Here is a 72089-nt window from a genome sequence, read left to right on the forward strand (position 1 = left end):
TGAAAAGAGAAATGTGATTTCTTTTTAACTTAGACGGACCCTTGCATCTATCAAAAGAAAAAACTTTAAGATTTTTCAATTGAGAAATGAAGGATGATGGTTCTTTTATGGTTGTTTCACTCAAGTCAAGCTTTTCCAAAGATTCCGTCTGCTACAAATTCTCTGGCAAATATTCAACTTTATAACAACCAAAAAGATCAAGAGTTTTTAGATGTTCCATTTTCCCATAAATCTCTGGAACCCTGGCAAGATTTGAGCAACCTGAAAAAAATTAAAGTTTCAAGGGATTCCACTCCAATTTTTGTTGGAAGACTTCTAAGACTTTTGCAGTTTCTTAAATCTAAAAGTTTAAGTCTCTTAAGCAGTCCAAGTGACGGATGGACATCTACTAATCTGGTACAACCTTCCATAATCAGAACTTTGAGATATGCGGCTGTTATTAATGGTAGTAGCATTTTAATTATTTTAATATACTTTTACTTTTAGAAATTTTGTCCCATTCTTTTATTTCATGTCATTTTTGAAAAAGAGTTTGAATAATAGGTTTGGAGTAGTAAAAAATGGCTCGTTTAATATTATAATAATATTTGTTACATGTCAAATCGGTTTCATGTCATTTGTTTTCTAATTATTATTATTATTATTTGAAACATTATTATACGTTCCTATAATATTTGTTCTTTTTGATAGAATGTCTAGAACTATCTATAGTCCCTCCCTCACCCTTAAATAGGAGGATAATGCGCTTCAGCGTACTCAAACCCACGTCCTCCTGCACTAGCAACAATACTGATGCCAATCGAGTTAGGACTCAAACCCACGTGTTCTTAAACGACTAGGTTTGACGACCCTAGGAAGTTATCATAGGCTAGACGAGGTCAAGAGATAAACGGGTATTAACCAATCGATTAATTAGTTAGAGGTTGGGACGTAATAATTGACTATCAGTAGCTAATCTATCCTCAAACCCTAATCCGAAGTTTCGTACAAATCTTGAAGCAAGTTAATCTTCCTGATTGATTTATTAAATTTAGTGGATTGTTATTTTTCTTATTTGAATTCTCTCATTAATCTATTTTATGATTTATTGTAATATAGAGATTAATTACTACTTCTTAGACTTATTATTGTAAAAAGGTTTCCGTAGATTTATTCCATCCTCTGTTAGGTACGATCTTCGGAATACTTCCAAATATTTTGTAATACTAACTATATTACACTTTGACTCGTGCACTTGCAAACACCGCTATTCTAAATTCTTATATATTTTTGGTGTATTATTTTAATATAAACAATAACCCCTTTACCACTCCGTTGGCCCACTTTAGCTACAGACCCCTGCTTCAAACGAATTGGGTCAGTGGTCACACCTTCCCCACTACCTCCAGCCTCAACGAAGACACCCTTTCCTTTTTTATTAGCTTCCAGAATTATCTCCCTTATTTCCTCCCATCATTCCCCAATATCATTGACAGAATCAAGAACTTTAAATCTAGAATCCCCAATCAAAACCCCCGAATTAGCGTTGCCTGCCTTCCAAGGATCCCTAAAATTAGGCCTTAACTTTCTCTCCACAAGCATCCTTGGTCCGTAGACTGGTGACTCCTCTGGTCTATCATCTTCCACCATCACCGCCATATCCGCCATAGAGTGTTTCGCATAAGCCCTGGAAGCCCCCTTGTTCTTGTTGGAGTTGGAATCCTCAATTGTAAAAGTCGCTGTATCAAATATTTCGACCATTAATCAAACAATAACAGAAACTTAACTAAATAGGAGAAAAAATCAATTTGTACGAAAGGGCTAGTGAAGTAGTTTACACAATTATTGCTTCTTTCCTGATCGGCCCGTTATAAAATTCAAAAAGTTTTGAATCCTTTTAGGTGCGGCCCTTCTTCCTCTGTTTCCACGTCGATATCACGTTTTCGTTTTACAAGGGAAGTGCTGCCTGCGGATCCATCGTTTTCAGTAGAGTGATGATGGATATGTTCCAAGTTTGGAGAAGATTGAATGGTATGGCACTGTAGCTCTTTTATTTCTTCCAAATCTTTCTCATACATTATTCTAACACCACACTTCTTCACCTTAACAGAAGGATACCTTTTTGGAGAAGATTGGAAAGACATCTCAAGCGATAAATCCTTGGCTTCACATTTATCCTTTAATGATAATGGCGAGAAATATCGAAGAAAAAGCTGGTCCTTCTTTATGCGTCGTCCACAAAAATTAAGGAAACTGGAATCGACCATTCGACTATTTTTAACTTGAAAAACAGATCCATTACTACTAGATTGTCCAGAATATCTAGAATGGATATAAGTTGGACCACCGATAACCTTTATCTCGGAACCATCATCATCACCGAAAATGCAGCAGAAAGCAACTCCAATACATTGACTGTCATTCTGAATATTGAGAGGCAAAGGTATTTCGATTACAGAGCCGCCTCTCTGTTGGCTGAACCATTCTGGGATTTCATTTCCAGGTATAACAGCATCAAATCTTTTTCTTGAATTCGCAAATGCCTGCAAATTAAAACATCAGTCGTTCTTGAATTTGCAAAATAAAATATCGGTGGTTCTGTAACTAAAACCATGAAAAAGAAGAGAGAGATCAATCAACCTTAATATGTGTTTTCAGCAATGTTATTGCACTCATGTTCTTAGCCAATCTGTAGCTGTTAATGGCTAAAAAGTAAGACCAATTATGTTTCCAGTCACTTGTCTTCCTTTTTAGAACCACAGGCAACGATTCAAGCTCTCTGCAATTACACACTCCAAGATATTGAAGATTGGAAAGACGAGCAAGAGACGCAGCTATGCTGGTGAAATTGTTACTATTAAGATAAAGAACTTTCAATGAGGATAGACCAGAAATATCACTAGGAATATCTTCTACACCCATATTGCACAGGCCGCAACTTGACAAACTAAGTTCTTCAAGCTTGGAGAGTCCAGTAAGAGATGCCGGTATTCTTATTGAAATTGTTACCGTTAAGCTCAAGATATGTCAAAGAGGATAGACAAGAAATAGCACTAGAAATATCTCCTTCACCAAGATTGCAGTCCCTTAGTTTCAACCTTGTTAATGAACTCAAACCGAATAATGAAGGTAGCATTGAAGCTATGGAATTCATCCTTCCTCTTTGGCTTACCTTGAAAAGAGAAAGGAGATTTCTTTTTAACTTACACGGACCCTTGCATCCACCGAAATATAGAACTTTAAGATTTTTCAATTGAGAAATGAAGGATGGTGGTTCTTTTATGGCTGTTTTACTCAAGTCAAGCTCTTCCAAAGATTCTGCTTGATGTAAACTCTCTGGCAAATATTCAACTTTATAACAATCAGAAAGATCAAGAGCTTTTAGATGTTCCATTTGTTGTTCCAATAGGGTCGGAAGCGTGTAAATTATTGTACTAAAAAATCACACAAAGTTCAATTCCCAGGGAAGAGAGGTGGATCACATGGATCTCTTAAATACCAAGTCTTTCCTTAGACAGAATATCCCTTCTATAGTAATTTGATAGCACAATTAAATACTACTATTATACCCTCAAATATTGAAAGAAAAATAGGACAAGAAAGAACACAAGAGTTTTAACGAGGTTCGGTAAATTATACCTACGTCCTCGGGCACTAACACCAGATGATAACTTTACTATCTCCAAAGTATTACAAACAAATAGAATTCCTTAAGAATTCTCAAATGGGAGAAGAGAGAAAACTAAGAGAGAAAGATTGGTTGGGATGGTTGAAATGAGAAATGGTTAGGCCTATTTATAGTTGAAGTTCAGGGACTAACTTACAAATGGCCTAAAAAATTAGGAACCAAAATTGCAATTATCCCTTTCAACTTTAAACAACTTGCCAACTATTTTTTTTCTTTCGGTGCCAATTGCACCTCCCACCATTTTTGACTTTTCAACCCCTTTTTAATTTAACTTATCAACAATCTCCACCTTGAAGATTTGATTAGGATAATCACATCTTCACACACTTCCTTCAACTCCCCAAATTCGATAAAGCTATCTTTTGTAGTGCCTCCAAATGCGCTCTCGAGCGCCATACACCTAAAGGTGCTCAAATTCTCAGGATGTTAATCAAGTTCAAACAATGATTAAACTTGATTGTTGTTACCACCTTGGTCATCATATCTGCGGGATTATCTGTTGTCGGAATCTTCTCAAGTAGAATTTTTCCTTTTTCAAAGACTTCCTGCACAAAGTGATATCTTACGTCGATATGCTTGGTTCTTGAATGATAGACTTGATTTTTCGCTAAATGAATAGCACTCTGACTGTCACAATATAGACTAATGTGACTTTGAACAACTCCCAAGTCTTTCAATAATCCATTAAGCCAAATAGCCTCCTTAACAGCTTCTGTAACTGCCATATATTCTGCCTCTGTAGTAGACACAGCTACTGTAGACTGTAAGGTAGACTTCCAACTCACTGGGGCTTTCGCAAGAGTAAACAGATACCCCGTAGTTGAACGACGTTTATCTAAATCACCAGCAAAGTCAGAATCAACATATCCAACTACAAACTGACCAAGTGCTTCATCCTGTTCAAAAATTAAACCAACATCTACGGTTTTTCGAAGATACCGTAGAATCCATTTCACAGCTTGCCAATGTCCTTTTCCAGGATCATGCATATACCTGCTCACAACTCCAACAGCTTGTGAAATGTCAGGCCTCGTACACACCATCGCATACATCAAACTCCCAACTGCATTAGCATATGGGACTTTCGCCATATATTCTCTTTCTTCTTCAGTTTTCGGAGATAATTGAGCACTAAGTTTCAAATGAGAAGCAAGTGGGGTACTTACATGTTTTGTGTTTTCATTTACACCAAAACATTGTAATACCTTTTTCAGATATTGCTTCTGATTCAAACAAAGCTTGCCTCTCTGTCTATTTCTACTTATCTCCATGCCGAGAATCTTCTTGGCCTCACCTAGATCTTTCATCTCGAACTCTTGATTCAACTGAGCCTTCAGCTTATCTATCTCATTTTGGCTCTTCGAAGCGATTAACATATCATCAACATACAAGAGTAGATAAATGAAAGATCCGTCATGCAGCTTCTGCAAATACACACAATTGTCATATTTGCTTCTTGTGTACTTCTGCCTTCTCATAAAGCTATCAAATCGCTTGTACCACTGCCTCGGGGATTGCTTCAATCCATATAGCGATTTGTTAAGCTTACAAATCCAATTTCTACCACCAGCATCTGTGTATCCTTCTGGCTGAGTCATATAGATCTCCTCTTCTAACTCACCATGCAAGAAAGCCGTCTTAACATCAAGTTGAGCTAGCTCCAAATTCAACTGTGCTACCAAGGCCAACAAAATTCTAATGGAGGAATGCTTCACAACAGGGGAAAATACATCATTGTAGTCAATTCCCTCCTTCTGAGCGTAGCCTTTAGCTACCAATCTTGCCTTGTAGCGAATATCCTTCTTGCTAGGAGATCCATCTTTCTTTGCGAATACCCACTTGCATCCGATTGCCCTTTTACCTTTCGGTAATTGCGCCAACTCCCAAGTATTGTTCTTCAGGAGAGACTGCATTTCTTCATCCATGGCACTTTTCCATTTATCACTTTCTAAGCTTTGCATTGCTTCTTGATAAGTGATAGGAATATCATCAACAACGGGAAGGGCGTAGGCCACCATATCAGTAAATCGAGCAGGTTTACGAATTTCTCTCCGTGGCCTTGCAACTGCAACTGGTTCTGGTGTACTTAGTGGTTCTTGGGTCAGAACCTCTTCAACCTCTAATTCCTCCATTGTGGCTGGAGAATTAGACTTATTAACTGGGCAAATCCCCATCTGCTCAAACTCCACCTGTTTTGGAGTACACTCCACCTGCTGTGGAGTATTGCTCGTCTGAATATCTTTATCTGCTACCTTTTTCAATGTGGCAGATTCATCAAAGGTAACATCTCTGCTACAGATCATTTTCTTTGTGCTTAAGCACCAAAGACGAAATCCCTTCACTCCAGAAGTGATTCCCATAAAGAGAGCTTTCTTTGCCCTCGGATCTAACTTTGACTCCTTCACATGGTAATATGCAGTGGATCCAAACACATGTAAGGAATCATAATCTGTAGCCGGTTTTCCAGACCATACCTCCATAGGAGTTTTTCTTTCTAATGCAGATGATGGCAAACGATTAACAAGATGGCCAGCGTATGTCACAGCCTCAGCCCAAAATTGCTTGCCCAACTCAGCATTGGACAACATACATCGAACTTTCTCCAGCAATGTTCGATTCATACGCTCTGCCACTCCATTCTGTTGTGGTGTATCCCTAACTGTGAAGTGTCGAACAATACCATACTCTTGGCACACATCGAAGAACGGATCACTTTTATATTCCCCTCCATTGTCCGTCCTAAGCCGCTTGATTTTCTTGCCAGTCTGGTTTTCGATCATAGTTTTCCATTTAAGAAAAACTCCAAGCACTTCATCTTTAGTTTTCATGGTATACACCCAAACTCTTCTGGAAAAGTCATCAACAAAAGTAACAAAGTAGTGTTTTCCTCCCAACGAAGGTGTTTTGGAAGGCCCCCACACATCTGAGTGAATATATTCCAAAATACCTTTTGTATTATGGATAGCAGTGTCGAATTTCACTCTCTTTTGCTTTCCCAGAACACAGTGCTCACAAAATTTTAATTTGCAAGCCTTTGCACCTTTCAACAATCCTTGCTTTGCCAGAATTTGCAAGGATTTTTCGCTGGCATGTCCCAACTTCATATGCCACAACTGCATTGAGTCCAAGTCTTTGTTACCGGAAGCTGCAGCGACTGCTCCAATAACTGTACTACCTTGGTAGTAATACAAGTTATTTTTCCTGATGCCCTTCAATATCACAAGTGCGCCAGATGTCACTTTCAAAATCCCATCTCTCATAGTAACAACTGAACCATTGGATTCCAAGGCTCCCAATGAGATGAGATTTTTCTTCAAACTGGGCACGTACCGAACATCAATCAGAACTCTGGTTGATCCATCTTGATTCTTTAATTGGATTGAACCTATCCCAACAGTTTTACAGGCATTGTCATTGCCCATATAAACAACTCCTCCATTTAGTTCTACTAAATCAGAGAACCACTCCCGGTTAGGGGACATATGATAGGTACAACCCGAATCCAATATCCACTCATCTGAATGGAACGACGATGATGATGCAACCAGTGATAGTTCAGAGTCACTAGTATCATGCTTTGCAACACAAGCATCTACAGCAGCTTTTCCCTTATTCTTCAGCTTTGGACAATTTTTCTTCCAGTGGCCTTTCTCATGACAAAAAGCACATTCATCTTTCCCGAGTCTGGACTTTGACTTTGATCTCCCCTTTTGAGTTTTCTTCCGAGTGTATGAACGACCTCGGACTACTAAAGCTTCTGTATCTCTGATTGAGTTTTTCTGTTTGTCCTTCTTTCTCTGTTCATAACTGTATAAGGCCGCACAGACTTCGCTCAGAGATATATCACTCCTACCATGAAGTAGAGTAGTTTCTAGGAACTCAAACTCCTCAGGAAGTGACCCCAACAGCATCAAAGCCAAATCTTCATCTTTGAATGTCTCATCCATATTCAGCAAATCAGTGACTAACTGATTAAATTTGGTGATGTGATCATTCATTGTGGTACTTGGGACGTATGTGAAGCGAAACAGTCTTTTCTTCAAGTGGAGCTTATTTTGACTGTTTTTCTTCAAAAATTTTTCTTCAAGTGCCACCCACAACTTATTTGCAGAAGTCTCCTTTGAAAAAGCATACCTCTGCTCTCGAGAAAGGCATGATCGAATTGTGCCACATGCCAACCGATTGATCGCCTTCCAATCTTTCTCCTGTACATCATCTGGTTTCTCTTCATCAATGGCAATGTCTAGACCCTGCTGAAAAAGGGCATCTAGAACCTCACTTTGCCACATACCAAAATGGCTCGTGCCATCAAAGATCTCCACGGCCAATCTTGCATTTGCAATTGTCGGTCTTGTCCACATGGACGATGTTGAAGCTCCTACACCGACCATTTTCTCCATAATCTTTCAATATACCTAAGGAAATCTTTTCTGATGTGGAAGATCAGTTTAAACTGCAACCACAGAGCATACTACGATTAACCTTCGGCTCTTGATACCACTTGTTGTTCCAATAGGGTCGGAAGCGTGTAAATTATTGTACTAAAAAATCACACAAAGTTCAATTCCCAGGGAAGAGAGGTGGATCACATGGATCTCTTAAATACCAAGTCTTTCCTTAGACAGAATATCCCTTCTATAGTAATTTAATAGCACAATTAAATACTACTATTATACCCTCAAATATTGAAAGAAAAATAGGACAAGAAAGAACACAAGAGTTTTAACGAGGTTCGGTAAATTATACCTACGTCCTCGGGCACTAACACCAGATGATAACTTTACTATCTCCAAAGTATTACAAACAAATAGAATTCCTTAAGAATTCTCAAATGGGAGAAGAGAGAAAACTAAGAGAGAAAGATTGGTTGGGATGGTTGAAATGAGAAATGGTTAGGCCTATTTATAGTTAAAGTTCAGGGACTAACTTGCAAATGGCCTAAAAAATTAGGAACCAAAATTGCAATTATCCCTTTCAACTTTAAACAACTTGCCAACTATTTTTTTTCTTTCGGTGCCAATTGCACCTCCCACCATTTTTGACTTTTCAACCCCTTTTTAATTTAACTTATCAACACCATTTTCCCATCAATCTTTGGAAACCTTGCAAGATTTGAGCAACCCGAAAGAATTAAAGTTTCAAGGGATTCCATTCCAATTTTGGTTGGAAGACTCCTAAGACTTTTGCAATCTCTTATATTCAAAAGTTTAAGTCTCTTAAGCACTCCAAGTGATGGATGAACATCTACTAATCTAGTACAACCTTCCATAATTAAAACTTCGAGATATGGGGCTGTTGTGAAGTTTGGTGTCTTGATGAGATTTTGGGACCCTTTAAGGCTGATTATTTTCAACTTATACAAGGGCTGTCGAAAACAATAATAGATTAGAGAGAAAGGAGAAAACAACATAATAAACCTTATTATTATTATTATTATTATTATTATTATCATCTTGTTCAAATTTTAACCGTTTGTAATATTAAAAAAAAATTAATTGTTTATATTAAAATAAGCTAAAACATAAGGATTAGATGAATTTAATTCTTACTCTATTTCCCTTCCACAGTTGTTCAATGCGACTATATGGTAAGAGAAGTACGACAAGGTTGTCCGGTTGAAAGCTTGAAGGCAATGATCTTAAAGGATATTCTGTCCAATCTAAAAATCGTAGCTCATCAGAAAGATATTTGAGATCATCACAATTTGATACGCAAAGCACTCTGAGCAATCTCAATCTTTTCATCTTCGAGAAGACATCGTCACTCAAATTGAGCATCTTGCTTGATTCCCTAAAAACCAAGGCAAACAAAAAATGAGCATTAAAATATACAAGAACATTCAATACCTAAAAGCTATGTTTCTCCAATACTATATTTTAAGGACTTTTATCGATCCGATACTTATATCTAACATGTGTCCAAATATAAGCATTGATATATATCCTTCAAGAACTCTTTAAATACATGAAAAGGCCTTTTAAAAAAATCACACATACCCAATTTAGACATATATATATCTATAAACACTCACTTTTGACTTCGAATTACTTAAAGCTTTAGAAACTAGAAATAAATCTTGATTTATATTAGTGCAATGATAATGCGTAATTATTTATTGAACGAATTATTATTTTGCTGAACAATCAGCTTCCTGTATTCAAGGAGTTTTACAAGTCTAACTGACTCTTGTAACTGCTAACTGCTTACAACAACCTGCTAACAACTAACAACAATAGTTAACTGCTATTATCACTTTACTTTATAACTCAACAGGGTGCGATCTCTTCGCCAGCCTCCAGCTTTGGATCATCCCTGAAGGTGACGATCCCACTACTCTGTAGAGCATCATAAAGATGACCCGTGAAGTTCTTGCGAGTATCTTCACCTCTAAAACTCAAGAAAACATCATATTTCTTTCTAGAAATGGGCGAAGAAGTCGAAAGTAACGACAACATGAGGATGTATGAAAGGAGAAGGATATCTCTATCTGGTGTTCAAAATCAGAAAATAGATCGCCCGATACTCGCAAAGAAACTAGAAAAAGTAAGTATATAAGCATATGGGCGGAGATTAGAGGTCAAAATGAGTGATGGATGTTCTTTCCAAGAAGAATCCAAGAAGGTGAGACTGGGCACAGTGGAGGTCATTAAAAATGTTGGACGGTTTGTATTTTACGTATTTAATAATTATAGAGTAGATAAGATTATGCCAATAATCATTAGAATATATCTTTAATAATTATCCTTCGTTATGGGCTGGTTAAAAAGTTTACCAAACAACCAACTACTCGCGTTGGCACGTGGAAAACTTCTATCTCTAAAGACACATCCATTTGGCTGGTTTAGATTATTTTTGGTTGGGGATTAACCTGATTAAGTAACGAACAAATAAAAATAGCGAAAAAATTAAGAAATTGAACACACAAATTTAACATGAAAAAACTCTCCGAAGAGGATAAAAAACCACAGGCAAAGATAATTTTACTATAATGGCAAAAGAACGAAGAGTACAAAATATGAAGATAAAAATTAAACCCCGAAAACAAAGAGCCCTCAAAACATAAACACAATTTTTCAAAAGTGCTCGAAGTTCTAATTTCTAGAAGTTCTAATCTCTAGAAGTTCTAAACACAAAATTCGTATATGATATAATAATAAAATAATTTAGACTAATCAGAGTTTGATTGAAACAAATAAACAGAGTTTAATTGAAAGATTATTTCTCAAATTTGACTGAAATATGAGTCATACTCAACAAATCTCCACCTTGACTCGTATTTTCACAATGCCACCTTTATCAAAGCCTGCTACGAGCTTATCTTGAACTATACAGGGAATTAATTGAGTTGAATTTGTGTTTAGAAGCTGGAATACTTCTAGACTTCGACTTGTACACTACCAAATCAAAACTAACCTGAGTCTAAGTTTCACAAACACAGTGCTCTAACTTTTCAAAATCTACATCTAAAAGAGAATCTCTGTTCGAAACAAGTTAACTTTGACTCCATAATAGACGAGGGACGTCCGATTTCACCAATCACTGTAGAACCTTCAAAACAATAAAGACTACCGGTCCTTTTACCATTTAACAAAACAAGAGCCCCACGAGACACCTTAATGCCGCTCGACTTGATGTTGATTCTGCAACTTTTCGAGTCTAAATTACTTAAGGAGATGAGATTCTTTCGTAAATCAGGTACGTACTTGACATCTGAGAGTGTCTTAATCGCCCCATCGTGCATCCTAATTTTAATGGTACCAATACCAATTACCTTACTAGATGAATCGTTTCTCATGCGCTCACCTCCACCTTCAACCGAACTATATATGGAGAACCATTCTCTGTTGGGACACATGTGGAAAGAACATCCCGAATTTAGGATCCACTCAGACATAAGCTTAGAACTATCGCTTGTTGACACTAATAAAAAATCATCACCGCTATTGTCAGCCAAATTATCACGAGCTACATCTTCTTCGTTGCTCTCAATAACCCTTTTATTTCGCAGTTTATAACAATCTGCTTTGACGTGACATAACTTTTTACAATAGCGACATCTTTTGTCTCACTTCTTTGATGTTACCAAAACAGAAGCTTGTCTATTTTCCTTGATATTCAAACCAAACTCATTGTCGAGTTTATATTTGCTTAATAAATGACCCTTTACATCCTCGAATGAGAGATTATCTCTCCCATAAATCATGGTTTCCCTAAAAGACTTGTATAAAGTGAGTAAAGAGCACAACAATAGCATAGTCTGATCCTCATTGTCGATCTGAACCTCAACGCTATTTAAATAATTTAAAAGATTAATGAATTGACCGATGTGATCTCTAAGAAGCTCACATTTGTTCATGCAAAACGTAAATAGATGTTGTTTCAATACTAAACGGTTAGCCAAAGACTTAGTCGCTCGCATAAAGAGTTTCTAACCTTTTCCACAAGGCAGATGGGGTCTTCTCCATTAATACCTCCTATAATACTCTATTCGCGAGGCACAATTGGATCGCTGATAAGGCCTTTTCATCAAGCTCTTCCCATTCTGATTGATCTAGATTCTCGGGCCTTTTCCCGGTAACAACCTTTTTCAGGCCTGTTTGAACTAGAATTGTCATCATCCGAACTTGCCACATATTGAAATTTTTGACACCATTGAATTTCTCAATGTCAAACCTTGTTGTTGTCATCTCTGAACGAGCTGATATGCGAAAATCGAACTAGCTCTTATACCATTTGTTGTGGATCAACTTGATTAAGCAACGGACAAGTAAAAATAACAAAATAAATTAAAAAATTGAACACACAAATTTAACGTGGAAAAACCCCTCCGAAGAGGATAAAAAACCATAGGCAAAGATAATTTTACTATAATGACAAAAGAACGAAGAGTACAAAATATGGAGACGAAAACCAAAACCCGAAAATAAAGAACCCTCAAAACCTGAACACAAAATTCTCCAAAAGTGTTATGAGTTCTAATCTCTAATGGGTGTATTTTCTAAAGTTTTAAAAGAGTCTATTTATAAGTTAAAGTCGTAGGTCAAATAATAATAAAATAATCTAAACTAACTAATTTTTTAAATTTAACTGAAATATGAGTCATGCTCAACATTTTTGAAATATGTGATTCTTTTAGGTTGGAAGATGAGATTAGTGTAAAAATTTAAATACAATAATTTTTGAGTCCTTTAAAATATATAAATTTTGATTCGATGCATCTATATAAATAAAACTTTGATTGTAGTTCAAAACAAAATGTGAATACATATATTACCTCGAGTCAATATAGTCTTTTAAAGATGTCACCCATCCACCCACTAAGTAATAATTAAATAAAAAGTTACTAACTTTATATTAAAAACTTAGTTATTTTATAAATTTTCTGCAGTTTTCAATGTAATTTTCTGGATGATAATGAATAGCAGCACATGATGCTATGAATAAAGAAGAACAAGTTGGGCAGAATTTTCAATTGAATTTATTATATTATATATATTTTTAGAGTAAAAGTGGGATTGGCCAAGAATCGAATTTAATTTTAGTGCTAATTGAAAATTCAATTACAAGTTTTTATTTCTCCATATATAGTTTAAATTACTCTTTTATTACTATAGTCTTATAATTAATTATTAATGATGTCGATGTAGGTTATTAATGGTAGTAGCATTTTACTTATTTTAATATATTTTTATTTTTAGAAATTTTATCCTATTCTTTTGTTTCATGTCATGTTCGAAAAAGAGTTTGAATGGTAGGGTTGGAGTAGTACAAAATGGCTCATTTAATAGTACAATAATATTTGTTACATGTCAAATCGGTTTCATGTCGCGTTAATATCTAGAATTTGATTTCTAATATATATTTTATTATTATCATTATTATTTGAAACCTTATTATAAGTTGTTATCATATTCGTTCTTTTTGATACAATGTTAAGAACTATTCATATAGTCCCTTCCCCACCCTTAAATAGAAGGACAATGCGCTTCAATATACTTAAACCCACGTCCTTCTGCGCTAGCAACAATGCCGATTCCAATCAAGTTAGGACTCAAATCCAGGTGTTCTTAAACAACTAGGTTTGACGACTCTAAGAAGTTATCATAGGTTAGACGAGGTCGGGAGATAAATGAGTATCAATCAATCGATTAATTAGTTAGAGGCCGGGAGGTAATAATTGACCAATCAGTAGCTAATTCAACTTAAAACCCTAATTTGAAGTTTGTTACAAATCTTGAAGTGAGTTAATCTTCTTGATTGATTTATTAATTTTAGTCGATTATTATTTTTCTTATTTCAATTCTCTCATTAATCTATTTTATGGTTTATAGTAATATAGAGATTAATTATTACTAAACTTATTATTGTAAAAAGATTTATTCCATCCTCTCTTGGGTATGCTTCTCATAATACTTCCAAGTATTTTGTTACAATTTGACCTGTTCACTTGCGAACATTACCATTCTAAATTCTTGTATATTTTTGGTGTATTATTTTACTATAAACAAATATAACTTGTTTATAAACGGCCACCAGCTTCCCCTTTACCACTACCTTGGCCCACTTTAGCTACAGACCCCTGCTTCAAACGAATTGGGTCAATGGTCCGACCTTCCCCAGTACCTTTGGGATTGGGATGCCCATTCAATGGACTAAGAAAGCAGAAAAGTTTTATCATATCATTTTTTATTTATTAAATGTGTGGTATTTATATCAAGCATGATTCAAGTATTCTACTTTTAATTTCAAAATGCATTCTGCCTTCTTTGATTTACTACTCTCTATATCAATTTCGTGTTGGTATTATGAACACCAATATATTTCTCGTTCCATCACATCAATCAATGTTCCCAATATAATGAATCTATTTGTACCATCAAACAATCACAAAAAAACTTCACTAAATAGGAGAAAAAACCTATTTGTACGAAAGCGCTGGTGAAGTAGTTTACACAATTACTGCTTCTTCCCTGATCGGCCGGTTATAAAATTGAAAATGTTTTGCATCCGTTTAGGCTTCGGCCCTTCTTCCTCTGTTTCCTCGTCGATATCACGTTTTCGTTTTACAAAGGAAGTGCTGCCTGCGGATCCATCGTTTTCAGTAGAGTGATGATGGATATGTTCAAAGTTTGGAGAAGATTGAGTGGTATGGCACTGCATCTCTTTTGTATCTTCCAAATCTTTCTCATACATTATTCTAACACCACACTTCTTCACATTAACAGAAGGATACCTTTTTGCAGATTGGAAAGACATCTCAAGCGATAAATTCTTGGTTTCCCAATTATCCTTTAAGGATAATGGATAAAATACTTCACGCGAGAAATAACGAAGTAAAAGGTGGTCCTTCGTTATGGGACGTCGATCAAAATCAATGAAATTGAAATCGACCCTTCGACTATTTTTAACTTGACAAACAGATCCATCACTACTAGATTGTCCAGAATATGTAGAATGGATGTAAGCTGGACCACCGATAACCTTTATCTCGGAACCATCATCATCGCCAAAAATGCAGCAGAAAGCAACTCCAATCCATTGGCTGTCATTCTGAATATTGAAAGGCAAAGGTATTTCAATTACAGAGCCGCCTCTCTGTTGGCTGAACCATTCTGGGATTTCATTTCCAGGCATAACAACATCAAGTCTTTTTCTTGAATTCTCAAATGCCTGCAAATTAAAACATCAGTCGTTCTTGAATTTGCAAAATAAAATATAGGTGGTTCTGTAAATAAAACCATGAAAAAAAAGGAGAGATCAATTAACCTTAATATGTGTTTTCAGCAATGTTATTGCACTCATGTTCTCAGCCAATCTGTAGCTGTTAATGGCTATAAAGTAAGACCGATTATGTTTCCAATCACTTGTCTTCCTTGCTAGAAGCACAGGCAACGATTCAAGCTCACTGCAATTACACAGTCCTAGCCTTTGAAGATTGGAAAGACGAGCAAGAGACGCACCTATGCTGGTGAAATTGTTACCATGAAGATCAAGAACTCTCAATGAGGATAGACCAGAAATATCACTAGGAATATCTCCTTCACCCATATTGCGCAGGCCGCACCTTGACAAACTAAGTTCTTCAAGCTTGGAGAGTCCAGTAAGAGATACCGGTATTCTGTTGAAATTGTTAACGCTAAGATCAAGAAATGCCAAAGAGGATACACCAGAAATAGCACTAGGAATATCTCCTTCACCAAGATTGCAGCCCCTTAGTTTCAACCTTGTTAATGACCTCAAACCGGATAATGAAGGTAGCATTGGAGCTATGAAATTCATCCTTGCTCTTTGGCTTACCTTGAAAAGAGAAAGGAGATTTCTTTTCAACTTATACGGACCCTTGCATCCATCGAAAGACAAAACTTTAAGGTTTTTCAATTGAGAAATGAAGGATGGTGGTTCTTTTATGGCTGTTTCACTCAAGTCAAGCTTTTCCAAAGATTCTGCTTGATGCAAATTCTCTGGCAAATATTCAACTTTATAACAACCAGAAAGATCAAGAGTTTTTAGATGTTCCATTTTCCCATCAATCTCTGGAAACCTTGCAAGATTTGAGCAACCCGAAAGAATTAAAGTTTCAAGGGATTCCATTTCAATTTTGGTTGGAAGTCTCCTAAGACTTTTGCAATTTCTTAAATTCAAAAGTTTCAGTCTCTTAAGCACTCCAAGTGATGGATGAACATCTACTAATCTGGTACAATCTTCCATAATCAACACTTCGAGATATGGGGCTGTTGTGAAGTCTGGTGTCTTGATGAGGTTTTGGGACCCTTTAAGGCTGATTATTTTCAACTTATACAAGGGCTGTCCAAAACAATAACAGATTAGAGAGAAAAGAGAAAACATAATAAACCTCATTATTATTATCTTATTCAAATTTTAACAGTTTATAATATTAAAAAAATTAATAGTTTATAATAAAATAAGCTAAAACACAAGGATTAGATGAATTTAATTCTTACTCTATTTCCCTTCCATAGTTGTTCAATGCGACTATATGGTAAGAGAAGTATGACAAGGTTGTCTGGTTGAAAGCTTGAAGGCAATGATTTTAAAGGATATCCTGTCCAATCTAAAAACCGTAGCTCATTGGAAAGATATTTGAGATCATTACAATTTGAGAGGCAAAGCACTCTCAGCAATCTTAATTTTTTCATCTTCAAGAAGACATTGACACTCAAATTGAGCATCTTGCTTGATTCTCTACAAAACCACGGGCAAACAAAAAATAAGCATTAAAATATACAAAAACATTCAATACCTAAAAGCTATGTTTCTCCAATAATACTATTTTTTAGGATTTTCATCCCTTACTTATACCTAACATGTGTCCAAATATGAGCATTGATATATGATCCCTCAAGAACTCTTTAAATATATATGAAAAAACTTCTTAAAAAATCACACATACCCATTTTAGACATATATCCCATTTGACTTCGAATTACCTAAGTTTTAAAAACTAGAATTAAAATCTTGATTTATATTGGTGCAATGATAATGCATAATTTTATTTATTATTACTGAACAAACAATAACACATCATTAAAAATTTAATTGGTTTTATTTTGAAAATTTTTTGATGACATATTAATTGGATACTTTTACCAAAAAAACCAATAACAATATTAATAATACACATCATAAATGTGTATGTATGTTTTCTTACCTTTGATTGTCAATGATCATGCTTTCAATCATTTCTGTAACCTAAAAAAACAAGAATAGAGAATAAATAACCTTTTGATCGAAATAGAGTAAATAGATCATTTTAAATAAGGTAAAACATTTCTGATGAGAGAGATTCAATTAAATTAAATACTTATTTATACAAATCCTTATTAACAGTAATCATCAACAAAAGGCATTTATGTCAATGCTACTCAACTTCAAATTTTTTATGGACTGCTATATTAATCAATTGGACTAAGCCTTACTCAATTTTATTTCAGAAATAAAGTAAAATATTTTCGAATGAGAGTAATTCAATAAAATTAAAAACTTATATTACAAATCATTATTAATATTTATAATTAACAAAAATGGAAATTATTTTAAAGCCACTCAATGTCAGTTAAGGATCGATATGTAAATTAATTAGGCTAAATTTTAGATTTACATCATATATTGATAAAAAGAAAATTTTGTATATAATTTTGTTGAATGATTTACCGTGTTTTTTGTTAGGACATGATGGACATCCCTTTCTTTCCACAATCTACAACGTTTTCCAGGTTCATCAACGCATTTTTCTTCAACAATTTTTCTTCCCATTTCTTGCAACAAGGTATGCATCTTCAAACGTTTGTTGTCATCACTAACTTTTATCAAAGATTTCTTAATGAGAATATCGATTCCAATATCTAGAAAAAACTCACAACCATCCAATACTTTCGTTATAAAATCTCTCTTCTCACCATTGAAAAAGCATGCTATATCTAGAAATATATTCTTCTCCTTTTCTTCCAATCCATCAAAGCTAATTCTTAGCGTGTTAAGAATTTCTTTGTTAGAATCTTCTTCAAGTCTTTCGATTGCACTTCTCCATTGAACTATATCTCTATCGCACAAAAATGAACCCAAAACTTCAAGAGCTAAGGGGAGACCACCAGCATAACATACAACAAGTTCAGAAAGCTCAATGAAATCATCTTTTGGAACTGTATCACTATGAAAAGCTTTCAAATTGAAAAGTCTAAGTGCATCGTCTGGATCCAATGTTTTAGGCTTATACACACCATCGACTCCGTAAGATCGGAGTAAATGTTCATCTCTTGTTGTTACAATGATTCGACTCCCTAAACCAAACCAATCACGCCTTCCAGCCAAGCATTTCAAGTGCTGTACATTATCAACATCATCAAGAACAACAAGAACCTTTTCACTGCACAACCTGCGGCTAATTATGGCATTCCCTTCATGAACATTGAAAAAATTGAAGCATTTATTTGGCAAGATTTGAGAAAGAAGTTGTTTCTGTAAAGAAACAAGTCCACATTTGTTTGAAACTTCTCGAATATCAGCGAGAAAGCTTTTGCCTTCAAAATGAGGTGACATTTGAGTGTAAACAACCCTTGCAAGAGTTGATTTACCGATGCCACCCATTCCGCAAATTCCTATAATGCGGACATCATCTTCCCCAATGTTTATTTTCGAATACAACTCCTTCAAAGGTAAGCTAATTCCAACCAATTCATCATGAACAATTGGATATGTCTCACATAATTTGGCTGATATCTTCCTAACAATGTCTCCGATAAACTCTGATTCATTCCTACAACGAAATAAAAAAATGTTTCTATCTTTCAAATGCTCTTTGTCATTTGTAGTTCAATGAATCATGAAATATAATATAGTTGGAAGCAAAGAAAAAGCAAGAATAAGACAGTAAGATATATTATGGCATCAAAAAACACAACTTTCTCGTTAGAATTCTTAATTAAACACAAAATTATAAAAAATTACATGCAATCTAGAAAAAAACAATTTTTTAGTCATTAAAATTAGGAAATAGAGAAGAAATGAAAGAATTACCCATTATGTAAATGCCATCCTTTGATCTTAGCTACTTCAGTCAAAGCATTTCGCCACTTTTCGATCTTGTCTTTATCTTCCTTGTACCTCTCTTCATGTTTGGCAAAGGCTGCTTCTACTTTTTCTTTTTGGTTTCTTAAATCGGATGGATCCACATGGTAGAAAATTGGAAATACTTTATGTCCATTAGCATTTTTTTGTTGAACAATCTCAGCAAGCTCCTCCAAGCACCATCCTGAAAAGGCATAGGTTTTTGAAAAAATAATTACCGAGCACCATGATTGCTGAATTGCCCTGGAGAGTTCGGGGGCGATCTCTTCGCCAGCCTCCAGCTTTGGATCATCCCTGAAGGTGACGATCCCACTACTCTTTAGAGCATCATAAAGATGAGCCGTGAAGTTCTTGCGAGTATCTTCACCTCTAAAACTCAAGAAAACATCATATTTCTTTCTTGAAATGGGCGAAGAAGTCGAAGGTAACGACAGCATGAGGATGTATGAAAGGAGAAGGATATCTCTATCTGGTGTTCAAAATCAGAAAATAGATCTCCCGATCCTCGCAAAGAAACTAGAAAAAGTAAGTATATGAGCATAGGGGTGGAAATTAGGGGGTCAAAGATGAGTGATGTATGTTCTTTCCAATAAGAATCCAAGAAGGTGAGAGTTGGCAAAGTGGAGGCTGTTAAAAATGTTGGACGGTTTGTATTTTTCGTATTTAATAATTATAGAGTAGATAAGATTATGACAATAATCATTAGAATATATCTTTAATAATTATTCTTCGTTATGGGCTGGTTTAAAAGTTGACCAAACAACCAACTACTCGCAGGACACGTGGAAAACTTCTATCTCGAAAGACAGATCCATTTCAGCTGCTTAAGATTATTTTTGGTTAGAGCCGACCCGAATAACACAACGTGGAAAAACTCTCCGAAAAGGATAAAAAATCACAAGTAATGATAATTTTATTATAATGGCAAAAGAATGAATGGTACAAAAGATGAAGATAAAAATTAAACCCCGAAAACAAAGAACTCTCAAAATATAAACACAAAATTCTCTAAAAGTGTTATGAATTCTAATCTCTAATAGGTGTATTTTCTAATACTGTAAAAAAATTCTATTGATAGGCTAAATTCGTATGTGAAATAATAATAAAATAATCTAGACTAATCAGATTTTGATTGAAACAAATAAATAGAGTTTAATTGGAAGATTATTTATCAAATTTGACTGAAATATGAGTCATACTCAACAAATCTCCACATTGACTGGTATTTCCACAACGCCACCTTTGCCAAAGCCTACCAAGAGCCTATCTTGAACTATGTAGTGAATTAATTGAGTTGAATTTGTGTTTAGAAGCTGGGATGTTTCTAGACTTCAACTTGTGCATTGCCAAATCAAAACTAACCCGGGTCTGATTTTCACAAACACAATGCTCTAACTTTTTAAAACCGACATCTAAAAGAGAACCTCCGCTCCAAACGAGTTAACTTTGACTCCGTAATAGATGAGGGACGTCCAATTTCACTAATCACTGTATAACCTTTAAAAAGATAAAGACTGTCGGTCCTTTTACCTTTTAACAAAATGAGAGTCCCACAAGACACCTTAATGTCGCCAGACTTGATGTTGATTCTGTAACTTTTCGAGTCTAAATTACTTAAGCAGATGAGATTCTTTCGTAAATCAGGTACATACCTAACATCTTAGAATGCCCTAATCGTCTCATCGTGCATCCTAATTTTATAGTACCAATACCAATTACCTTACCAGATGAATCATTTCCCATACGCTTAGCTCCACCTTCAACCGAATTGTATGTGGAGAACCATTCTTTACTGGGACACATGTGGAAAGAACATCCCGAATCTCGAATCCACTTGGACATAAGCTTAGAACTACCACTTGTTAACACTAATAAAAAATCATCACTGCTTTTGTCGGCCAAATTAGCACGAGCTACACCTTCCTCATTGCTCTCAATAGCCTTTTTAATTCGCAGTTTATAACAATTTGCTTTGACGTGACCTAACTTATAACAATAGCGAAATCTTTTGTCTCACTTCTTTGATGTTACCAAAATAGAAGCTAGCCTATTTTCCTTGCTATCCAAACCAAACTCATTGTTGAGTTTATCTTTGCTTAACAAATGACCCTTCACGTCCTCCGATGAGAGATTATCTCTCCTATAAGTCATAGTTTCCCTGAAAGACTTGTATAAAGGGAGTAAAGAGCACAAAGATAATATAGTCTGCTCCTCATCATCAATTTGAACCGCAACGTTATTTAAATCATTTAAAAGAGTAATGAATTGACTGATGTGATATCTAAGAAGCTCACATTTGTTCATGCGAAATGTAAATAGTTGTTGCTTTGGAGAGTTCGGGTGCGATCTCTTCGCCAGCCTCCAGCTTTGGATCATCCCTGAAGGTGATGATCCCACTACTCTGTAGAGCATCATAAAGATGACCCGTGAAGTTCTTGCGAGTATCTTCACCTCTAAAACTCAAGAAAACATCATATTTCTTTCTAGAAATGGGCGAAGAAGTCGAAGGTAACGACAGCATGAGGATGTATGAAAGGAGAAGGATATCTCTATCTGGTGTTCAAAATCAGAAAATAGATCGCCCGATCCTCGCAAAGTATATGGGCATAGGGGCGGAAATTAGGGGTCAAAGATGAGTGATGGATGTTCTTTCCAATTCAAGAAGGTGAGACTTGGAACAGTGGAGGATATTAAAAATGCTGGACGGTTTGTATTTTACGTATTTAATAATTATAGTGTTGATAAGATTTTGACAATAATCATTAGAATATGTCTTTAATAATTATCCTTCGTTATGGGCTGCTTAAAAAGTTTATATGGTAATTATTATAATGCAACGATTAAAGAAAGAAAGAAAAGTTTGTGCAGAATTTTCAAATTTGGATGGCGCTGGAATTATAAGTTGCAATGAATAAAAGAAAGAAAAAGTTGTGCAGAACTTTCACCATATTCACTAAATGATACAGCTTGCCCCACCTTTTCTTTTCAAATATTTATTTATTTTTGGTGACGGGGTTCATGCTTTTAATTTGTTTATTACTATGATTATGAATCAAACTTTATTTTAATATTTGTGGGGTTTTATAAGTTGTTACAGGGAGATGTTTTATTGGGATAAATTACATTAGAAATCACTAAATTATTAATAAGTTTATATTTTGGTTATTAAATTTTAAAAAGTTATTAAATGATCATTAAATTATTTTAATTTTTTTATTTAAGTCACTGAATTATCTAAAAAATTTTATTAAAATTAGTGATTCGTTACATTTATTTATTTTTCTTTTAAATATACATATATTTATTAGGAAAGGGTCAAAGGTTTTGATTTGTTTATTATTAGGGATAAATGTCAAATTTATGTATGGACTTTGGTTCAATGTGCAATTTGATACATGAATTTTGACTTGGTGCAATTATCCATCTGAAATTTAAATTGTGGTTCATATATATACATGAAATTTAATTTTGATTCAATTGTACACATTTAAAGAAATGAATACATATAATTATTTTCACATTGAATAAAAGTTCATGTCTTCTGTTATTATCATGGGTGATACATGGATTTAAAGGAGCTCATGTGTTCATAGTGATGAACTATTATTGAGTGTTGATTTTCACTTACCGTAGTTAAAGTGAGTTGGGAGAGAGTTTACTTAATTGTATAATAGTGAGGTTGCACCAAGTTAGGCTTGAATAATTTTATTGTATTGTGAAGTTTATAGTGGATTCATCTGACAGATGTAGGACGAGTTTCAAACTATACAATCATCTTGGTTGTGCTCTTTATTTTGCTTGTTGCATGTGTCAACTCAAAAATTAATTTTTGTTTTTCAAAAAATTTAAACTTATAATTATATCAATAGTCTCCATTAAAATTTATCTATCAAATTAAATAAACAACTCAAAAATTAACTTGTCTGCACATAATTATAGATATTAAACTTTTTTAACTTTTTGAATTTTTAATGATTTTTGTCTCCATTATTGTAAAAATTTAAATTAATTCCCAAATATGTAATGCTTGTGATTATTTTTGGTTGGGATCGACCCGATTAAGCAACGAACAAGTAAAAATAACGGAAGAAATTGAGAAATTGAACACACAAATTTAACATGAAAAAACTCTCTGAAGAAGATAAAAAAATTACAGGCAAAGATAATTTTATTATAATGGCCAAAGAAAGAAAATTACAAAAGATGGAGATAAAAAAAACAAATAATTTTACTATATTTAGAGTATAAATACACAAGGTTGAAATGAAGCAATGGTGGAGTAGGAAGGCAGTGTTATTAAATACTAAATAATTGTTTTGTGAAAATGGGATATTTTTACTTTTTTATCCATTACATATCACTGTTCCTGTCTTCCTTTCCATGTTTTTGTAAAAACCAGATTCCCACCATTCTTTTCTCTTTGGTAAATGTTGATTGCTGAGAGGACAATCTTTTTGCACATTCCCGAACTCTATGGACATGATTTTTTGCATCTCAATCAAAGGTTTGAAAATCCCATTCAAAGCTGCAAAGTTGAAATTATGTTTAGGATTTTATTTTACTTCCGAATGGTATCCAAGTATTGAACTTTCATGTTCGTATTATGGACACGAATAGTCCATCACATCAATCAATGTTGCGGATATAAAGAATACTTAATTATGGTAAATAAGAATCTATTTGTACAATTAAACAAAAACAGGGAAAAAGAGAAACTTAATTAAATAGGAGAAAATATCTTGAAAAGGCTAGTCAAGTAGTTTACCACAATTACTGCTTCTTCTCTGAACGACCCATTATAAAATTGAATTTTGTTTTCATCTGTTTAGGTCCTCTGTTTCCTCGTGGATATTACGTTTTCGTTTTACAGGGGAAGTGCTACCTGCGGATCCATCCTTGTCAGTAGAGTGATGATGGATGTGCTCAAAGTTTAGAGAAGATTGAGTGGTATGTCACTGCAAATCTTTCTCATAGATTATTCTAACACCACACTTCTTCACCTTGAAAGAAGGAAAACCATCTGCGCCTTTGAAAGACATCTCAAGCTTATCGCATTCATGATCAGAGCAATCCATTGTCCACGCATATTGTAATTCACGAGAGAAATAACGAAGAAAAAGGTGGTTGTTCGTTATGGGCTGCTCCTATTCCCCGCCTAAACCAATGAAACTGGGATCGACCGTTCGAGGATGTTTAACTTGAAAAACAGATCCATTATGACTAGATTATCGGGAATTTCTATAATGGATATAAGTTATACTACCGATAACCCTTTCATCGGAAAATGCAGCAGAAAGCAACTCCAATCCAATTTGTTTGGTATATGTGAAACGTTTTGTGAGTTTGTTTTTTAAAATAAAGGTAAATTTTAACAATTATTTTTTAATCATTATTAGTAATATAATTGAAATCACATGCAATATATGTAACATTAGAAAGTAGTGATTATGAAAAATTGGAATGTGCAATACTCTTGATGTGTTTAGAAAAGGTTATAGTTATAGAAAAAATTATATAACCATCATGGCATTGGTTGAATTTGTTAACTTAAATGTTTTAGAAATCCAATGTTTTAGATTTTAATCTCAATTTTTTATGAAAAGATAAAAAAAATTACTATAATAATATTTGTTACTTTTAAAAGTAGTAAGTTTTTTAGTCATTTTTTAAATAAGTTAATATCTAATTGACTTATGACTGATAAATAAAGTATAATATAAAGTATGTTTGGTTAAAAATAAAATTAGATGAAAATGATATATATTTAAATATAGAATAAATTAAATTTTATATAATGTAAGTTATTAATATAGTAAAATTGGAAATAATTTAAAGATAATTATTATATTAGAAAATATAGGCATTAAAGTTGAGGCATTTTAAGAAATTTACCAAATTTTATATAATGTAAATCATAAAAACTGTTCCTTAATACCACCGCGCACGATTAGCGCTGTTGGAACCGTTAGTCCCCTGCTTTAACTTTACCTCCATAACATGCCGAGACCATGAAAGGCACTCATTCCTTAATACCATATATAGTTCCTGCAACGCCACTACTGATAACAAAGGCATTTCTATTTTACCAAAGTTTCTAGCAGCCATAGCAAAAAGAGTACCCCAATCAGTTCCTTCCACAGAAAAAGTTCTTTGAGGTCCGGCGAAACTCACTGCCCTCCCATTTCCTAGCGCCCAATAGACACCATTTAGTACATCTTCCCAAATATTGGACAAAGCCCTCCAGAGAAGCAAGCAATTAGAAGGATGGATTGAAGCCGACCATCTACTTATTACCCCATACTTGTTTCCATGGACTTCAACCCATAGCACATTCACGTAAGAAATGACATTAAAAGCTACCTTAATCATGCAAGCTTTATTGTGGTCTCGTACTTTCCTCAACCTAACTCCACCATTCTTCAAAGGCATACAAAATTTATACCAGCTCACTAATGTTGGTTTCCGATTGCCAAATGTTGACCCCAAATGAATCCTCGAACCAGCTTCTCATTTTTGTTGCAATTGTTTAAGTGATCACCTAAAACAAGACCGTACAAAGATTGATCGATCTAAAATGAGATTGTCATTCCGGTCTTGTCACCTTGGGAACCAACACAATAAGAGTTTGATTCAAAATAGAGGCAAACATTTGATAATTTCATTTTATTAACAATCATAATTGTGCATCAATTATGAAAGAAGTCAGAAGAAAATTGTGCACTAATCAAATGCAATTTTCTTCACTTTTATCGCGTCTTTGAGTTGGAGGAAAAGATGGGCAATTGAGAGACACTTGAAAAGTTTAATGATGAATTGAAATGAATTCACTATTATGTCATGTCAACACTGTTAAATTAATAGTTCAACCAGCATTTTGCTTTAAAAAATTCATAATTTGACTCAATAAAATGTTGAGAGCCAAATTACTTAAAAGAAATGAATATAGGTCAACTTGTCAAATTTTGCGTTAAAAAACCTTTATTATTATTATTATCCTTATGCCTAATTTTAAAGGTTTTATTTACATTACGACTAAATTACTATTTGAATTTACATTTTAAAAACAACGTTCATTTCAATATACATAATTTACATTACATTACATGATAAAAACAACTAATTATATTTTGCTAATTCCCTAAATTCGTCCGAGCCTATAATTGCTAAGGTGTCCCCTTCCATTCCAACTTGATGACTTTTGTTGGTCCCTCACTTGCATGATCCTTTGAGCAGACTTTCATGCTTCTCTTGGTCTAGGGGACAAACATAAAAACACCATCATTATTTTTGTTGCATTGAGATCATCTATATTAACTTACCTCAAATTCAAAAATTTTTGTTGATATCACATAAATACAATCATTGAAAATCTTACTCATATCGACCAAAAATTATATTTTTATTTCTCTAAACAATAACAGTAGACAATAACAAAAATGAAATTATAGAATTTTGAAAAAAAAATTGGATATGAAAATGTCTCTCACACGGAAAAGATTTTCCAAATAATTAAAAGAGCGTACTTTATTTTTATATTTAAACAAGTGTTAAAAATAAATGTCTAAACTTAAATACTTTGTAAAAAATATAAATTGAAGAGTTGGAATAATATTATTTATATTTGAAGCTAGACCTGTCCATGGGCCGGGCGGCCCGGCCCGGCCCGACGGCCCGCCTGAAATATGGGAGGGTTCGGGTAAAAATATAGGCCCGAAATATGGGCTTGGGCAAAAAAACGAGGCCCGTTTAAAAAATGTGCCGGGCTCGGGCTCAACTTTTTTGGCCCGGGCCCGGGCCCGGCCCGGCCCGAATATAATAAATATATATTTTTTATTTTTATTTTTTAATTTTAAAATACTTTTAAAATATTTTTATTTTTATTTTTATTTTTTTATTTTTAAAATATTTTTTTTGTATTTATTAAAAATCGGGCCGGGCCGGGCTCGGGCTTACTCTTTTTTTCCCGGGCCGGGCTTGGGCAAAATTTCAGGCCCATATTTCGGGCCGGGCCTGGGCCTAAGAGTCGGGCCAAAATTTTTTTCCGGGCCCGGCCCATGGACAGCTCTATTTGAAGCCATGAAATTTAAATGGTACTTTTGTTAGAAGGAATTAAACCTATTTAAGTACTATTAAGGACTTATATTTAATCTTCCAAATTTATAAAAACAATTTTGACTGATTAAATTGAACACATAAGTTGGTCTCAAGTAAAAATAAAATAGTTTTTAACTTAGCCGAAATTATGATCTAATCCTCATTAAAGGATTTTCACCTTAGTATTACCTATATCGTTGCTTAACTATCTATTTTTCTCCACATTTCTATCTCAATTGATTATATTTATTTCAACCTAAAAATAAAATATAGATGTAAGTGAATATATATAATGAGAATAAAATTTTAATAAATATCAAAATGTACACATTTCAATTATGCAAAAAGGAATGAATTAAGTGAATAAAATTTTAATTGGTATTTTTTTAAAATTTTAGTATATAATAAAATGATCATATCTCATATGCAAATAAGTTTAGAATGATTACTTTCTGTTTGTTTGCCAGTAAAATGTTTTCCGTAAAATGATTTACTGAAAATATTTTCTAGTGTTTGGATGAATCTGTGTAAAATATTTTCTGCTGTTTGGCAGATTTCTTAAAAATATTTTCCAAAAAAGTTGTTTTTACATATATTAATATATATTAATAAAATTTTATCTTTTAAATTATTTTTACATATATTGCAATGATTTATTTATAATTAAATAAATCAAATTAAATATATAATAATACTCAATTATTAAAATATAAAAGCATTGCAAACTACTTTCGAAATTTACTAATTAGTAGTGAATCTAATTGTAGTGATCTTCTGATGAAATTACGCTCAGCATAAAAGCAATTTTTTTGTTGTCTTACAAACAACACAAATAGCATCATTATCAAATTTCAGCCACTCTCAAGTATAACCAATTCCTTAGCCAACCAATCTACATTGTAACACAAAGCTAAATCCTATAAAATTTATCCCAATGCACACATTTACAGACATAAATATGTATATATGTATGCATTCAACAAATACATAACCATATGCATGCAATCAGCTATGTTCTTTGAAAGCTACTACTAGATCAAGCATTGCCCCAATACTATAGGCTGCCATCCAATAGAGAGGAAAAAAATACAAGCGAAGAACCCAGCTTTTTACTTAGACATATGGCAAAACGTGCTCACGTAACTGCTAAGAAAAAATCACTCATGGCCCAAAAAAGAATTTCATAGAACTGATAGTAAAATCAAAATGAATGATACATACAATCAAAATTTTCAACTGACATCTATTAATTTAATACAACTAGGTAAAGAGGCAGACAACCATATGATATCTATGAAGCAAATGAACTAACAATATACTAGAAATATCAGCAAATGCAATCAACAAAGGCAACAGGCTCCATTGAAGTCCCCAATTTAAATCTATTGATTTAATACGTGCTCTCATTGAAGTCCCCACCTCTAGGAATATGTTTCTGCCAGAAGCCAGTCAATTAAGCAAATTAAATCAATAAAAATTCAAGAAATATAAACCCATACCCAGATAAACTACTGCATTTACCTTACGGTGTTTGCCTATTATGTTGCCATGATTTCCAATTATAACAGCAGTATTCCAGAGAGTCTCTCCATGATTTATATTCCTCTCAACCATTGAGCTTATAATGACCATGTTATACTTGAGTGCAGATTCCTGAAGAAATTGTGTAGATTCCCCGTTAACAGGTTCTGCAAATTCACACCACCTCTTTTCTCGTGTACAGAAGGCAAATGGCATCATCCATGCTTCCTAAACTTGCATCATAGACTCATTAATTTGCATTTTCAGAATATTATGCATCAACCAATAAAATTGACCATACCTGCAAGCATATTATGTTGACTCCTGAAGTACCGGCAGCATCAATTATTGGTCCCAATTTCTCAAATATAGCTTTCTTTCTGGTCTGAAAAGGGAGCAGTGGTTGGGAGAGCAATGGAGTTCTGAATAAGACCGACCCTTACCGGGGTTCTCTTAACAACTCTTTGTCAGCAGAAAATTTGAAAGCCTGGAATAATTTGAAATGGAAAAGCACATATAACTGCCTTCTACAATATACTTGTATTGAAATGACAAAAATCTACATAGATAATAACTACAAGTATGCAGGTCAGGTCGGTGAGAGAATAATTTTGTAATGAGAAAAGGGATGTTTTTCAACCACTTAGATAAGAGTGGATTGAATGAAAATCAACATATTTCAAGGAGATCCTGGTAGTACTAAAATTATACATTAGAACTATTATAACCAAATGTTCAAATGTATGAACTAGAAACTGAAAAAGGGGGAAAATGGAGGAAGAAAAATATTCCATACAAATATCAGAACATATGACATAGATTAACTAACCCTGCCTAAAGATTAACATAATCTTCAGTTGCAGTCAAAATGCATGGTAGTGCCTTGTATATCTAAAGTGTCCAAAACATTTATTGTTCCTTCACTTTGATTGTTTTATAAGAGTATTACGATTTCAGCCAGGCCAACCTTGTGGTTGTTGTTTTCCAATATTGACGAGCTAAGATGATGGATCTCTCTATCAACAAATCGTTATAATGCAGTAATGTTGGATAAATAAATAGGCACCTGAAGATCAAACTCATGTTTTGAAGAGAGGGCTTTAGCTGATTCAGGTGGAACAATAGTTTCAAGTGTTGTTCCGCAATTCAGCCCCAGAAGCAACCGGCTGACTTCCTGTTAATAAACCATAACAAAATTCCAAAAGATTGTTACTTTCACCAGCAATAAGATCAGTAGATTTTGACTTTTAATAGGCAAAACATGTTACTTGTTAATGAGATAAACTGTTTACAAATTCTAGGATCGACTGCAATGATCATTTCAGTGGCAAAAACTGACCAAAAAGACAATAACCAATCGATTCATAATAGACAATTTGAAATGGGGTTTCCATTTTCATGATCAAATTTTCTTTTACAATATATATATAAGCAAGAAAAATAACAGGAAAGATTAGAATTTTTTGCTCAGTGCATGGCCAGATTAAGAAAAACAAAATTACCCAATTAAATCAACAAAGTGAAGACAGAGAAATTACAACCCGGAAAGCGGGAAAAAATAAAAAGAAAAGACCTGGTAGAGTTGAGGCTTGAGATTTGCGTTCAAGAGGTGGTGAAGCGAATTATACCCACAAATTGATCCATCTTTGAAACTTTGCTTTTCTTCCGTGCTTCCATTTTCTTTCCCAATTCCATCAGTTTTCTCCATTTTCTGATTCCCTCAATTATTGCTCCGAAATCAAAACACAGAAAAAAGGTTGATGAACGCCGGTGTCTGGTGTTGAGAATCGGTGTTGGCTGATGGCAAGCAGAAGATCAGGTGTCAAGGATAGGGGAAGGGGAAGGGGAAGGGGAAGGGAAAGGGAAAGGGAAAGGGAAGATCAGTGTCTAATTTTACTGAAAATGTCTTACCGAATTAGAAACGGTAAGACATTTTAAAAAATTAAGGCTGTTTTTCCCGTGTTTGTAATTGATTTTAGCTGAGGAAAATATTTTCAGCCAAACAAACACTGAAAAAGGCTGAAAAGCTTTTCAGGAAAATGTTTTACTACAATCAAATGGAAAATGAAATAAAAGATGTAAACAAGGTAGATGAGTAAAAAAATTTAGTAGGACAAGGTTGGTTAAGTAATTTACCAAGTTAATGCGTCTTCCCATATTGGCCAATTATAAAAAATTGAAAAAAAGTTGCATCCGTTTTGGTTGCGGCCCTTCTTCCTCCGCTTCATCGTAGATATTAGGTTTCTATTTTATGTGAGAAGTGCTACCTACTGATCCATGGTTGTGAGCAGAGTGTTGGTGGATGTGTTCAAAATTTGGAGAAGATTGAGTGGTATGGCACTGCAACTCTTTTATCTCTTCCAAATCTTTCTCATACACTATTTTAAAACCACACTTCTTCACCTTAACTCTGCGTCTCATGAAAAACACCTCAAGCTTATCGCATTTTTTTTCTAAGCAATGTGTTGTCCATAAATTAGTGGTTTCACAGTCGTCATATTTATCCTCCAAGGAAGGATATAATTTATCACGCGACCAATAACAAAGTAAAAGGTGATCTTTCATTATTGGTTCAATCAGCCCCCAGCCACATCCGTTAATCCGTCGATAATTTCTGCCTCGAAAAAGAGATCCATTACAGCAGGCTTGTTCAGAATTTCCATAATAGATATATGCTTCATAACCGATATATTTGTTATCCCTTGAAGCATCATTACTGACAAAAATCCAGCAGCAAGCAACTCCAATCCATTGACTATCTTTCTGAAGGTTGATAGGCAGGGGTATGTTAATTGAAGAGTCACTTGTTTGTTGGCTAAACCATTCTGGGATTTCACTTCCGGGCATAATAATATCAAACATTTCTCTTGAATTTGCAAATGCCTGCAAAATAAAACACAAGTCGTTTGGTAACTAAAACCATAAATTCTCAAATATGAGATTTTGTAAGGGAGAAAATGGAGATTAATCGACCTTAAGCTGGTTTTTCAGCAGTGTTAATGCATTCATATTCTCGGCCAATTTGAAGCAGTTAATGGCTGTAAAGGCACCCGAACCCATTAAATTGCATACTTTACGTAGTGTTAATGCATTGATATTCTCAGCCAATTTGAAGCAGTTAATGGCTCTAAAGGCAGCCGAATCCACTAAATTGCATACTTCAAGTGAAGAACAACCATCTAGCCACACGTATCCTAACCTTGTCGGTATATCAGGCAACGATTTAAGCATATTGCAATATGCCAATCCAAGAAACTGAAGCTTTGATAGTGGAGTAAGAGATGCAGTTATTGTTGAAGTCAGCTCCCATGTTGCAGCAAAGGTGGCCATGCAAGGAACGTGCTTCAACAGCAAATTGGTGCAGCAAGCTGAAGCTATTCATTTAGTTTCCTTAATTGATTGTTTTGTATTTAGTTAGGATCAAACTTAGTTGGTAGCTGCATTTTGATGTAATTAGGTGCTGAATGACAAGTTTAGGTAAAAGCTTTTTGTTTTTCAATCAAGTTTACTAAGTTACTAGGCATTTTAGTGGTGTTAGGTATGTTATTAGGTGATTACTTGTTTGTTTTACTCATTGACTGATATATGTAATGGCTTAATGCCTTGTTCATGTGTTAATGAAAAATATCAGCTCATTTTCATTCAATCTTTTTCTCTCTTTTCTGTTTTCTCTTGCTAGCTTCATCTTTCTGTTTTTTCTGCTTCCGAGTTTGCTTCTTCACCAAGCCTCGAGGCTTACTACTCAAGCAAGACTAGAAACAGCTTGCTGCTGCCTCTTGCACCAACAATTGGTATCGAGAGCTCTTGTCTTAGTGGACCTGTTGCTTCAAAACAAGGAACTTGATGGCTTCTTCAGGTTTTTCACCAGCAGCCCCACCAGTCTTCAATGGAGAAGGCTTTCACATATGGCTGGTCAAGATGAAGACTTACCTACAGGCCTTCGATCTGTGGGAAGTTGTCAACACAGATACTGAGCCAGCACCACTGAGGGCTAATCCCACAGTAGCTCAGATTAGGCAACATGCTGATGAGAGGACCAAAAGGCACAAAGCCATGTCCTGCATCCAGAACTGTGTGTCAGATGTCATCTTCACCAGAATTATGGCCTGTGAGACTCCAAAACAGGCCTGGGATAAGCTCAAGGAGGAGTTTCAAGGCACTGAGAGAACAAGGCAACAGCAGCTGCTAAACTTGAGAAGGGATTTCGAGAATTTGAAGATGAAGGAAGAAGAAACAGTGAAGCAGTACTCAGATAGAATTATGGCAGTGGTTAACAGCATAAGGCTCCTAGGTGAGCACTTTGATGAGGCAAGAATTGTGGAGAAAGTCCTCTCCACTTTGCCTGAGAGATATGAGGCCAAGATATCCTCTCTAGAGGACTCAAGAGACCTTGCTAGCATCTCTTTGACTGAGCTAATCAACACCTTTTATGCTCAGGAACAAAGAAGAGCTAGCAGAGCTGAAGATCACCAAGAAGGTGCATTTCAAGCCAAGGCCAGAGAAACCTCGAGCACTAATGCTCAAAGAGGCAAAAGGCCTTGGAAAAACAGGCCTAAGCCTGATGCTGCAAGGAGCAATGACCAGCCCTGCAGATATTGCAAGAAGCCTGACCATCCAGAAGACAGATGCTGGTTTAGGCCAGATGCAGTATGCCAACACTGCAAGAAGAAGGGCCATGTTGAAAGGGTCTGCAAAAACAGAAGTAAGCCAAGGCAGAATCAATTTCAGCAGTCAAAGATTGAAGCTCGAGTAGCTGAGGACAGTAGTGACCAAGAAGAACAGGTCTTTGCTGTTTCCTGTGTAGCTTCTGAGAAGAAATGCTCTAAAGGCTGGTTGCTGGACAGTGGTTGCACTAATCACATGTCACCAGATGCCTCCTTGTTTAAAACCTTGGACAAAAGTTATAAAACCAAGGTCAAGGTTGGAAATGGTCAGTTTATAAGGGCTGAAGGAAGAGGAGAAGTGCTGATATGTACTCCCACAGGCAATAAGATCATTCCAAATGTGCTGTTGGTACCTCAGATTGACAGAAACCTTCTCAGCATAGCTCAACTGCTCGAGAAAGGTTATTCTGTTGTGTTCAAGGATAAACAATGCCATATTACTGATCCAAGTGGATCAAGCCTTATGACAGTCACAATGACTGATAAATGCTTTGAGGTTCACTGGGCAAATGACTCAAACTCAGCATACACAGCCTCTGTTGAAGACTCCAAGCTTTGGCATCAAAGGCTTGGACATGCCAACTTCAGATCAATGGCTCGATTGGCCAAAGAGGGCATGGCAGAGAACTTCACCAGCTCAGTGGAGCATGATGATGTGTGTGAAGTCTGCCAAATGGGGAAACAGGCAAGACTGCCATTTCCTACAAATTCAGCTTGGAGAGCTACTGAAAGACTGCAGCTGGTGCACTCTGATGTATGTGGCCCGATGAGGACTGAATCACTCAGCAAAAACAGGTATTTCATCCTCTTCATTGATGATCTTACAAGGTTTTGCTGGATTTTCTTTTTAAAACACAAGTCTGAGGTAGCTCAAGTGTTTGTGAAGTTTAAAATTGCTGTAGAAACAGAAACAGGTTGCAAGCTGAAATCGATAAGGACAGACAATGGCACTGAGTACACTTCAGCTCAGTTTCAAGCCATTTGCAATGATGCTGGTATCAAACATCAGCTTACAAATGTCTACACACCTCAGCAGAATGGGGTAGCTGAAAGAAAGAATAGAAGTCTGATGGATATGGCCAGATGTCTGCTGTTTGAGAAGAAACTGCCCAAGACCATGTGGGCTGAGGCAGTAAACACTGCTGTTTACCTTCAGAACAGGCTTCCTACTAAAGCTCTTGCATCCGAGACACCTTTCGAGGCTTGGTTTGGTTTCAAGCCTTCCTTGGCACACCTGAAGGTGTTTGGTTGCCTGTGTTATGCACAAATACCAGCAGCAAAGAGAGACAAGCTCTCTAAAAGGGCTCAACCAGGTGTTCTAGTAGGCTACAGCTCAGTCAAAAAGGGCTACAGGGTTCTGGATCCCTTGATAAACAAAGTCCAAGTGAGCAGAGATGTCATCTTTGATGAGAAAGCCTGCTGGAATTGGGAGAAAAATGAGCCAGAAGCAGTTTCAGAAGACCTAGTGCCTAATCAAGCTGAACTTGAGCAGCTAGGACCTGAAATGGATGTTGATGATGTGCCTGTGAGAGGCACAAGGCCCCTAGAAGATATTTATGAAAGGGCACAGGTTGCAACAGCAGAACCTAGCAGTTTTGAAGAGGCTGAGGCAGACGAAGGTTGGAAACAAGCTATGGTTGATGAAATCAACATGATTGTAAAGAATCAGACATGGGAGTTGGTTGAAAAGCCTACCAACAGAAAGACTATTGGTGTAAAATGGGTCTATCGAGTGAAGCACAATGCAGATGGAAGTCTAAACAAGCTAAAGGCCAGGCTAGTTGTAAAGGGCTTCAGTCAAAGGTATGGTCTGGACTACATGGAAACATTTGCTCCAGTAGCCAGACTCGATACAATCAGATTGCTGATTGCAGTTGCTGCTCAGAACCAGTGGACAATCCACCAAATGGATGTCAAGTCTGCATTCCTCAATGGATTTCTAGAAGAAGAGATATACATCGAGCAACCCCCAGGTTTTATAGTGCCTGGTAAGGAACATTTGGTGTATAGGCTAAGAAAGGCCTTGTATGGCCTAAAACAGGCCCCTCGAGCCTGGTATGCTCGAATTGACTCATATTTGGTCAGCTTGGGATTTGAAAGGAGTGCTAGTGAGCCTACACTCTATGTTAAAAGGAATGGAGCTGAAACACAGCTTATTGTGTCACTATATGTTGATGATCTTCTAGTGACTGGAGGAGACAAGTTTATGATGGCTGATTTCAAGGCAAGAATGAAGGAAATGTTTGAGATGTCAGACCTGGGATTGATGACATATTTCCTAGGAATGGAAGTCAATCAAATAGAAGGAGGAATCTTCTTGAAACAAAAGACATTTGCCTTGAAAGTGCTGGCTAAATTCTCAATGGAGAATTGTAAACCAGTGAGCACACCAATGGCTATTGGTATAAAGCTATCGAGCCAGGAGGAACATGAATCTGTCTGTGAAACAGATTACAGAAGCCTTGTTGGGTGTTTATTGTATTTGACAGCAACAAGACCTGACATTCTGTTTGCTGTGAGCATGCTATCAAGGTTCATGCACTGCTGTAACCAGCAACATTACAAGGCTGGAAAAAGGGTGCTAAGATACATCAAAGGTACCTTAAACCATGGAATACAGTTTAGAAAGGCTGAAGAGTTGAAACTGATTGGCTACACTGATAGCGATTGGGCTGGTTCAAAGGATGACATGAAGAGCACTTCTGGCTATGCTTTTACACTTGGCTCAGCTATGATTTGTTGGAGCTCAAGAAAACAAACAATGGTGGCTCAATCGACAGCAGAAGCAGAGTATGTAGCAGCTGCCAATGCTGTTAATCAAGCTATGTGGCTGAGAAAAATTTTGAGCGACTTGAATCTACAGCAGAATGAAGCAACTGTGATACATTGTGACAACAAGTCAGCAGTTGCTATTGCTAAAAATCCTGTCTTCCATGGCAGGACAAAACATTTCAACATCAAACTCCATGTGATTAGAGAAATGGAACAAGCTCGAGAGATCGAGCTAATCCATTGCAGCTCTGAAAATCAGATTGCTGATATCTTCACAAAACCTCTTGGTGTATCAAGATTTCTAAGCCTGAAGAGGAAGCTAGGAGTCTGCTGCATAGAAGCTGAGGAGGAGTGTTGAAGTCAGCTCCCATGTTGCAGCAAAGGTGGCCATGCAAGGAACGTGCTTCAACAGCAAATTGGTGCAGCAAGCTGAAGCTATTCATTTAGTTTCCTTAATTGATTGTTTTGTATTTAGTTAGGATCAAACTTAGTTGGTAGCTGCATTTTGATGTAATTAGGTGCTGAATGACAAGTTTAGGTAAAAGCTTTTTGTTTTTCAATCAAGTTTACCAAGTTACTAGGCATTTTAGTGGTGTTAGGTATGTTATTAGGTGATTACTTGTTTGTTTTACTCATTGACTGATATATGTAATGGCTTAATGCCTTGTTCATGTGTTAATGAAAAATATCAGCTCATTTTCATTCAATCTTTTTCTCTCTTTTCTGTTTTCTCTTGCTAGCTTCATCTTTCTGTTTTTTCTGCTTCCGAGTTTGGTTCTTCACCAAGCCTCGAGGCTTACTACTCAAGCAAGACTAGAAACAGCTTGCTGCTGCCTCTTGCACCAACAGTTATGCTGATGAAATTGTTACCACTAAGATCAAGATATTGCAAAGAGGATAGACCAGAAATAGAACTATGAATATCTGCTTCATCAAGAGTGCACATGTTGCAATATGACAAGTAAAGACACTCAAGCTTCGAGAGTCCAGTAAGAGATGCAGGTATGCTGATGAAATTGTTACCACGTAGATCGAGATGTTTCAAAGAGGATAGACCAGAAATGTCACGTGGAATATCTACTTCACAAAGATTGCACTCCCTTAGATTTAGCTTGCTTAATGAACTCAAACCTGACAACAAAGGCAACATTGGAGCCATGGGAGTTGTCCTTCTTCCTTGGATTACCTTGAAAACAGAAGACAAATTTGGTCGCAACTTTGCTTGCTGCAAATTCTCCGAGAAATTTTCAACTCTATAACAACCAGAAAGCTCTAGAGTTTTTATACGTTCCATTTTCCCATCAATCTTCGGAAACCTTACAAGACTTGAGCAACCCGAAAAAATTAATGTTTCAAGAGATTCCATTCTAATTTTTATCGGAAGACTCTAAGACTTTTGCAATCTCTTAAATTCAAAAGTTTAAGGCTCTTAAGCACTCCTATTGATGGATGAATATCCACTAATTTGGTACAGCCTTCCAAAATTAAAACTTCAAGATTTGATGCTGTTGTGAAGTTTGGTGTCTTGATCAGGTTTTGGCAACCTTTGAGGTTCATTATTTTCAACTTATACAAGGGCTGTTGAAGACAATAATAAATTAGAGAGAAAAGAGAAAGCATAATAATTCTCAATTTTGTTTTTGTATTTTTACCTTAATCAAAGTTTAATAATTTATATTAAAATAAGCTAAAACACAAGGATAAGATGAGTTAATTCTTACTCTATTTCCCTTCCATAGTAGTTTAATGCGACTATATGGTAAAAGAAGTGCAACAAGGTTGTTTGGTTGGAAGCTTGAAGGTAAGCATCTTAAAAGATATCCTGTCCAATATAAAAGCCGTAGTTCATTAGAAAGATATTTGAGATCATCACAATTTGTTTGGCAAAGCACTTTGAGCAGTCTCAAGTTTTTCATCTTTGAGAAGGTATCGGCACACAAGTTGAGCATCTTGCTTGATTCCCTAATAACCATGAGTAAAACAAATATGAGATTCAAAATATACAAAGACATTCAATATCTAAAAGCTATGTTACATTGATAGAATGATCAATTTCCATTGTAATGCAAAAAATTGAATCATTCCAAATTGGAATGAGAAGGAAGACAATGAGAGAGAGAGATTTTATTTTCAAATGTTTTATTTTCTTTTCTTCTCACTTTTCCCTATACCAAGCAATAGTGAGGAGGGAAATATATTTTCCATTCAATTTTCCATCTTTCCAATCAAGTTTTCCATCCCTTCAGTTTTCCACCCTTTTGATTTTCTTTCCACTCTGCCAAGTAAAGTCAAAAGGTTTTTTTGTTGTTGTTTTTAATTGATTTTTTTACAAAAAATAATAACAATATTAATAGTACATATTGATAAATTCATATGTATGTTTTCTTACCTTTTATTGTCGATGATCATACCTTCAATCACTTCGGTAGCCTAAAAATAATTAAGAATAGACAATAAAAATACAAAATAAATAGTCTAAATTGTACAATAAAACTTTTGAAATTTACATCTATGTTCAACATTATCACAATCTTTTGGTCGAAATATAGGAAATAAAATATTTTTGAATGAGAGAAATTCAATAAAATTAAACACTTATATAACAAATCATTATTAATATTTATAATCAACAAATGAAAACTATTTTAAAGCCACTCAATGTCAGTTAAGGATCGATATGTAAATAAATTAGACTAAGCTTTAGATTTACATCATATATTGATAAAAAGAAAATTTTGTATATAATTTTTGTTGAATGATTTACCGTGTTTTTTGTTAGGACATGATGGACATCTTTTTCTTTCCACAATCTACAACGTTTTCGAGGTTCATCAACACATTTTTCTTCAACAATTTTTCTTCCCATTTCTTGCAACAAGGCATGCATCCGCAAATGTTGGTTGTCATCACTAACTTTTATGAGAGATTTTTTAATGAGAATATCGATTCCAATATCTGGAAAAAACTCACAACCATCCAATACTTTCATTACCAAATCTCTCTTCTCACCATTGAAGAAGCACGCTATATCTAGAAATATGTTCTTCTCCTTTTCTTCCAATCCATCAAAGCTAATTCTTAGCGTGTTAAGAATTTCTTTGTTAGAATCTTCTTTAAGTCTTTCGATTGCGCTTCTCCATTGAACTATATCTCTTTCGCACAAAAATGAGCCCAAAACTTCAAGAGCTAAGGGGAGACCACCAGCATAACATACAACATGTTCAGAAAGCTCAATGAAATCATCTTTTGGCACTGTATCACTATGAAAAGCATTCAAATTGAAAAGTCTAAGTGCATCGTCTGGATTCATTGTTTTAGGCTTATACACACCATCGACTCCGTAAGATCGGAGTAAATGTTCATCTCTTGTTGTTACAATGATTCGACTCCCTAAACCAAACCAATCACGCCTTCCAACCAAGCATTTCAAGTGTTGTACATTATCAACATCATCAAGAACAACAAGAACCTTTTCACTACACAACCTGCGGCTAATTATGGCATTCCCTTTATGAACATTGAAAAAATTGAAGCATTCATTTGGCAAGATTTGAGAAAGAAGTTGTTTCTGTAAAGAAACAAGTCCACATTTGTTTGAAACTTCTCGAATATCAGCAAGAAAGCTTTTGCCTTCAAAATGAGGTGACATTTGAGTGTAAACAACCCTCGCAAGAGTTGTTTTACCGATGCCACCCATTCCGCAAATTCCTATAATGCGGACATCATCTTCCCCGATGTTTATTTTCGAATACAGCTCCTTCAAAGGTAAGCTAATTCCAACCAATTCATCATGAACAATTGGATATGTCTCACATAATTTGGCTGATATCTTCCTAACAATGTCTCCGATAAACTCTGATTCATTCCTACAACGAAATAAAAAATTGTTTCTATCTTTCAAATGCTCTTTGTCATTTTTAGTTCAATGAATCATGAAATATAATATAGTTGGAAGCAAACAAAAAGCAAGAATAAGACAGTAAGATATATTATGGCATCAAAATACACAACTTTCTCGTTAGAATTCTTAATTAAACACAAAATTCTAAAAAATTACATGCAATCTAGAAAAAAAAACAATTTTTTAGTCATTAAAACTAGGAAATAGAGAAGAAATGAAAGAATTACCCATTATGTAAATGCCATCCTTTGATCTTAGCTACTTCAGCCAAAGCATTTCGCCACTTTTGGATCTTGTCTTTATCTTCCTTGTACCTCACTTCATGTTTGGCAAAGGCTTCTTCTACTTTTTCTTTTTGGTTTCTTAAATCGGATGGATCCACTTGGTAGAAAATTGGAAATACTTTATGTCCGTTAGCATTTTTTTGTTGAACAATTTCAGCAAGCTCCTCCAAGCACCATCCTGAAAAGGCATAGGTTTTTGAAAAAATAATTACCGAGCACCATGATTGCTGAATTGCTTTGGAGAGTTCGGGTGCGATCTCTTCGCCAGCGTCCAGCTTTGGATCATCCCTGAAGGTGACGATTCCACTACTCTTTAGAGCATCATAAAGATGACCCGTGAAGTTCTTGCGAGTATCTTCACCTCTAAAACTCAAGAAAAACATCATATTTCTTTCTAGAAATGGGCGAAGAAGTCGAAGGTAACGACAGCATGAGGATGTATGAAAGGAGAAGGATATCTCTATCTGGTGCTCAAAATCAGAAAATAGATCGCCCGATCCTCGCAAAGAAACTAGAAAAAGTAAGTATATGAGCATAGGGGAGGAGATTAGGGGTCAAAATGAGTGATGGATGTTCTTTCCAAGAAGAATCCAAGAAGGTGAAAGTGGGCACAGTGGAGGCTATTAAAAATGTTGGACGGTTTGTATTTTACGTATTTAATAATTATAGAGTAGATAAGATTATGACAATAATCATTAAAATATATCTTTAATAATTATCCTTCGTTATGGGCTGGTTAAAAAGTTTACCAAACAACCAACTACTCGCATCGACACGTGGAGAACTTCTATCTCGAAGGACAGATCCTTTTCGACTCGCTTGTCCAGAATTTCTACAATGGAAGCATCATCACTGACAAAAATGCGACAGGAAGCAACTCCAACCCATTGACCATTCTGAATATTGAGTGGTAGAGGTATCCTAATTGTAGAGCCACCACTCTGTTGGCTAAACTATTTTGGGATTTCACTTCCAGGTATAATAACATCAAACATTTGTATTGAATTTGCAAATGCCTGCAAAATGAAACTTCAGTCGCTTGGTAAATAAAACCACAAATTCCCAAGTATGAGAGGGAAAGAAAGAGAAATTAATTAACCTTGTGATGTATTTTCAAAAATGTTAATGCATTGATGTTGTCAGCCAATCTGTAGCAGTTAATTGCTTTAATGGAAGCTAAATCCAATAAATTTCATACTTTTGATGGACTTGCAACTACTTCAAGTGAAGTTCAGCCATCTATGCATACTCTCTCTATACTTGTTAGAAGCTCAGGCAAGGATTTAAGCTCTTTGCAATTTATAACATAAGAAGTTTAAGCTCTTTGAGTAAGAGACGCAAGTATGCTGATGAAATTGTTACCACTAAGATCAAGATCTGTCAAGGAGGATAGGCAAGAAATATCACTAGGAATATCTACTTCACGAAGATTGCAGTTCCTTAGCTTCAACTCTCTTAATGAACTCAAACTTGACAACGAAGGCAACATCAGAGGCATAGAACTTGTCCTTCCTTTTGGGTTTCCTTGAAAGGGGAAGGAAGATTTCGTTGTAACTGTTGGTGTTAAGAGCAAGTGCAAACAGATTCAGCTTATGACTTGTGCAACAAGCCTCGATGCTGAATATATCTTTAATAATGATCCTTCGTTATGGGCTGGTTAAAAAGTTTACCAAACAACCAACTACTCGCATCGACACGTGGAAAACTTCTATCTCGAAAGACATATCCATTTCGACTTGCTTGTCCAGAATTTCTACAATGGAAGCATCATCACTGATAAAAATGCGACAGGAAGCAACTCGAACCCATTGACCATTCTGAATATTGAGTGGTAGAGGTATCCTAATAATTGAGAAAACTTTTATCTCGAAAGACACATGCTGGTTAAGATTATTTTTGTTGGGATTGATCCGATTAAACAACGAACAAGTAAAAATTACGGAAAAAATTGAAAAATTAAATACACAAATTTAACGTGGAAAAATTCTCCGATGAGGATAAAAAATCACAGGCAAAGATAATTTTACTATAATAGCAAAAGAGCGAGGAGTACAAAAGGTTGAGATTAAAATTAAACCCCGAAAATAAAAAACCCGCAAAGCATAAACACAAAATTCTCCAAAAGTATTATGAGTTCTAATATTTAATAAGTTTATTTTCTAATGTTGTAAAAAGTCTATTTATAGGTTAAATTCGTATGTCAAATAATAATAAAATAATCTTGACTAATCAGAGTTTGTTTGAAACAAATAAACAGAATTTAATTGGAAGATTATTTATCAAATTTGACTGAAATATGAGTCATACTCAACAAATCTCTACATTGACTCGTATTTCCACTACGGCACCTTTGCCAAAGCCTGCCACGAGCCTATCTTGAACTATACTGGGAATTAATTGAGTTGAATTTGTGTTTAGAAGCTGGAATACTTCTAGATTTCGACTTGTGCACTGCCAAATCAAAACTAACCCAAGTCTGATTTTCACAAACACAGTGGTCTAACATTTCAAAACCTACGACATCAAAAGAGAACCTCTGCTCCAAATGAGTTAACTTTGACTTCGTAACGGACGAGGGATGTCTGATTTCACCAATCATTGTAGAACCTTTAAGAATATAAAGACTGCCGGTCCTTTTACCTTTTAACAAAATGAGAGCCCCACTAGACATCTTAATGCTGCTTGACTCGATGTTGATTCTGCAACTTTTCGAGTCTAAATTACTTAAGGAGATGAGATTCTTTAGTAAATCAGGTACATACCTGACATCTAAGAGTGTCCTAATCGTCCCATCGTGCATCGTAATTTTAATAGTACCAATACCAATTACCTTACTAGATGAATCGTTTCGCATGCGCTCAACTCCACCTTCAACCGAGCTGTATGTGGAGAACCATTCTTTGTTGGGACACATGTGGAAAGAACATCCCAAATCTGGGATCCACTCGGACATAAGCTCAGAACTATTGTAATACCTCTAACCCGTATCCGTCGTCGGATTGGGGTTACGAGGCATTACCGAATAAGACACGACTTTCAAACAATTCCGGATGCACATATGTCATATTCACATAAATAAAACTAATGGCTGATTAAAAATTTAACATACATTATTATTCATAAAAATACATACGTTTCACTTGCATATAATCATAATTATATTTAAACAAACATGCTACAAAGCCATACAAAGAAAATGTACATTAAAATATTAAACAAAAATTATAAATTATCACATCAATTCAATAAAACAAAATCCCTGAGTAATTTAAAAACTTCATGCACGTTTATTCATATCAATTTATACTCATACATTACTAGTTATCATAAACTCAATTCGGCTAACCCATTTAGGTATATAGAGTTAGGCCTAAAACATGCATCTTTTAATTAATTAACATCCCTCAAATTTATCATGTATATTTCTTACTAACCTTAAGCTCAAATAAAAGATAATTTTACATTATTATATAAGATCAAAACATGTCTATTTACCTATTACTCCTTTAGCATATGACCTCAAAATGAGCCATTTTCAATCAACCCTATTTCAAATATCATTATAAAGTTAAGTAATACATGTTGGGGCATTATAACACATTTTCGATAGCATATCTATGCTTTATTTACATTCATCAAATCACATACTTATTAATATAATTATGAGCACCAAAACCAAATTGTATAATTACTTACATTTTCAATTCAAACATATTTTAAATACACTACATGTATATACGATATTTCTAAATATTTATTTATTACATAACTTAATTAAAATTCATCTAACCTCCATTATTAATCTTATTGCCAAAACACAAAACTAAATACCACCTTTTATTTAACTTATGTCTCAAAAATTTAATATCTAGCTTTAACCAAATATGTCACATTCAAGCTCTTTTGAATATAATCAATTTCAAGCAATAAAATTTGACACACCAAGTATCCATTCAAAATCACATATTTTCAACTTAAACAAAACGATCAAGGACAAACCATTTTAAACCAAACCGAACCTATATAACCAAATTATACCCAAATACATTATCAATTCAAATTGAATCAAACTAATCTATACTTCAAAAATTATTATCAACCAACTCAATTAATTACCAAAACCAATCATACCACACAACACATATTATATATGTATATCAACTCATTCACCACATTATCGACAAAACATAGCTACTGTATACTACGAATAACTAAACCATAGTCGAACTGATAAAATCAAACACATTACACACTTCATCAAGAGCCCACAAACCGAACCAAATACAAATTATCAGAAACAAGCCATTTTCGCATGGCTATGTAAATAAAAGTCCCAAATTTGAACATTTCATCTAGGCTATACATGCCATAAGCTCAAAATTTAACTTAGTAAAATACCGAATAAAATAGTCGATAGTGTGATAGGCTTTGCTGATGATCCCTAAGTACGTAGTGACCACCAATAAAAAAAATCTATTAAACATTGACAATTAAAAATACAAAGTAAGCTAACTTAGCTTAGTAAGTCTTTAGCAAAATATATATACTATCGAATGACATAATTCCTTAGATAATCTTATTAAAACCTAAAATGCATCATACAAACAATATCAAATCAATCATTAATCTCAAGACATTTTATCATAACTATTTAACATTATATAAACTTTCAAACTTAAGTCTAGCATTAGCTTAAGGCCGAATATATTTATCAAATACATATACACACTTACTTACCTAATCATCAAATAAGATATAACAGAACACATACATGATTATTATAACCTTGCAATCCCATTCGATATTACATTTACATAGAACTTACTAAGCTTGAAGCCTGATTCCGTACACCGACATTAAGCCTGCTAGGCACATCGCCTATGTATATTCATATAATTCTCTAAAAGAAATCTAAATATTCTTTATGATTCACAGAGATCTTTCCCCATAATCATATCTCAAGAAAAATTGAGTTATATTCAATTCTTCATAGCAAACATACATTCGAAACACATATATATAATTCATAACATTAAATTCAGCTCAAAGAGCTTGAAACATACATTCGAACCACACACACACACATATATATATATATATTATTCTATTAGTTTCAACTTATTGAATTCATAACTTTCTTTGGCTAACATACACATAATTCATAGAAGTAATTTCAACCTACCGAATTCAATACGTACAATCGGCTAATATATATGAAATTCATAAAGTTTTATTCAGCTTATATATTATTAATTTCAACTTATTGAATATATGATAGATATATATATTCTGATTTAATAACATTTATTTGCTATTAGACTTACCTCGGACAGTAAAAATTGGATTAGAGAGATTAATCGAGGATTTTGGTTTTTCCTCTATCTAGCTCCAATTTCTTTGGTTCTTGATCTTAAATCAAGCTTGAATATAGCCGAACTGATTAAATTCTAAAATTACATGTTTTATGTAATTAAATTGGTTAATTTATGAGAATGCACCACTAATTTTGCTATATTTATTGAATTTTGTGCAGGAATGCGATTTGGGGCTAAATAGAAGAAAAAGGAAACAATTGGGCCAAATTAAAGAAAGAAGCAAAGAAGGAGGGCCAAAGTAGAATTTTTCCAATATTAATTAGCTGAAAATTTTGTTGACTTAGCGGGGGAGATTATTTTGGGATATTTTTGTCATGGAATATTTTTTTTTCCTTGAATTTCTAGACTAGTTGGCTCCTAAATTAGTAAATCCTCTAGTATAAATAGAGCATATATTGTTCATCAATTCATCAATCAAAAAATATTTAGCTTTTATCTTTTAATTCTCTCCTTTCTCACGTAGCATTGTTTCTTTAGCTTCTTTGCCTTCAATTTATTCCTAGCAGCAACCAACTTTAAATCATTTGCAATTTCTTTTTTTCAAATTCCCTTTTCAACCACCCACTTTAATATATTCCAACCCTCATACTCAATCACATCACTCACCTTTTCACCCATTTACCTTATTTATCAAATACCAACATGTCCCAAACCTTAGCCAACTAAACCCATTTTCAGCTTTAGGCCAAAATTAGCCTCGTCAAAACCCGTGAGTTATGAACCCGAGCCATTTAACTCCTAAAATTCCAGTACTTATTACTTCTCCGGATTAAGAGTATGATTTTGTCAGCTCATAAAGTCAAATCATCACTAAGTCAAAAAAGACGTCATTTGATTTAGTGTGATTAGACGTACAGTTGGAATTCCGAAAGGAACGTTTCTAATCGGTTTTCTGTGAACACATTGGCGTGCCAAGTGGAGATTGCTGTTTGGTTCCGTCAAGGGAAGTAGTAACCGGTTTTAAATGTCCCACGCGGTTGAGGGCACTGGTTCGAGCTAGGCTCTTCTAGAACGCAAAGCTGCCGGAGTTCTAAATCACGAACGTTTCATGGTTGTTCGATCGGTAAGAATTAGTTATGGACGTTCCATAACTAATTTACACAAGGAAGAGTTGGTGTCCGAGGCGTCCTTGGTATCTATAACTAGCTTATTGGAAAAGGGGAGTTCATCCAATTTCGAGGATCGGTTCAAAGAAGAGAAAAATTCGCGCCTAAAGCTGAGCTCATTCTAATTAATTTTTCTTAATATTTATTTCACAGTTATTATTATTCTATTTTCAACTTTTACTTTTGACATTATTTTTCTGTTAATTTCAGGTTTTCAAATTTTTATCCCCCCAAACGTCTTGGGCACAACAGCTGCCCTGACATAAATCTGGTCAAACGAGCAACAATTTACAGTAAACCAGTCTCTGAGGGATCGACCCTACTCCCTATACTGCATAATTTGCAACTTAAGGCGTAGGTTTATATTGGTGGATTCGACACCCATCATGAACCTTTGCTTGTGTTTTTCTCTTATTCTTTTCTCTAGTTTGGGCCTAACGAAGATGATAACTAATGAATTTAAATTGGTTTTTAGTTAACATATATCAATATATTATTAATTTACCTTATTAACCTTTGTTTATAAATATTTATACTTTATAATACAAGGTCATTCTTGACCATTATCACCCACTCACTTAATAGGGGGCTTATTACCTATTAAGGACTCCATGTTAAAAAGACATTAGCAATTTAGCACTTTACACATTAACTAGCCATTTTTTTTTATTTTATGTGATTAAGCCATTTTTCTTTAATCGGTCATTCAAACGATAAAATTAAAACACAAAAATTTCACACAATCAAATTCACACATAATAAACACACAAAATAATATTAAAATATTTTTTCGACTCGAATTTGTGGTCCTAAAATCACTATGTCCAATTAGGGTCGAAATCAGGCTGTTACAACTATCGCTTGTTGACACTAATAAAAAATCATCACCGCTTTTGTCAGCCAAATTAGCACGAGTTACATCTTCCTCATTGCTCTCAATAACCCTTTTATTTCGCAGTTTATAACAATCTGCTTTGACGTGACCTAACTTCTTCCAATAGCGACATCTTTTGTCTCGCTTCTTTGATGTTACCAAAACAGAAGTTTGCCTATTTTCCTTGCTATTCAAACCAAACTCATTGCTGAGTTTATCTTTGCTCAACAAATGATCCTTCACATCCTCGAATGAGAGATTATCTCTCCCATAAATCATGGTTTCCCTGAAAGACTTGTATAAAGGGAGTAAAGAGCACAACAATAGCATAGTCTGATCCTCATTGTCAATCTGAACCTCAACGTTATTTAAATCATTTAAAAGAGTAATGAATTGACTGATGTGATCTCTAAGAAGCTCATATTTGTTCATTCAAAACGTAAATAGACATTGTTTTAATACTAAACGGTTAGCCAAAGGCTTAGTCGCATAAAGAGTTTCTAACATTTTCCACAAGGTAGAGGAGGTATTCTCCATCAATACCTCCTACAATACCATATTCGTGAGGCACAATTGGATCGCAGATAAGGCCTTTTCATCAAGCTCTTATCATTCTGATTGATCTAGATTCTCAAGCATTTTCCAGATAACAACCTTTTTTCAGGCCGGTCTGAACTAGAATTGTCATCATCCGAACTTGCTATAGATTGAAATTTTTGATACCATCGAATTTTTCAATGTCAAACCTTGTTGCTGCCATCTCTAAATGAGTTGATCTGCGAAAATCGAACTAGCTCTTATACCATTTGTTGTGGATCAACCCGATTAAGTAACGAACAAGTAAAAATAGCAAAATAAAATCAGATATTGAACACACAAATTTAACTTGGATTGTGGTTCAAAACGAAATGTTAATACATACATTACCTGTAGAGTCAATGTAGTCTTTAAAGATGTCACCCACCTACCCACTAAGTAATAATTGAATAAAAAGTTACTAATTTTATATTAAAAACTTAGTTAAGGGGCGGTTTTTCTTTATAAATTTTCTGGATGATAACGAATGGCAGCACATGACGCTATGAATAAAGAAGAACAAGTTGGGCAGAATTTTCAATTGAATTTATTATATTAAATATTTTTTTAGGGTAAAAGTGGGATTGGCCAAGAATCGAATTTAATTTTAGTGCTAATTGAAAATTCAATCACAAGTTTTTATTTCTCCATATAGAGTTTAAATTACTCTTTTATTACTATACTCTTATTATTAATTATTAATAATGTTGATGTAGATTAGCGTCTTCATATTTGTTATTAATGGTAGTAGCATTTTAATTATTTTAATATACTTTTATTTTTAGAAATTTTGTCCCGTTCTTTTGTTTCATGTCATTTTCGAAAAAGAGTTGGAATAATAGGGTTGGAGTAGTAAAAAATGGTTCGTTTAATATTGCAATAATATTTGTTGCATGTCAAATCGGTTTCATGTCGTGTTAATATTTGGAATTTGATGTCTAATCTTTTTTTTTTTGAAATCTTATTATACGTTGTTATCATATTCGTTCTTTTTGATACAATGCTAAGAACTATCCATAGTCCCTCCCCCACCCTTAAATAGGAAGATAATATGCTTCAGTGTACTTAAACCCACGTCTTTTTGCTCTAGCAACAATGCCGATGCCAATCGAGTTAGGACTCAAATCCACGTATTCTTAAACAACTAGGTTTGACGACCCTAGGAAGTTATTATAGGCTAGACGAGGTCGGGAGATAAACGAGTATCAATCAATCGATTAATTAATTAGAGACCAGGAGGTAATAATTGACTAACCAGTAGCTAATTCAACCTAAACCCTAATTTGAAGTTTGTTACAAATCTTGAAGTGAGTTAATCTTCCTGATTGATTTATTAATTTTAGTCGATTATTATTTTTCTTATTTCAATTCTCTCATTAATCTATTTTATAGTTTATAGTAATATAGAGATTAATTATTACTACTTAGACTTATTATTGTAAAAAGCTTTTCGTAGATTTATTCCATCCTCTATTGGGTACGTTTCTCGTAATACTTCTAAGTATTTTATTGTACTAACTATATTACAATTTGACCTATGCGCTTGCGCCCACTGTCATTCTAAATTCTTATATATTTTTGGTGTATTATTTTACTATAAACAATAACTTGTTTATAGACGGTCACCCGCTTCCCCTTTACCACTCCCTTTGCCCACTTTAGCTACAGGCCCCTGCTTCAAACAAATTGGGTCAATGGTCCGACCTTCCCCAGTACCTTTGGGATTGGGATGCCCATTCAATGCACTAAGAAAGCAGAAAAGTTTTATCATATCATTTTTTATTTATTAAATGTGTGGTATTTATATCAAGGATGATTCAAGTATTCTACTTTTAATTTCAAAATGCATTTTGCCTTCTTTGATTTACTACTCTCTATATCAATTTCGTGTTGGTGTTATGAACACCCATATATTTCTAGTTCCATCTGATGCGGTCGTTGGAAGCACCAAAAATATCCTATCCCTAATAAATAATGAAAAGAATAGTAAAAGGGAAGTAGGGTCAAATCCTCAGGGACTGGACTTGCAAAATATCTTGTTCCGTGATATCCCAAGCAGAGTCTTGCCCAAGACAACCTGCGTTCCTGAAAAAAATAAAAACAATAGCAGAATTAAATTGTTGGATCTAGAAACGAAAAATAAAATAAAAACAGAATTAAGAATATTGAATTGAAAATTCAAGAAATTAAAAATAAAGTTAAGAGAAAGAAAATTCTTATGGGAAATTCCAGCCTCCAGTTGTCTCGTTCCGCCTTGGGTTCAATCCTCGACTTTTAGATGATCCTTCCCAAACCAAATAAGCCAGTTATAGTGGAAGAGGACGCCTACGACCACCAGCTCCAATGATTTAGACTACGATTTGGTGGAACCTGACTCTAGCTAACAATCGCTTCTTTGGGATCGTCTTATGCTAGATCAACGCTTCTCAATGGAGAATCCCACGCCATTTTGTCTCTTGGGCTCGCCAACCTCTGACGCAGTAAGCTAACGAACCGACTGTGCAACCTTCCCAAAACATACAAAGCGGCCCCCTTTGCATATGTTGAAAAACTTACTTCTTAAGGGACTTGGACAGAAGTGTCAGCCCCGTAGTGCGGAGAAACGATGAATACTCAGCGAGAAGGCTAAGTACGGATTCTAAGCCTCAAGAACCTTTTTGGGGATTTTTGACAACCTTCGGCTAGATGGGTTTAGTGGCTCATGGTTGTGGTAGAAAAGAAAATAAATAAAATAAAATAAAGATTTTATTGAAAGAAAATATGAAAAGAACAAAAGCCTAGACTTTTGGGGAGAGAGTGTTTACAGAAAAAGAAAAAGATGAGATCCCCTTTTGAGTCACTTCACCCCCTATTTATAGTGCTAGGGGAGATATTCTAATTCTACTTAAATTCCTAAAAGATAAATACATTTAATTGAAGATAAATAAAGATAAAATAAAATCCTAAAAATAATCCTTAATAATTATCTCAATATTAATTATCCTAATATAATTAAAATAGAGTTTAATAAAATAAAATCTCTTCTTTTTGCATTTCAACCCTTGTGTCCTCCATGCTTGCACTTTTGGCACCAACTTTTCCTTGTGTCGCACATTGGCCCATTTTATCTCTAAATTCACGCTTTTGGCCCTTAATTTCACTTTTGCCTCAAATTTAGTCCCTATGAGATAAAAGATCATAAATAGCTCAAATTAGCAGGATCATACTCAGAATAAATACATAATTAATACGTAAAAATACGTTATTCTAGAGTGTTATCAAATCCCCCCTACTTAGCCCATGCTTGCCCTCAAGTATGGTTCCTATCTACTGTGAAAGTTAGATTCTGTCATAAAAGAAATATAACTCTAAAGTTTTATAAAAATCAGTCAAAAATGCATATGAAAAATAAAGAGAACCCTAAGCTTGCTTTAAGTAAAACAGAAAAAGTTTTTCAATTAATACACACAAAAATTAGAATCAACTTGAATTATTTAATGAAAATTAGGTAATTTACCAAACCTACCAAGACACCCTATTTGTTTCCTCCTTTAGTCCCCAAATTATTTTTTTCTTTTTTTTTTTTTTGTCTTTTTTTGTTATGCTTTAGGAATATACTGAACCTTTTGACGCGAAGAGAGATGACAGCCAAGCACCCCACCCCGGTTACTCAGCCCAGCAAACTCCTAATTTATTATAATTTTTCCTAAGAACACATCAAACCTTTTGACGCGAAGAAAGATGACAGCCAAGCACCCCACCCCGGTTACTCAGCCCAACATGTTCTTAAAAATTAATTCCGGTTAGCGGAGTTTTACCTAACACGTCACACAACCTTTTGACGCGAAATAGGATGACAACCCAAGCACCCTACCCCGGTTACTCAGTCAGTCACATTTTTAAGCTGCACTCATAACCACGGAACATTAAATGACATTAATAATAATTTTTTTATGAGGACTTTAGAGAAATAATAATAATAATCAAGTGTCAAAAATAAGTTTCAGTAATTACCTTAATAGTCATCAACATATTTTAGCATGCAAACATATTAAGTGTCCACTTTGTATTTAAACTTGATCAATTTTACGAAAAGCAAGATAAAGTTAACTTTATGAATCACAATTATTTTTACTCTAATAAAAATAAAACAGTGGAGATGGCATCTGTAATAGCCCGATTTAGGCTTAGTCGGAACAGTGGTTTCGGGACCACAAATCCGACGAAAAAAAAAATGTAATGGCTTGAATTTTCAGAGGTGTCGGAACGGTGATTCGAGATCACTAAATTCGACAAATGGGTAGAAAATATTATTACTTTAGTAAGTATAAGTTAAATATGAAGTTAGGAAAATTTTTGAAATAGTGAATAGTGCACTAGAAATAAATATTAAAATAATTAGAATCGAAATGAGGTATCAAGACCTCGGGGATTTTAAACTGAGCCATAAATATTTTTATAAATATTTATGGAGTGTTAAAAAGTTAGTATTAAAGTTTCGTTAAGAAATTTTAAAGTTCCGATAATTAATTGAACTAAAAGGACTAAATTGTAACAAATGCAAAATTTTGGGAAATGATTAAATAGCTTAAATGATAAAAGGAAGAGGGCTTAAAAGGCAAATAGACCCAAGGTCTATTTGGGCTGGACGGCAGAGGCATGAAATCAGCAAGAAAGTAAGGAGAATTAAGGGCAAAATTGGAAAATTGCAAAATTTGCTTAATAAAGTTAGGACCCAAGTGGAATTATCTAGATTTCTCTTCATTTTTCTGAATTCTCATCAGCTAAAACACCATGGAAGGGCTTCTTCAAGCTGGTTCTTCATATTTTTATTACAAGTAAGTTCAATTCTTGACTATCTCTTGAAATTTTTGTATTTTTATGACTTTTACAACTAGGCCCACTTGTTAAATCCATTAGTTTTTGATTTTATGAAAGAAGTTAAAAGTTGATATGAATATGTGCTGGAAGTATATGATGATTTAGCATGAAATTAGAGCTTTAAATTGTTCATATGCTGATTTTATTGAAAGAATTGAATAGAAAGTGAATGTTTGGGACCTAATAGTAAAAGAGTTTGAAGATAGAGTTATATGTGGAAATTCTGAATTTCAATAGTTGTGTAACAAATTATAATGTCTAGTAAAGTACTAATTGAGAAAATTAGATTAATTGAGGGGTTAATTGAGAAAGGACCGAATTGTATAAACTGTGAAATTTGGGGCAAAATGGAAATCAACATTTTGCACTAAAGCAGTTTTGGACAGCAGCAGTAGTGTAACTTTGAAAAATCACCAAAAATTGTATAGATTGAATTAGAGGATGAATAAAATATGAAACTAAAGCTTATTGAGTCTAGTTTCTTATAAAAGAAATGATGTGAGCAATGGAATTGTAAATCATGAGATATAATAGATTTTGTGAGACAAGGTCAGAATGAATTCGGGTTCCCCTGTTCTGACTTTGGAAAATCATTAAAAATTGTAAAAAAATGATTATGAGTTATAGTTTATATGGTTAGAATCCTTAATGAGTCTATTTTTAGAAGAAACAAGCTAAAACATCATCCGAATTTTGTACAATGAGATAATTAATTTTTAGTGAAGAGTGGTCGGAACTGTCAGACAGCGAAACAGGGGAAACTTTAAAGAATAAACTGTACTATTTGGCTGAACCAAAAATTATGAAAATTTTATGGTATGAAGATATGTGAGTCTAGTTTCAGGGAAAATTAACAGATCTTAATTTGGAGCTCTGTAGCTCCGGATAAAAATAATTTAGTGACTCTGACTCGGATAAATAGCTTTGAATATACATGTTAGTGAATATTGAAATTATGGTTAATGTTGTTTAAGTGTGTTATACACATTAAGGATGTGGAATGGAGAGGAGGAGGAGGAAAAATTGGGAAATATATGAATGATTCGTGTATAAATGGCCATATGTTTGATTATAACTCATAAACGATGAAATATGAATGATGCTTATTTTTGTGCATTATTGATCATGGTTTAAGCTCATGCGTGAAAATAAAGTTTCATAGTATGTGTGTATGGTATATTCAGTATATGATTTGGCATGAAATAATACCATGAATGGTTTATGAATTAACACATGTTGGTAAGCCTGATATATGAATAAATGATCAAATTGAGCGGAACGCCGGATTTGAGTACTTCTGATCAAGTGACAAAGTGATAAGTGGTAGCTTTAGCTACACTTATCTGATCAAGTGACAAGTGGAAAGTGATAAGTAATAGCTTCGGCTATACTTATCTGATCAAGTGACAAAGTGATAAGTGATAGCTTCGGCTACACTTATCTGATCAAGTGACAAGTGAAAAGTGATAAGTGATAGCTTCGGCTATACTTATCTGATCAAGAGACAAAGTGATAAGTGATAGCTTTAGCTACACTTATCTGATCAAGAGACAAAGTGATAAGTGGCTACACTTATCTGATCAAGAAACAAAGTGATAAGTGGCTACACTTATCTGATCAAGAAACAAAGTGATAGGTGGCTACACTTATCTGATCAGGGACAAGTGATAAGTGATCATACGTAAGACCATAGTTATACTATGGCAAAGTGAAAGTGAAGTACTCAATTTTCCGTGACCGTTCCCTAATTTGATTAAGGATGGTAAGTGACAAATGGGCCCAAAAGAATTAAAGTAAATGGATAAGTGGTAGTGTATTTATATCAGGACGATGTTGTTATTCAAACTAAAGTGATATTTTCATTTCTAAATTGAGAATTTCATAAATGTGTTATTGAATGGTATAATCAATAAACATTGAGTTAAATGGTAAATACGTATTAGTTTTGAATTTGATGTCATTGAATTGTACGTGAATTAAATGGAAATTGCTAGTGATATGATTTAAATTATGAGCATGAGAAATTGCGAATTGAATGAAATGGAAATGAAGCATTAAATTGCATGAGTATGTATCGGGTCTCGCAGGCCCTAATTATTATGATTATAATATTTTGAGGATATATTGTGAAAAGTTATAGAAACATGTTAATTATTTTGAAAGTTTTAATTTTGATGAAATTTTATAACTCGGTTAAATACGTTTACAAGTGTATGTGTTTTGGTAATGCCTCGTACCCTATTCCGGTGTTGGATACGGGTAAGGGGTGTTACAGCATCAATTATGAAAAATTCGTAATTTTCTCAGAAAACAAGAATCATGCTTGTAGGTCAAACAGTAGGCAATTCTTGGTAAAAATCTTGGGCATGAAAAGAGGCAGGAGATGGACAAAATAAAGCCTCAAGCAGCAACACCAGCCAAAAATAATCACAGCAACAGCAACAATAACCAAAATCACAGCAGAAAATGATAGTAATAACGAAGAGTACCTCCCCCTACTGAAAGCACATTGTCCTCAATGTGGACGAAAAGAAATAAATAGGTAGAAAAGTTTAGAAAAACTCCCCGTATGATCACAAATGATGGCAATGAGCTTGGCCAGTTGCTGGCCAAAGGTTTCAATTCAGGCCTTAATGCGCTTTAAGTGTTGCTTAACGGTTTGCTTCATTTTTTTTCTAAGCAAAAGAAGAAAAATTGATTAATATCCAAATAAGTAATAAATAATAAAATAAAGTAATAAATAAAGTAAAGAAAAATAATAATAAAAATTGGGTTGCCTCCCAACAAGCGCTTGTTTAATGTCGTTAGCTCGACGCCGTTATTGGTTCTATGGTGGTTCCAAATGGATTTCCTCAACTGTGTGGGCTTGAAAATTCTCATAAAATGGCTTCAACCGCTGGCCATTGACTACGAACTGCTTTCCAGATTCTTCACTCTCTATTTCAACCGCTCCATGTGTGAACACTTTAGTAACAATGAAAGGTCCTTGCCATCGTGATCGAAGCTTACCTGGGAATAACTTTAACACGGAGTTATAAAGTAAAACTTTTTGTCCTACCGAAAAATTCTTTTGAGCAATTCTCTTATCGTGAAACAACTTTGTCTTATCTTTATAAATGTGAGCATTCTCGTAGGCATCATTACGAATTTCTTCTAACTCTTGGATGTCTAATTTCCTTGCGTTTCCAAAAACAAGTCGATACGGGGTCATACCAATCGGTCCCTTATACGCAGTCCTATAGGCCCAAAGTGCATCATTTAGCCGAAGGCTCCAATCTTTTCGATTAGGACGAACTGTTTTCTCCAAAATAGTCTTGATTTCCCTGTTTGAGACCTCGGCTTGACCGTTCGTTTGGGGATGGTAAGCCGTAGCTATACGGTGGTGGACTCCATATTTTGCCAACAGTGCCTCCATGACCTTATTACAAAAGTGGGTGCCACGATCACTGATTAGGGCTCGAGGTGTGCCAAACCTGGAAAAGATAGTTTGTTTTAAAAACTCCATAGCAGTTTTGGCATTATCATTATGAGTAGGCTTTGCTTCTATCCACTTAGAAACATAGTCTACTGCAAGAATTATGTATACATTGCTAAATGAAGAAATAAATGGGCCCATGAAACCGATACCCCATACATCAAAGATTTCGCATACATGAATCGGGGAAAGGGGCATTTGATTTCGTTTAGTGATGTTACCTGTATGTTGGCACCTATCGCAAGACTTACAGAAGTTATATGCGTCTCGAAAAATTGTGGGCCAGTATAGCCCACATTCTAACACCTTATGAGCGGTCCGCTTAGGGCCAAAGTGACCTCCGCAAGCTTCAACATGACAAAAATTAAGGATAGAAGTTACCTCAGTTTTTGGAACACATCTTCGTATTATCTGGTCTGAACAGTGTTTCCACAAGTATGGGTCATCCTAAATGTAATATCGAGCATTGCGTCTAAGCTTGTCCCTTGCGAAACGTGCTAACTCAGTGGGTAATAATCCTGTGGCTAGAAAGCTTACTATATCTGCATACCATGGGAGACGTACCTCGGTCGAGAATAGGCTCTCATCAGGGAATTCTTCCTTAATTGGGATGTCGTCAAAAGGTACTTTTATTCTGCTTAAGTGGTCAGCCACTAAATTCTCGCATCCCCTTTTGTCTCGAATCTCAATGTCAAATTCTTGGAGTAGCAAAATCCACCTAATGAGCCTCGGTTTTGCTTCTTTCTTTGCGATCAAATACCTGAGAGCTGCATGATCAGAAAAAATAATCACTTTAGTTCCCAATAAATAAGGTCGAAATTTATCTAAAGCAAATACAACGGCTAAGAGTTCTTTTTCCGTAGTGGTGTAGTTGCTCTGCACAGCATCTAGGGTTTTTGAGGCATAACATATGACATGTGGTTCTTTGTCTATCCTTTGCCCCAACACGGCTCCTACACTGCGCTCGCTGGCGTCGCACATAATTTCAAATGGGTATTTCCAATCTGGTGGTTGTACTATAGGAGCGGAGACTAACTTTTGCTTGAGTGTATCAAATGCCTCCTTACATTTTAGGCCAAACTCAAATTTCTTATTCTTCTGCAACAACTCACACAGTGGTTCAGCTACCCTCGAGAAGTTTTTTATAAAGCGCCTGTAAAACCCTGCATGACCAAGAAAAGAACGAATTTCCCTCACGGTGGAGGGATAAGGCAAAGAATTTATAATATCAATTTTGACCTTATCGACCTCAATTCCTTTAGATGAAACAACATGACCTAGAATTAAACCCTTGTCTACCATAAAATGACACTTTTCATAATTCAAGACAAGATTAAATTCTATGCACCTACTTAAAATTATCGTTAGGTTTTTAAGGCATTCATCAAAACAATTCCCATATACAGTAAAATCATCCATAAAAACTTCGATAATTTTTTCCACATATTCAGAAAATATACTCATCATACATCTTTGGAAGGTGGCTGGCGCATTGCAAAGACCGAATGGCATCCTTCTATATGCAAATGTACCGAATGGGCATGTAAAAGTGGTCTTTTCTTGGTCCTCTAGTGCGACTGGAATTTGAAAGAAACCTGAGTATCCATCAAGACAACAAAAATGAGTTTTTTCGGCTAATCTTTCAAGCATTTGATCTATAAAAGGAAGAGGGAAATGATCTTTTCTAGTGTATGAATTCAACTTCCTGTAATCAATGCAAACGCGCCACCCATTTTGTACTCGGGTAGGTACCAAGTCACCTTCAGCATTTTTTTTTACTGTCACGCCCATTTTCTTGGGCACGACCTGAACCGGACTTACCCACCTACTGTCAGAAATAGGGTAAATTACGTCAGCATCTAACAGCTTGATTATTTCCTTTTTTACTACCTCCATCATATTCGGATTTAGCCGTCTTTGTGCCTCTCGCCTCGACTTCGTGTCTTCCTCCAAGTAGATCCTGTGTGTGCACGTCAAAAGGCTTATCCCTTTTAAGTCTGCAATGGTCCAGCCAATCGCCTCCTTATGATTTTTTAGTATATGAACCAAACTTTCCTCTTCATGTGTGGAGAGTTTATTGGAGATTATGACTGGTAGGGTATTACCCTTCCCCAAAAATGCATATTTCAGATGCTCAGGAAGTGGTTTCAACTCCAACTCTGGTGCCTGTATAACAGAAGGTAACAGTTTAGTATTTAGAGATAATAACTCATTAACAAATTCAATTTCATTAAGTTCAGAATTATCTCCATAAATTGACTCAAAATTCTCTTCCACCAAAGAGTCAATTATGTCGATACGATTTACGCTCAAGATTTCGCTTGGATGACTAATGGCATCGTAGACATTAAACTTTACGATCTCCCCATCAAACTCCATTGTGAGAGTTCCACTTCGAACATCAATTTTAGTACTAGCTGTACTAAGGAACGGTCGACCCAGCAGGAGATCTGAAGATCCAGGAGTGCTATCCTCCTCCATTTTGATCACATAAAAATCTGCAGGGAAAATAAGCTCGTTAACTTTTACCAGAACATCCTCAAGGACTCCTTCTGGATAAACAACAGACCTGTCCGCCAATTGAATGATAACACCTGTTTTTGTCAAAAAACCTGCGTTAAGTGATTCATAAACAGAATATGGCATTACATTTATAGAAGCCCCTAGATCACACATAGCCTTTTTAATTCCCAGATGGCCTATTTTGCATGGTATTGCAAACATGCCCCTATCATTGCATTTTGCCGGCATTTTCCGCTGTAACACTGCGGATACATTCTCAACAACATTCACCCTTTCATTGCCTGTTAATTTTCGCTTGTTGGTGCAAAACTCTTTAAAAAATTTAGCATACCGCGGTATTTGCTTAATGGCATCCAACAACAGAATATTGATCTCGACATTCCTAAATGTTTCGAGAATTTCCTTGTCCTCTTTACCTCTTCAACACTGGTTGAATCGTTCTGGAAATGGAGGTTGAATTTTAGGCAATGGAGGCTTCGGTCGAACCTGTTCGTCTTTTTCAGTTTTTTCTTGGGTAAGATTCCTGTCAGGAATCGATTCCAGTATTTTTTCGCTTCGTAACGTAACTGCATTTGCATTTTGCCTAGGGTTTGGTTCTGTTCGTGATGGTAACTTCCCTTGAGAGGTTAATTTCTCGATCGATGTGGTCAACTCTCTGATAGACTTCTCGGTTTTCTGTTGGAACTCCTTTGTCTCTTTTTGGAAATTAAGAGTTTACTGTTGAAAATCAAGAACATTAGCTGCTAACTTATTGACCATGGTTTCTAGAAAATTACCTGAACCTTACGGCTGTTGCGGAAATCGATTTTGGTATGTCTGGTTATTTCGTAGATTGGCCCCATAACTTAAGTTAGGATGGTCCTTCCACCCTGGGTTGTAGGTATTAGCATAGGGGTTGTACTGCCTTTGTAGTGGCCCAGGGAAATTTCCAACAGCATCTAGATGGGCCTTGGTATCATCATACAAACTGGGACATGCATCAGTTGTGTGATCAGGTGTAGCACATATTCCGCATAATCGAGCTGTCTTCGCTTTTTCTACAATAAGAGAATTCATCATATTAGTAAGTCTATCAACTTTATCCTCTAAGGTTGAATTACTTAGCTGATGAACCCTTCTAGGGGGTTCAGTATTGGCTCGAAACTGCTGAGAATTTGTAGCCATCGTGGAGATCAAGTCTCTCGCTTGTTGGGGAGTCATGTTGACCAATGCTCCTCCACTAGCAGCGTCTACCATATTCATCTCCATGGGCTTCAAACCTTCGTAAAAGTATTGGAGGAGAGATTGCTCTGTTATACCATGTTGTGGGCAGCTTGCACACAACTTCTTAAATCGCTCCCAATAATCGTAAAGGGACTCAGCTTCTTTTTACCTTATTCCAACGATCTCTCTTCTTAGCTCAGCTGCTCGAGACGCTGGAAAAAACCTGTTCAGAAACAAACGAGATAGATCAGCCTAAGTTGTAATAGATCCAGGGGGTAAATAAAATAACCATTCCTTAGCGGAATCTGCTAGGGAGAAAGGGAAAGCACGCAATTTAATCTGATCCTCAGTTACCCCCTGAGGTTTCATGCTAAGACAAACCATATGAAATTCTTTCAGATGCTTGTGGGGATTTTCATTTTGTAACCCACGAAAAGTTGGCAATAACTGGATTAAACCTGACTTCAATTCAAAATCAGTATCCATAGTAGGATACGCGATGCATAATGGCGGTTGTTCTGTTGGAGCTTCGGCCAGTTGCCGAATTGTTTGAGCCATTGGTTCGTGTGCTAAATTTGGGTTTTCGTTAACCCTAGCGTTAAGCACTTCTTCTGGCGAGTCGACTTCTACCTTTTCGCTTTCAAGTGTTCGAGTAGGATTTTCGTTAACCCTAGACTCAGCTTCGTCGTCGACTTCAATTTCTGGCAGTGGATTACTTTGAGTTCCAACCACTGCTGACTGCTTTTTTCGTAACTTTGTCTCCTTGCGATTGGCTCTAGCAGTCTTCTCAATTTCTGAATCGAACGCAAGAGTACCTGGAGCAGATCTGGTCATAAGAAACAAAAAACAAGATTAGTACGTTGCCAGTCCCCAGCAACGGCGCCAAAATTTGATGCGGTCGCTGGAAGCACCAAAAATATCCTATCCCTAATAAATAATGAAAAGAATAGTAAAAGGGAAGTAGGGTCAAATCCTCAGGGACTGGACTTGCAAAATATCTTGTTCCGTGATATCCCAGGCAGAGTCTTGCCCAAGACAACCTGCGTTCCAGAAAAAAATAAAAACAATAGCAGAATTAAATTGTTGGATCTAGAAACAAAAAATAAAATAAAAACAGAATTAAGAATATTGAATTGAAAATTCGAGAAATTAAAAATAAAGTTAAGAGAAAGAAAATTCTTATGGGAAATTCCAGCCTCCAGTTGTCTCGTTCCGCCTTGGGTTCAATCCTCGGCTTTTAGATGATCCTTCCCAAACCAAATAAGCCAGTTATAGTGGAAGAGGACGCCTACGACCACCAGCTCCAATGATTTAGACTACGATTTGGTGGAACCTGACTTTAGCTAACAATCGCTTCTTTGGGATCGTCTTATGCTAGATCAACGCTTCTCAATGGCTAATCCCACGCCATTTTGTCTCTTGGGCTCGCCAACCTCTGACGCAGTAAGCTAACGAACCGACTGTGCAACCTTCCCAAAACATACAAAGTGGCCGCCTTTGCATATGTTGAAAAGCTTACTTCTTAAGGGACTTGGACGGAAGCGTCAGCCTCGTAGTGCGGAGAAACGATGAATACTCAGCGAGAAGGCTAAGTACGGATTCTAAGCCTCAAGAACCTTTTTGGGGATTTTTGACAACCTTCGGCTAGATGGGTTTAGTGGCTCATGGTTGTGGTAGAAAAGAAAATAAATAAAATAAAATAAAGATTTTATTTAAAGAAAATATGAAAAGAACAAAAGCCTAGACTTTTGGGGAGAGAGTGTTTACAGAAAAAGAAAAAGATGAGATCCCCTTTTGAGTCACTTCACCCCCTATTTATAGTGCTAGGAGAGATATTCTAATTCTACTTAAATTCCTAAAAGATAAATACATTTAATTGAAGATAAATAAAGATAAAATAAAATCCTAAAAATAATCCTTAATAATTATCTCAATATTAATTATCCTAATATAATTAAAATAGAGTTTAATAAAATAAAATCTCTTCTTTTTGCATTTCAACCCTTGTGTCCTCCATGCTTGCACTTTTGGCACCAACTTTTCCTTGTGTCGCACATTGGCCCATTTTATCTCTAAATTCACGCTTTTGGCCCTTAATTTCACTTTTGCCTCAAATTTAGTCCCTATGAGATAAAAGATCATAAATAGCTCAAATTAGCAGGATCATACTCAGAATAAATACATAATTAATACGTAAAAATACGTTATTCTAGAGTGTTATCACCATCACATCAATCAATGTTCCGAATATAATGAATCTATTTGTACCATCAAACAATCACAAAGAAACTTAACTAAATAGGAGAAAAAACCTATTTGTACGAATGGGCTAGTGAAGTAGTTTACACAATTATTGCTTCTTCCCTGATCGGCTGGTTATAAAATTGAAAATGTTTTGCAGCCGTTTAGGCTTCGGCCCTTCTTCCTCTGTTTCCTCGTCGATATCACGTTTTCGTTTTACAAAGGAAGTGCTGCCTGCGGATCCATCGTTTTCAGTAGAGTGATGATGGATATGTTCAAAGTTTGGAGAAGATTGAGTGGTATGGCACTGCACCTCTTTTATATCTTCCAAATCTTTCTCATACATTATTCTAACACCACACTTCTTCACATTAACAGAAGGATACCTTTTTGCAGATTGGAAGGACATCTCAAGCGATAAATTCTTGGTTTCACAATTACCCTTTAAGGATAATGGATAAAATACTTCACGCGAGAAATAACGAAGTAAAAGGTGGTCCTTCGTTATGGGTCGTCGATCAAAGTCAATGGAATTGAAATCGACCCTTCGACTATTTTTAACTTGAAAAACAGATCCATCACTACTAGATTGTCCAGAATATGTAGAATGGATATAAGCTAGACCACCGATAACCTTTATCTCGGAACCATCATCATGGCCAAAAATGCAGCAGACAGCAACTCCAATCCATTGTCTGTCATTCTGAATATTGAAAGGCAAAGGTATTTCAATTACAGAGCCGCCTCTCTGTTGGCTGAACCATTCTGGGATTTCACTTCCAGGCATAACAACATCAAGTCTTTTTCTTGAATTCTCAAATGCCTGCAAATTAAAACATCAGTCGTTCTTGAATTTGCAAAATAAAATATCGGTGGTTCTGTAACTAAAACCATGAAAAAAAAAAGAGGGATCAATGAACCTTAATATGTGTTTTCAGCAATGTTATTGCACTCATGTTCTCAACCAATCTGTAGCTGTTAATGGCTATAAAGTAAGACCGATTATGTTTCCAATCACTTGTCTTCCTTGCTAGAAGCACAGGCAACGATTCAAGCTCACTGCAATTACACACTCCAAGCCTTTGAAGATTGGAAAGACGAGCGAGAGACGCACCTATGCTGGTGAAATTGTTACCATGAAGATCAAGAATTCTCAATGAGGATAGACCTGAAATGTCACTAGGAATATCTCCTTCACCCATATTGCGCAGGCCGCACCTTGACAAACTAAGTTCTTCAAGCTTGGAGAGTCCAGTAAGAGATGCCGGTATTCTGTTGAAATTGTTAACGCTAAGATCAAGAAATGCCAAAGAGGATACACAAGAAATAGCACTAGGAATATCTCCTTCACCAAGATTGCAGCCCCTTAGTTTCAACTTTGTTAATGACCTCAAACTGGATAATGAAGGTAGCATTGGAGCTATGAAATTCATCCTTCCTGTTTGGCTTACCTTGAAAAGCGAAAGGAGATTTCTTTTCAACTTATACGGACCCTTGCATCCATCAAAAGACAAAACTTTAAGATTTTTCAATTGAGAAATGAAGGATGGTGCTTCTTTTATGGTTGTTTCACTCAAGTCAAGCTTTTCCAAAGATTCTGCTTGATGCAAATTCTCTGGCAAATATTCAACTTTATAACAACCAGAAAGATCAAGAGTTTTTAGATGTTCCATTTTCCCATCAATCTCTGGAAACCTTGCAAGATTTGAGCAACCCGAAAGAATTAAAGTTTCAAGGGATTCCATTTCAATTTTGGTTGGAAGTCTCCTAAGACTTCTGCAATCTCTTAAATTCAAAAGTTTCAGTCTCTTAAGCACTCCAAGTGATGGATGAACATCTACTAATCTGGTACAATCTTGCATAATCAACACTTCAAGATATGGGGCTGTTGTGAAGTCTGGTGTCTTGATCAGGTTTTGGGACCCTTTAAGGCTGATTATTTTCAACTTATACAAGGGCTGTCCAAAACAATAACAGATTAGACAGAAAAGAGAAAACATAATAAACCTCATTATTATTATCTTATTCAAATTTTAACAGTTTATAATATTAAAAAAAAATAGTTTATATTAAAATAAGCTAAAACATAAGGATTAGATAAATTTAATTCAACATAAGGATTAGATGAATTTAATTCTTACTCTATTTCCCTTCCACAGTTGTTCAATGCGACTATATGGTAAGAGAAGTATGACAAGGTTGTCCGGTTGAAAGCTCGATGGCAGTGATTTTAAAGGATATCCTGTCCAATCTAAAAACCGTAGCTCATTAGAAAGATATTTGAGATCATTACAATTTGAGAGGCAAAGCACTCTCAGCAATCTCAATTTTTTCATCTTCGAGAAGACATTGGCACTCAAATTGAGCATCTTGCTTGATTCCCTACAAAACCACGGGCAAACAAAAAATAAGCATTAAAATATACAAAAACATTCAATACCTAAAAGCTATCTTTCTCCAATACTATTTTTTAAGGATTTTCATCCCTTATACCTAACATGTGTCCAAATATGAGCATTTCAAGAACTCTTTAAATATATGAAAAAAACTTCTTAAAAAAATCACACATACCCATTTTAGACATATATCCCATTTGACTTCGAATTACCTAAGTTTTAAATACTAGAATTAAAATCTTCATTTATATTGGTGCAATTATAATGCATAATTTTATTTATTATTAGTGAACGAAACAATAACACATCATTAAAAATGAAATTAATCGGTTTTATTTTGGAAATTTTTGATGACATATTAAAATCTTATTTATAAAGATACACTATCAGTGCATCAAATATAATCTCGATTGTGTTTCTTTTGAAAGTGTTATGCCTTGCTAGATAAATTTCATAAAAATAACATTAAATATTAAGCATTAATGGTTTTTTTTCCATCGATTTTCATTGAATACTTTTACCAAAAAAAACCAATAAAAATATTAATAATACACATCATAAATGTGTATGTATGTTTTCTTACCTTTGATTGTCAATGATCATGCTTTCAATCATTTCTGTAACCTAAAAAAACACGAATAGAGAATAAATAACCTTTTGGTCGAAATAGAGTTAATAGAGCATTTTAAATAAAGTAAAACATTTCCGATGAGAGAGATTCAATTAAATTAAATACTTATTTATACAAATTCTTATTAACAGTAATCATCAACAAAAGGCATTTATGTGAAGGCTACTCAACGTCAATTTTTTTATGGACTGCTATATTAGTCAATTGGACTAAGCCTTAATTTTATTTCAGAAATAAAGTAAAATATTTTCGAATGAGAATAATTCAATAAAATTAAAAACTTATATTACAAATCATTATTAATATTTATAATTAATAAATGGAAATTATTTTAAAGCCACTCAATGTCAGTTAAGGATCAATATGTAAACCAATTAGGCTAAACTTTAGATTTACATCATATATTGATAAAAAGAAAATTTTATATATAATTTTTATTCAATGATTTACCGTGTTTTTTGTTAGGACATGATGGACATCTCTTTCTTTCCACAATCTACAACGTTTTCCAGGTTCATCAACACATTTTTCTTCAACAATTTTTCTTCCCATTTCTTGCAACAAGGCATGCATCTGCAAACGTTTGTTGTCATCACTAACTTTTATCAAAGATTTCTTAATGAGAACATCGATTCCAATATCTGGAAAGAACTCACAACCATCCAATACTTTCGTTATAAAATCTCTCTTCTCACCACTGAAAAAGCATGCTATATCTAGAAATATATTCTTCTCCTTTTCTTCCAATCCATCAAAGCTAATTCTTAGCGTGTTAAGAATTTCTTTGTTAGAATCTTCTTTAAGTCTTTCGATTGCACTTCTCCATTGAACTATATCTCTATCGCACAAAAATGAACCCAAAACTTCAAGAGCTAAGGGGAGACCACCAGCATAACATACAACGTGTCCAGAAAGCTCAATGAAATCATCTTTTGGCACTGTATCACTATGGAAAGCTTTCAAATTGAAAAGTCTAAGTGCATTGTCTGGATTCAATGTTTTAGGGTTATACACATCATCGACTCCGTAAGATCGGAGTAAATGTTCATCTCTTGTTGTTACAATGATTCGACTCCCTAAACCAAACCAATCACGCCTTCCAACCAAGCATTTCAAGTGCTGTACATTATCAATATCATCAAGAACAACAAGAACCTTTTCACTGCACAACCTGCGGCTAATTATGGCATTCCCTTCATGAACATTGAAAAAATTGAAGCATTCATTTGGCAAGATTTGAGAAAGAAGTTGTTTCTGTAAAGAAACAAGTCCACATTTGTTTGAAACTTCTCGAATATCAGCAAGAAAGCTTTTGCCTTCAAAATGAGGTGACATTTGAGTGTAAACAACCCTTGCAAGAGTTGTTTTACCGATGCCACCCATTTCGCAAATTCCTATAATGCGGACATCATCTTCCCCAATGTTTATTTTCGAATACAACTCCTTCAAAGGTAAGCTAATTCCAACCAATTCATCATGAACAATTGGATATGTCTCACATAATTTGGCTGATATCTTCCTAACAATGTCTCCGATAAACTCTGATTCATTCCTACAACGAAATAAAAAAAATGTTTCTATCTTTCAAATGCTCTTTGTCATTTTTAGTTCAATGAATCGTGAAATATAATATAGTTGGAAGCAAACAAAAAGCAAGAATAAGACAGTAAGATATATTATGGCATCAAAATACACAACTTTCTCGTTAGTATTCTTAATTAAACACAAAATTATAAAAAAATTACATGCAATCTGGAAAAAAAACAATTTTTTAGTCAGTAAAATTAGGAAATAGAGAAGAAATGAAAGAATTACCCATTATGTAAATGCCATCCTTTGATCTTAGCTACTTCAGTCAAAGCATTTCGCCACTTTTGGATCTTGCCTTTATCTTCCTTGTACCTCTCTTCATGTTTGGCAAAGGCTGCTTCTACTTTTTCTTTTTGGTTTCTTAAATCGGATGGATCCACATGGTAGAAAATTGGAAATACTTTATGTCCGTTAGCATTTTTTTGTTGAACAATCTCAGCAAGCTCCTCCAAGCACCATCCTGAAAAGGCATAGGTTTTTGAAAAAATAATTACCGAGCACCATGATTGCTGAATTGCTTTGGAGAGTTCGGGTGCGATGTCTTCGCCAGCCTCCAGCTTTGGATCATCCCTGAAGGTGACGATCCCACTACTCTTTAGAGCATCATAAAGATGACCCGTGAAGTTCTTGCGAGTATCTTCACCTCTAAAACTCAAGAAAACATCATATTTCTTTCTAGAAATGGGCGAAGAAGTCGAAGGTAACGACAACATGAGGATGTGTATGAAAGGAGAAGGATACCTCTATCTGGTGTTCAAAATGAGAAAATAGATCTCCCGATCCTCGCAAAGAAACTAGAAAAAGTAAGTATATGAGCATAGGGGTGGAAATTAGGGGGTCAAAGATGAGTGATGGATGTTCTTTCCACGAAGAATCCAAGAAGGTGAGCGTTGGCAAAGTGGAGGCTATTAAAAATGTTGGACGGTTTGTATTTTACGTATTTACTAAATATAGGGTAGATAAGATTATGACAATAATCATTAGAATATATCTCTAATAATTATTCTTCGTTATGGGCTGGTTAAAAAGTTTACCAAACAACCAACTACTTGCATGACACGTGGAAAACTTTTATCTTGACAGATCCATTTCAGCTGCTTAAGATTATTTTTGGTTGGAATCTACCTATTAAGTAACAAACAAATAAAAATGGCGAAAAAAAATTAAAATTTGAATACAACGTGAAAAAACTCTCCGAAGAGGATAAAAAATTATAGGTAGAGATAATTTTACTATAATGACAAAAGAACGAAGAGTACAAAAGATAGAGATAAAATTTAAACCCTGAAAACAAAGAACCCTCAAAACATAAACACAAAATTCTCCAAAAGTGTTATGAATTCTAATCTCTAATAGGTGTATTTTCTAATATTGTAAAAAAGTCCATTTATAGGCTAAATTCGAATGTGAAATAATAATAAAATAATCTAGACTAATCAGATTTTGATTGAAACATATAAACAGAGTTTAATTGGAAGATTATTTCTTAAATTTGACTGAAAAATGAGTCATACTCAACAAATCTCCACATTGACTCGTATTTCCACAACGCCACCTTCGCCAAAGCTTACCAGGAGCCTATCTTGAACTATGCAGGGAATTAATTGAGTTGAATTTGTGTTTAAAAGCTGGAACGCTTCTAGACTTCAACTTGTGCACTGTCAAATCAAAACTAACCCGAGTCTGATTTTCACAAACACAATGCTCTAACTTTTCAAAACCGACATCTAAAAGAGAATCTCCGCTCCAAACAAGTTAACTTTGACTCTGTAATAGATGAGGAACGTCTAATTTCACTAATCACTGTAGAACCTTCAAAAAAATAAAGACTACTGGTCTTTTTACCTTTTAACAAAACGAGAGCCCCACGAGACACCTTAATGTCGCTAGACTCGATATTGATTCTGTAACTTTTCGAGTCTAAATTACTTAAGGAGATGAGATTCTTTCGTAAATCAGGTACATACCTGACATCTGAGAGTGTCCTAATCGTCCTACCGTGCATCCTAATTTTATAGTACCAATACAAATTACCTTACCAGATGAATCGTTTCCCATACGCTTAGCACCACCTACAACCGAACTGTATGTGGAGAACCATTCTCTGTTGGGACACATGTGGAAAGAACATCCCGAATCTAGGATTCACTCGGACATAAGCTCAGAACTATCGCTTGTTAACACTAATAAAAATCATCACCACTTTTGTCGCCCAAATTAACACGAGCTACACCTTCCCCATTGCTCTCAATAACCCTTTTAATTCGCAGTTTATAACAATCTGCTTTGACGTGACTTAACTTCTTACAATAGCGACATCTTTTGTCTCTCTTCTTTGATGTTACCAAAATAGAAGCTTGCCTATTTTCCTTGCTATCCAAACCAAACTCATTGTCGAGTTTATCTTTTCTCAACAAATGACCCTTCACATCCTCAAATGAGAGACTATCTCTCCCATAAATCATGGTTTCCCTGAAAGACTTGTATAAAGGGAGTAAAGAGCACAAAAATAGCATAATCTGATCCTCATCATCGATCTGAACCTCAATGTTATTTAAATCATTTAAACGAGTAATGAATTGACTAATGTGATCTCTAAGAAGCTCACATTTGTTCATGCGAAACGTAAATAGATTTTGTTTCAATATCAAACGGTTATCCAAAGATTTAGTCATATAAATAGTTTCTAACATTTTCTACAAGGAAGATGAAGTATTTCCCATCAATGCCTTCTGCAATACCCTATTCGCGAGGCACAATTGGATCGCAGACAAGGCCTTTTCATCAAGCTCTTCCCATTCTGAATGATCTAGATTCTTGAGCTTTTTTCCGGTAACAACCTTTTTTCATGCCGATCTGAACTAAAATTGTCATTATTCGAACTTGCCACATATTGAAATTTTTGACACCATCAAAATTCTCAATGTTAAACCTTGTTGTTATCATCTCTAAACGAGCTGATCTACGAAAATCCAACTAGCTCTTATACCATTTGTTGTGGATCAACCCGATTAAGCAACGAACAAGTAAAAACAGCAAAATAAATTCAAAAATTGAACACACAAATTTAACATGGAAAAACCCCTTCGAAGAGGATAGATAACAACGGGCAAAGATAATTTTACTATAATAGCAAAAGAACGAAGAGTACAAAAGATGGAAATGAAAACCAAAACCTTAAAAACCTGAAAACAAAGAACACTCAAAACGTGAACACAAAGTTCTCCAAAAGTGTTATAAGTTTTAATCTTTAATGGGTGTATTTTCTAAGGTCTTAAAAGAACCTATTTATAGGTTAAATTCGTAGGTCAAATAATAATAAAATAATCTAAACTAACCAATTTTTTAAATTTAACTGGAATATGTGATTTTTTTAGATTGGAAGATGAGAAAAATTTGAATACAATAATTTTTGAGTCCTTTGAAATATATGAATTTTGATTCGATGCAACTATATAAATAAAACTTTGATTATGGTTGAAAACAAAAGTGTTAATACATACATTACCCGTAGAGTCAATTAGTCTTTTAAAGATGTCACTCACCCACCCACTAAGTAATAATTATAGAGTAGATAGGATTTTGACAATAATCATTAGAGTATGTCTTTAATAATTATCCTTCGTTATGGGCTGCTTAAAAAGTTTACCAAACAACCTATTACTTACATCGACACGTGAAAAACTTCTATCTCGAAAGATAGATCTATTTGGGCTGGTTAAGATTATTTTTGGTTGAGAATTGACCTGATTAAGCAACGAACAAGTAAAAATAGTGAAAATTTTGAGAAATTAAATACACAAATTTAACGTGGGTGTTATGAGTATAAAAGAGGATAAAAAACCATAGGTAAAAATAATTTTACTATAATGGCAAAAGAACGAAGAGTATAAAAGAAGAAGATAAAACTTAAATCCCGAAAATAAAGAACACTCAAAATATAAACCAAAATTCTCCAAAAGTGTTGTGAGTTCTAATCTCTAATGGGTGTATTTTCTAATATTGTAAAAAAGACTATTTATTAATTAAATTCGTATGTCAAATAATAATAAAATAATTTAAACTAATTAGAGTTTAATTGGAAGATTATTTGTCATGTTGTAAGGATCATGAGTTATAGTGGTAATGTTGGGTGAATTCACAGACAAAATAGCCTCAAAGGTTGCTATTTGACAGAGATTGAGATGCAGTGTAAAAGCAAATTTCACCAATTACCCTCTTGGATTTCAACACCTGACAAGGCTTTCACCCAAAAAAGTGCTCTAAGCTAGGTAAGAAAGAGAATCTTTCAACCGGAACAATTTTCCCATTAAAAGTAAAATCGTTACGCGCCAGCTATATCCCATAACCCCGCTGCACAACAGAGGAGCCATCACTGCTTAATATCACCTTTAATTTTATTTTTCATAGAAGTTCGGCTTTAAAGTTAATGTCAAATGGATTTATGGATGGTATTTAATTATAAATTAGACAAGGCTTGAGGGATGGTTTTTATTTATAAATTTATATGGTCATTATTATAGTGCAACGATTAAAGAAAGAAAGAAAAGTTAGTGCAGAATTTTCAAATTTGGATGGCGAAATGAATAAAAGAAAGAAAAAGTTGTGCAGAACTTTCACCATATTCACTAAATGATACAGCTTGCCCCACCTTTTCTTTTCAAATATTTATTTATTTTTGGTGACGGGGTTCATGCTTTTAATTTGTTTATTACTATGATTATGAATCAAACTTTATTTTAATATTTGTG

The 72089-nt window shown here is 34.8% G+C and overlaps 4 protein-coding genes and 1 pseudogene across 6 annotated transcripts; all 5 read right to left on the reverse strand.

The window, feature by feature from the left end:
- Positions 1–14468: 14468 nt before the first annotated feature.
- Positions 14469–20212, reverse strand: LOC107935681 (disease resistance protein RUN1). The gene is made up of 6 exons (XM_016868305.2): positions 19202–20212; positions 17840–18941; positions 17337–17377; positions 16630–16870; positions 15434–16471; positions 14469–15337 (listed from the first exon to the last, which is right to left on the reverse strand). The coding sequence occupies exons 1-6, from the start codon at positions 19687–19689 to the stop codon at positions 14624–14626; spliced, it is 3624 nt and encodes a 1207-aa protein (XP_016723794.2). The 5' UTR covers positions 19690–20212; the 3' UTR covers positions 14469–14623.
- Positions 20213–28141: 7929 nt separating this feature from the next.
- Positions 28142–30967, reverse strand: LOC107935684 (beta-ureidopropionase-like; annotated as a pseudogene).
- Positions 30968–37212: 6245 nt separating this feature from the next.
- Positions 37213–42028, reverse strand: LOC107935698 (TMV resistance protein N). 3 transcript variants are annotated; one of them, XM_041104971.1, is made up of 6 exons: positions 41588–42024; positions 40432–41504; positions 39068–40169; positions 38693–38733; positions 38025–38265; positions 37213–37881 (listed from the first exon to the last, which is right to left on the reverse strand). In XM_041104971.1, exons 2-6 carry the CDS (start codon positions 41022–41024, stop codon positions 37678–37680), a joined length of 2181 nt encoding a protein of 726 aa, XP_040960905.1. In that variant the 5' UTR covers positions 41025–41504; positions 41588–42024; the 3' UTR covers positions 37213–37677. The 3 variants fall into 3 exon arrangements, with proteins under 3 accessions (XP_040960905.1, XP_040960906.1, XP_040960907.1); XM_041104972.1 differs by having other exon boundaries at positions 37213–37628; positions 41588–42023; XM_041104973.1 differs by lacking the exons at positions 37213–37881; positions 38025–38265 and adding an exon at positions 38272–38578 and having other exon boundaries at positions 41588–42028.
- A 20548-nt stretch (positions 42029–62576) lies between these two features.
- On the reverse strand, positions 62577–64775 carry LOC107935697 (disease resistance protein RUN1-like). Its single transcript, XM_016868317.2, has 2 exons — positions 63642–64775; positions 62577–63544 (listed from the first exon to the last, which is right to left on the reverse strand). Exons 1-2 carry the CDS (start codon positions 64731–64733, stop codon positions 62831–62833), a joined length of 1806 nt encoding a protein of 601 aa, XP_016723806.2. The 5' UTR covers positions 64734–64775; the 3' UTR covers positions 62577–62830.
- A 235-nt stretch (positions 64776–65010) lies between these two features.
- On the reverse strand, positions 65011–68051 carry LOC121223276 (TMV resistance protein N). Its single transcript, XM_041104427.1, has 3 exons — positions 67564–68051; positions 66199–67300; positions 65011–65103 (listed from the first exon to the last, which is right to left on the reverse strand). Exons 1-3 carry the CDS (start codon positions 68049–68051, stop codon positions 65011–65013), a joined length of 1683 nt encoding a protein of 560 aa, XP_040960361.1.
- Positions 68052–72089: the final 4038 nt, after the last annotated feature.

The sequence above is a fragment of the Gossypium hirsutum genome, chromosome D11 (assembly GCF_007990345.1).
Source record: "Gossypium hirsutum isolate 1008001.06 chromosome D11, Gossypium_hirsutum_v2.1, whole genome shotgun sequence".
NCBI lineage: Eukaryota > Viridiplantae > Streptophyta > Magnoliopsida > Malvales > Malvaceae > Gossypium > Gossypium hirsutum.

Bases quoted from the DNA above. Each gene is read 5' to 3' on its own strand.
- LOC107935697 (XM_016868317.2), bottom strand. From the start codon at position 64,733: ATGAGGTTTATTATGTTTTCTCTTTTCTGTCTAATCTGTTATTGTTTT. The intron at 63,545-63,641 runs GTTCATTGATCC...TTTAATTTGCAG, and splicing joins TGCTGAAAACACATATTAAG to GCATTTGAGAATTCAAGAAA.
- LOC107935698 (XM_041104971.1), bottom strand. From the start codon at position 41,024: ATGCTCATATACTTACTTTTTCTAGTTTCTTTGCGAGGATCGGGCGAT. The intron at 40,170-40,431 runs GTAATTCTTTCA...ATTTCGTTGTAG, and splicing joins GGATGGCATTTACATAATGG to GAATGAATCAGAGTTTATCG. The intron at 38,734-39,067 runs GTAAATCATTCA...AATTATTTTTAG, and splicing joins ATGTCCTAACAAAAAACACG to GCTACCGAAGTGATTGAAGG.
- LOC107935681 (XM_016868305.2), bottom strand. From the start codon at position 19,689: ATGCTGTCGTTACCTTCGACTTCTTCGCCCATTTCAAGAAAGAAATAT. The intron at 18,942-19,201 runs GTAATTCTTTCA...ATTTCGTTGTAG, and splicing joins GGATGGCATTTACATAATGG to GAATGAATCAGAGTTTATCG. The intron at 15,338-15,433 runs GTTAATTGATCT...TTTAATTTGCAG, and splicing joins TGCTGAAAACACATATTAAG to GCATTTGAGAATTCAAGAAA.
- LOC121223276 (XM_041104427.1), bottom strand. From the start codon at position 68,051: ATGTTGTCGTTACCTTCGACTTCTTCGCCCATTTCTAGAAAGAAATAT. The intron at 67,301-67,563 runs GTAATTCTTTCA...ATTTCGTTGTAG, and splicing joins GGATGGCATTTACATAATGG to GAATGAATCAGAGTTTATCG. The intron at 65,104-66,198 runs GTAAATCATTGA...GTGGTTTTGTAG, and splicing joins ATGTCCTAACAAAAAACACG to GGAATCAAGCAAGATGCTCA.